The sequence below is a fragment of the Ostrinia furnacalis genome, unplaced genomic scaffold (genome assembly GCF_004193835.3).
Source record: "Ostrinia furnacalis isolate ACB-3 unplaced genomic scaffold, ASM419383v2 OfSCF2833, whole genome shotgun sequence".
Lineage (NCBI taxonomy): Eukaryota > Metazoa > Arthropoda > Insecta > Lepidoptera > Crambidae > Ostrinia > Ostrinia furnacalis.
Genome location: NW_021133072.1, coordinates 336,077 through 399,183, shown reverse-complemented (window position 1 = coordinate 399,183; position 63,107 = coordinate 336,077). Strand labels below are relative to the sequence as shown.

At 37.3% G+C, this 63,107-nt stretch overlaps 3 protein-coding genes across 7 annotated transcripts in view; 1 reads left to right on the top strand and 2 right to left on the bottom strand.

Moving 5' to 3' along the window:
- Positions 1–2,397: 2,397 nt before the first annotated feature.
- Positions 2,398–7,314, bottom strand: LOC114356606 (T-cell activation inhibitor, mitochondrial). Of its 3 annotated transcripts, none has more exons than XM_028309845.1 (13): positions 7,213–7,314; positions 6,966–7,086; positions 6,653–6,770; positions 6,426–6,561; positions 6,211–6,327; positions 5,539–5,656; positions 5,117–5,219; positions 4,953–5,044; positions 4,626–4,726; positions 4,117–4,263; positions 3,384–3,515; positions 3,079–3,223; positions 2,398–2,571 (listed from the first exon to the last, which is right to left on the bottom strand). In XM_028309845.1, the coding sequence occupies exons 1-13, from the start codon at positions 7,233–7,235 to the stop codon at positions 2,485–2,487; spliced, it is 1,440 nt and encodes a 479-aa protein (XP_028165646.1). In that variant the 5' UTR covers positions 7,236–7,314; the 3' UTR covers positions 2,398–2,484. The 3 variants fall into 3 exon arrangements, with proteins under 3 accessions (XP_028165646.1, XP_028165647.1, XP_028165648.1); XM_028309846.1 differs by having other exon boundaries at positions 6,966–7,083; XM_028309847.1 differs by lacking the exon at positions 7,213–7,314 and having other exon boundaries at positions 6,426–6,580.
- A 1,274-nt stretch (positions 7,315–8,588) lies between these two features.
- Positions 8,589–31,878, top strand: dpp (decapentaplegic morphogen). 3 transcript variants are annotated; one of them, XM_028309827.1, is made up of 2 exons: positions 8,589–8,773; positions 30,694–31,878. In XM_028309827.1, the coding sequence occupies exon 2, from the start codon at positions 30,711–30,713 to the stop codon at positions 31,716–31,718; it is 1,008 nt and encodes a 335-aa protein (XP_028165628.1). In that variant the 5' UTR covers positions 8,589–8,773; positions 30,694–30,710; the 3' UTR covers positions 31,719–31,878. The 3 variants fall into 3 exon arrangements, with proteins under 3 accessions (XP_028165628.1, XP_028165626.1, XP_028165627.1); XM_028309825.1 differs by lacking the exon at positions 8,589–8,773 and adding an exon at positions 27,519–27,737; XM_028309826.1 differs by lacking the exon at positions 8,589–8,773 and adding an exon at positions 28,514–29,584.
- A 29,012-nt stretch (positions 31,879–60,890) lies between these two features.
- The window catches only part of LOC114356611 (formin-A-like), a 5,158-nt gene continuing 2,941 nt past the window's right edge, over positions 60,891–63,107 (bottom strand). Inside the window, exon 2 of the mRNA XM_028309852.1 lies at positions 60,891–63,107. This exon is cut by the window's right edge and continues 2,066 nt beyond it. The gene's annotated coding sequence lies outside the window, so the exon portion shown is untranslated.

The window sequence follows — 63,107 nt, the reverse complement described above, 5'->3', positions numbered from 1 at the left end:
CCCATAGCCGTCGCTATGATCAGTCCGGTGAGTCTGCCGGGCTGGCAGCGGGTCCCCGCCGCCTACCTGCCGTCCTAACGCTGCTGCCCTGGGCGACCTGGGCACAGCTACCTTCCTATCAAACTCTTATTATGTCTAAGTATATATTGTTAGGCAGGGCTAGGGCTCTAGGGACTTAGTGTCTTAGGGAATAGGGACTCTAGGCTCACTAGGGAGTTAGTCCCCTTCCTGACCGCATATCCCGGGCACGGGAGCGGTGCCTTACAACCACTGCCTCCCGCCCGTCCAGTTGGCTTACTCGTATAAACCACTCAGATATGTCTACATTTACTCGATTTAAACATAACACGACTACTTATTCTGGAATCCCTATTTAGCAACCTTTTACTCAAATGATGAATGAAATTGTGTACAAATGAGATGGGCTATTCCAAAACACACATTTTGGTGATTGTACTACTTTAAATGTCAATTACATTGGGTTTATTAGTTGGGCAATCAGTTAACTGTTTGTACTTCTTAACTGAAACACATCGCGTCGCTTTATAAAAACACTTCTATTATAAAATTCCACATTCTAAAACCAAGCTGCCACTTTTATTGCTCAATGCAGCCTCACTTTTCAAAAATAAAGGTGTAATATAAATAAACTTTTATTAATCTTTATAACAACTGAAAAACCCAATAGCCATACCTTCCCAAGCCTCCCGTCTTCGTCGTCCTCACGCCAGCGGTCGACGACCCTCTCCAGCTTGTCCTTCAAGTATGGTATAAGCACCAGCAGCGCCAGCGAGCCCTTCTCCAGCCAGTAGGGCAGGCGCTTGTGCTGCGGAGTCAACTCTGAGCTGAAGGACACTGGCACCCGCAGCAGGCCGTAGAAGCTCTCCGAGAATGAGGCCGCTGGAAGTACATGAGAGAAATGTGGTGAATGAGACAGGCAGAAAGTCTTCAATCTACTAGAAATACTGTTAAATCTTCTCCAGATGTAATTTTACAAAATGAATCTTTTCTAGATGTCTTGTTACAAGCTTATAAAACTATGTTACCTACAATATATGTATAATATAATAAAAATAAACTTTTTTAAAAACAAGCTTTTCTGAATTTCGAAAGTTTGTATCGCGCATGGAATTTATTCCTCTTTTTCTCTGTTTGCGCTACAAGCTTTCGAAATTCAGAATAAAAGCTTGTTTTTAAAAAAGTTTATTTTTATTATAATTTTATTTTACTCTTTTTAGTTATATCTTAATCTCAGGACCCTGGACGTTATCTAACACTAAAGTGCTCGAAAAGACAAATCCAACGAACCCAAACTCGATGAGTTTCCGCCGTTTTGTTTAGGAGTTCCTATGGCCACCTCCCGACTCCATCATCAGACCAGCTCAATGGTACCATAATATTGCATTGTCATCGGACTTACACATGTATGCAAAATTTCAGCTCAATAGGAAACCGGGAAGTGGGTCAATTTTAAGTTGCAAGATTTGACGACAGACACCAGACATGTGAAAGTAATAAAAAGCTTAATTATAACGAATTATTTGATCTTTAAAACGCAACTCTAACTTATACGGTTTTAATAATCCACCGTGTGTTACGTGTCACCAGCTTACACATACGTATCGGTTCGTAGTTCGAAAACGGTTCGAAATAAAGCTTTGAAAGAATTGAAGTCGGGTTTTTTTATTCGACTTTAATTTATGAGATATAAAACATTGATGTAGCTTAAATATTTACGAAGATACAGATGTGTAAGCTGGAGACACGGTACTCCAGCTCGCACATAGTTTTTTGATCGTGGTTTTAACAGTATTTGAGCTAAAGTCTTGAAAAGTGGAAAGCCTACTATTTGGATTCGACTGTAATTTTTGAGGTATAATACATTATCGTAGCATAAATATTTACGAAGATACAGATGTGTCAGCTGGAGACACGTGTCCTCAGCTTACACATAGAAAACAACTCATAGTTATGAAGTTCTAATGGCTCTAATTGAATGACTGAGAGGTTTGATGACTCTAATTAGGCTTTTATTGATGGTATACTTGGAATTGCTCTAGGGCCAATGAGGAAGTTGGAGACATTCTCTTTATATTAGATTACCCACCGAAAACTACAAAAATATGTAGATATTATTATCTTATAAATACAGTAGAATGTAAATATATGTGTGTTTTTAGCTATTAATGATAAATAAATGGTAGTCTTAAATTTTTTACTTAAATCAATCGTGATATTATTAAACTAATAGTTAAACCATATAAGATATTTTTTGCGATTTTTCGTACTTATCATAAGACTGCATATAATGTAAATAAGTCCCTTAAATTATATTTTGTCTTAATTTAATATACATAATTATTATGAGTATGGATGTTGTAGGGTTAAGATAATGTACACACAACATTATGTTCATATGTATATTTTATTTTACACTTTTTTTCATAATATTACCTACTTATATCACAATTTATAGAATGTAGACTATTTGAAATCCCAAGGAATGCACAACACTCCATCAGATAGTACCGAGTAGTAATGGGTTATGTACAAAATGTTGCCTTGTAGTATCTGTAAAGAATAAAAATGACATGTAATCTCAATTTGTAATTTGTGCACTGAATACAATTATTTGTAAAATTGTGTTGTTTATTTAATAAATTTACATAAACAGTGAGATAAGCAGGGCCCCGACTGCGCTAATTTGTAATGAGTGCAATTCTATCGCGTTTCATCTCTAGTCCACACTCCAGTTACGATCCAATTTCATTTCAGCTGAAGTGCAATTTGGTATCGCGGTAAAGTTTACGCGAAAACAAAGACGAAAAAACGGATTTATGCACTTTCCATTAAAATTATCTGCAGCGCGTCGTCAAGTCGCCTAAGCCTAGGCGCAGACCACCGATTTTTTGTCGGCCGATAGTTTAGTCGGGCAGTTAATAATTATGGGCATGTATGAAAGTGTGCACATTACACTGATTTGGTATCGGCCGATTTTTCATACAATTAAAACGGGGCCCAACTATCGGCCAACTAAAAGTTGGTCTACGCCTAGGCTAAATGTGAAAGCGCTCTTACCGTGCCGATTTTGTCTACTCGAGTGAGCAATCTTTGGCAACACGAGATCATCAATCCGGGCGTTATGCTGTCGTCTTTGTGGAGTTCTAGAAGCCCGAATCTTTCCTTCACTTCCTTATGGAGCGCTCTTTCGACATGTTTGTTTCTGGAAGAAAGTCGTCCATTTGTCTTATTTTCCTTTGGTACGTTAATCTTACCAATTGCATATCAGATTTTGTAATAAACTTTTTTATAGTCTATAACCATTACTATTTTGTTAGTCAATTGAGGTTCTTTCTTGGCCAGTAGGTAGGTAGGTAACTTACATGCTATATTCGGTCATCAGAGTTGTGGCCTCATCGAGATTCTTGGAAATGAACGGTATGAGTTCTGACGCAGGACAGGATGACGGGGTGATGAATTGCCCAGTGGGCGACACCATTAGCGGACCAGCTTCCCTGAAATAAATAGAAGCAATTTATGCAATCACTTGGCTCTAAAATAGTCACTTGTGTGAGATAAGCAGGGCCCCGATTGCGCTAATTTGTAATGACTGCAATTCTATCGCGTTTCATCTCTAGTTCACACTCCAGTAACGATCCAATTTCATTCCAGCTGATGTGCAATTTGGTATCGCGGTAAAGTTTACGCGAAAACAAAGACGAAAAAACGGATTTATGCACTTTCCATTAAAAGTCCGAATACCTCTTTTATAAATGGAAACACAGAAAATGTTCGTGAAGCGTTTGATTTGCGATTGAGAAAAAGTACCTTTCTGTCAGCTTTTACGCAAAGGCGTAGTTGCGTTCCGTTCTCGTTACAGCGTAATTATGCACATATTATATCGCACACTCACTGCGGGCGCCCGTCGCACTGTCGCGACGCGATACGGATTTGAGCAAAGAGCTGAATTCCGTTCGTGTTCCAGTTGCGTTGCAGTTGAAAATATCGGGGCACTGTTTGAGCATTTTACGATTTGTATCCATATTTTACATCTTCTGATTTTTTTTTAAGTTTTATAATAAGAAAGTATTTTCTTCCGAATAGAATATGTCTTACGGTTCGACGACGATCTCATATTTCTTGAGAGAGCTCGGCACATGCGATGGGAACTTGTTACCTCGACCGTAGTAGTCGCCGATCGACGTTATCAACTGCCGGAGGTGGTTGCAGTATTGGTGGGCCGATACTTTAGGCATGAACTTTCTGCAAAAAAAAAAAAAAGACTTACACTTACATAGTTTTCAACTGTTATTTAGATTTATTTTGCTTGGAAATAGAAATTTATAAAAACATAACCCTCCTTCTGGCGCATTAGGGTAAAAAGTAATGCCATTCAATAGGAAAAACACAGACGTCATCTTATATTGCCATACCAAATCTAATCCTTTTATTTATTTAAACGTAAGAAGATTTTCAACAAATAAGTCGGATGACTCTTATTTGAAACTCAATGATAAGTTATCAATATACAAAAACAATCTATCATAATTTAAGCCACGTGTCATGTTGTCTACTGAGAACTATTTTCGTAATTCGTTTGGTTTCGTTTTAAAACATTTGCTTACCTTCTACAAATATGTATTTCTCGCAAAACGCCTGATAACGCTTTTTCATAGTTGGGTATCGCTGTCAAGGCACTATCTTCTTGACTGACTTTTTTGATTAACTAAAATAAGAGGCATAATTAAAACATTTCGGTGATTTTTAAATTAACACAGACATCAATTTTACTACATGTTGTAAGTTATAATATAAATTGATGATAGAAGATTCAAGCATAAATGGTTAGAGTACAAATTTCCTGCTCGCTGTAGTTTGAACTGAGTAGAGTTTGGGCATCGTATCGAATGAAAAATGTGGTATGTCATTAACAGTGTGAACTGAAAACTTACCGAAAGCCACTCGTTTCTAACGTCGATTATATTTAAATATACATCGCCATCCAAACTCACGCCAGTGAATTGACCTAAAGCTATAGTTCTGCCTGAAATAATCAGAAAAATAATTACTCCATTATATTACAAAAAGAAATCCCCATGATGAATAATAATTTTACCTTCTAAGTTTGCCATAACTTTTGAATGCTGACCCGCCAGTGAAACCAAACTTTGGAGACCACCACGAATATGGCTTATATTCCATCCATTATCATATTTAACCTAAATAAAAATAGCCAATTATTTTATGATAAAAATATGCAGGTAAATAAAAGAAAATGATATAGGTGTTTGGACCTCACAAAGAAGCTCTCAATGGCTAAAAGCTGTTTAAAACAAGCAAAGATTTATTTTAAGTATGGTCATACATCAATAAAATTTATAATTTTACACTTGGCAGCACTAAATGTCAAATTTCAATAATCTCCAATTCGAACCTTATGAATAAAGCATAAAGATCAAAATCCATTGGGCATTACTATTTTTCTATTGCCAAGCTAGCTATTTATCTGGATAAAATCGACACATATGAATTACGAACTTGTTTAATACCATAAGTTTTGCACAGATGTTCCATTAGAGTCTTAACTTGATCTCTTGTAGCTTCTGTTGATTCATACTTTTCTTTTGCTATCATACTGTTATCATATACCCATTCACTGTAATTTAAAGATATTTATTGTAGGTACTTAAAGCATTATTATTTTCAGTACTCTATCCAAAGAAGCCATAAAGGCTTTCAGTGGTATCTTAAGTAACCCCACTAGGACATGACTCCATCTCCATGAGTCCTACTTGTGAGGCTGAGATTCTTATGTAGTCTCAAGTCACTGCTTGGATTTATAGTTATAGCTTACCAGCTCTAGTGGAGTTATGTCCTTACTTCTCTCCATGAAAATTACACTTGATTAGAAACATTACTGTTGTTGGGAACCCAACAACGCGCGGGAGGAGACGTGCGGGCGGCGTACAATGACTAACGTCACCTCGGGCCGACAGCGTCATCATCGGCTGCGCTCGGGTCACACACTCGCCTTTGGGACACCACCGTCGTCGCACAAATACCGCGTACTCTCATAATTGATTGTAAATTAGGCTGGCGAGAATACAGCACCTATTTTTATACAGTCCGCTATTTTATTTCTTACTAATATTCGTTAGGACCCTAACAACTGTGCTCATGCCAACTACAAAAACAAAGGAGGATTCTTACATAACATTAAGAATTGCTTTTCTTTCTTCAACTTTCCTCTTCATTTTATTCACTTTCTCAAATTCACTGCTATATTCTTGATATGCTTTTGCAAAGTCTGCATACTGTTGGTCTATACTAAAAAAAGTAAATATTTTAAGTATTAGAAATGTTAGTGGTTGGCAACAAAGTAAATGGATATTCTGCTCTTTTTTGATTATAATAATGATAGATACCTGGGATTATTTGTAATTGTACTTCTAGGTATTTTATCTACATAAGTTGTGGACATTTGACATGCATTCAAAACTTTCACAACTGTTTCACGGGCGTTATTCCCATTCAGCTGGATCTTCACATGTTTAAATTCACCTGAAAGCAGTGATGTAAACTGATGAAAATACGAATGTTTTAGTCTTAACTAATGATCTATTATGTTTTGAAAGTACATTGTGTTTTTTACCTTCCGGCATATCTTTTTGTCTTAAATAAAATGATAGTGGAGGTACTGCAATCCCTCGACTAGACTGTTGTGCCTCTAACAAGGCACTCAATTGTTGCAGGGAATTTTCATTTACTTTCTGCAATAAACAAGATATTATGTAAATTAAAATACTTTATTGCATAAGTTGCATAACATCTTATTACATGAGAGACTGGATAATTCTCAATCACGTTTTTGCCAATCTTAGTTTATTTTGAATATTAATTTATTATTAAAGATAAAGAATGTTACTTAAATTATGGTCTTATAGGTTCAAAACCGGTTCACTTACCCTTTGTGCTGGATATTTTCCAAAAAGGTCTGGATGCACACTGAAGTAAAATGGTCTAAGGGCTGTGGAAATCTCTGCAGAACTCAAATATCTACAAAACACTCCAGCACAGCGACAGCTGCTGAAATTAATTCAAAAGAACATAATTTAATAAGTAACATTACAATAGTCGGTTTGTGAGCCTCTGCCACCACACATAATTCCATTAAAAGTGTAAAAAACTAAATTTGTTCTATGTAATTTTTACCTTATTTTAATTCTGGAATACATTTTGTTGATATTTGACTTACTGCTGTGGATTTTTCTTAATTTACGCACTAGAATTTGTCCAAAAACATAGCTTTTGAATTGGATTGAATTGGATTCAGTGACCTTCATCTGTCACTGTCAAAGATGACAGCATTTGACAGGAAACAGATGATAGTTACTTTTTTATCAAAATATTTGTTATGGCACTCGACATATTTGCCGTACCATATCGATCACATCATCAGAAATTCAAGCAATCAAAAGCCTCAATTTTTGATTATTAAAATTGAATTTCATTTTGTAACTGAACACAGACAGACATGGAAATCAACAAAATTGATACTCGATCGAAAAAAATCGGTAGAGAAGGGAAAGAAAAGAAGATTGCTAAGAATGCTCTACATAAATGAATCTTGGACAACTAAAACTAAAATAGTAGGCCAAGGACTTGCAGAAAACTCATTCCTGAAATAAGTGGGCGCTCTCGCTGTTGAAAGTTGTGAATAAGTTTACCACATGTAGTACCTACTTTAAATAGGCATTAGTGTAGGTTATAGTGGGCTTTAGGTTTCATGGGATTGATGGGATAAGCCACAAGGATAATCCTTCGATCAACAATACCAACTAGATATTGGTATTGTTGATCGAAGGATAAGCCCGATATAACCTACTTACATTTTAGTAGGTAACTGAACTTGGTAAGAGAGTTTTCTTAAAGAAAATATTCTTCGATGTCTGTTTGTGATTGGTAGAGTCAGTTCGTTAATTTAAAGGAGAGACCTTCATATCATGGGATGGGTATCAGTATAAAAAAATGAAATGTAAAGTACCTACTTAAGCAGGTACCTTCGAAGCAAGCAGTATTATTATTATCGTGTAAGAAAGATCTACAAGTTTGAATAAATTATATCTCGTTACAATAATTATGACATGATACCTACCGCGGAAACAGAAGTCAGGAAGATATTGATAAGTGATGTAAGTTGGAGGTTAATGGTATAAAATGAATAACAGGTGAGCTGCGGATCGGTTGCTGGCTGGTGAGATAAAATCTGAAGGCTGCGCTTGCGGCGCGGTGCGTGAGCTGTGACGCAACGCGCGCCGCAGACGCGGTAGCGCCGCGCACCCTCCGCTGGCCGCAAACGCCTGACACTCGCCGAGCTTCATAATTGTTACCCGAGTTCAATAATTAAGCGATAAATATACCAGAGTGTGGCGGTGAGAGGAGGGCGGCAGTCGAGCGGCGGCCGCGTTGCGTACCACACACCCGCGGAGTGATGGACCCGAAGCTCGTTCGACATTTTTCTATCGGACGCCGTAGGAATCTCACCTGACTGGTTCCCGCGCAACGCTGCGTTAGTGCGCCGCTCTGGTGAACCCTTTCGCTTGTAAATGTGCCGATATTTACATATGCGCGCTTGCGTTGAACTTTCGATCAGCGCCCGTGGTCCGAGCCCGAGCCCGAGCGGTGTCGCCCGCGAGCTGGCCGCCGCCGGGCCCAGCGCGCCGGAGCCGCCGCCGCAGCGCTCTCAACTGCTGCACTACGTGCGATGACCTACGTATGTTTTTTGTAGCTTCATACTTAACCACCTATTGCAAAAATGAGCTCTTCCTAGGTGAACCAATACAGACACTCGAACAACCTACTTTCATCCATAAAGTAAGTTCAGATAGCTTTGGCAGGTGGTTATCTTCCTAAGATCAGTTAGTTAAGACTGCGACTCTACCTCTTTATCGACGGTCACGGAATAAACATATTTTGATGCAAGAACGTTACTAATATAAATAAATACAACTCGAGGAGTCGTATTATTCGATAGCTCGCAAACAAGTTATTGATACTGAGAAATCGGCCGGCGTTACGGTGATAATATTGTAATGTAAGTAGATGTAAATTATTACCTTGTTCCAATTAAATCACTGTCTGTTGATAACAGATGACGTTTTTGGTGAAGCTCTTATCGAGTGCGCTGACGTGAATATATAATGCAACATTATCAACCATATGTTCTGCATAAAGACAATGTGCATCGTAATAGTGCGTGCTCTTCTAATAATATCACAATGAAAATAGGTACTCCATAAATGTGTGTTCTAAATAAACACCAAATAGAGGAAAATGTGTGTAATTGTGATATTAATAGGCTCGGTGGGTAAGGACTTCGCTCTCTCACTAATAAATAATACAATTATTAGGAAACTTCGCCTGCGCCTGCGCCTACAATTTTTTGCTATCTTGATGTCAGTAAAAGAAAGTTTTGTTTTGATAAACAGCCAGACAATAAGAGATTGCCTATAGGTATTCTTACTTGGCTCTAGATAATACTAGCTGACCCGGCGAACTTTGTTCCGCCTTAATGGCAATAAATAACGGGATAAAAAGTATCCTATGTCCTTCTCCTGACTCTAAACTACCTCCCTGACAATTTTCAGCTAAATCGGTTCAGCCGTTCTTGAGTTATAAGCGAAGTAACTAACACGACTTTCTTTTATATATATAGATTATATACTAAGTACTTCGATAGAAACTAAGTAGGGGAATAGTTTTATCAGCAACAATAAGGTTTCTGTAAATAAGTAATAAACATAGAGTCAATCAGTCTGGTAAATTGTGTTTCATCATTATTTTCTGGTTTAACACAAGTATTTCTTGCAAGATGTTGACACAATTTAATGGCATTTCAGTGTTTAAAGAAGAAACTTTTTGCAAGTATGGGATCCACATCTAAGTTGCTAAAAATGTATACGCTTTGAAACAGCTAATCGGTTAGTTAGCATGGGGAAGTGAATCAATTACTTACTTATTTATCCCTTGTACATTCATTATTTTGCGCACTTTAAACTTCGAGTGTAGGTACCTACTTGTTCTTAGGAACTTTGACTTTTAAATTATCATAATGTGCAATGGATCTTCGGAGTGAGACCTCTATGCGACACAGGCAGCTGTTTGCGTAGATCAGTGTCGAACACGCAACAGCACGGTCTCAGTCCCGATTGTAAGAAAAATTTGAGGTTCATTAATGCATCCTCTCGATTCTGCGAAACATTTCAACACATGCATGACATTGAAGGACATTAAAATCAGGAACGTTACCTGTTACTCATCATAAGTACCACTACTTAAGCTCTGAACTTTGGATAGTTCCAGATTGGCACAAAATCATAACTCTACCTATGTACCTACCTGCTTAGTGGGAAATAGAGCTAGCTTAGATTGACCATATTCATAGAAAACCTTGTATGTACCTACTCCTAGGTTGCCTATTTGCCTATGCACCTCAGAAGATTTGGCATTTCAAGTTTGCATTGTTATTAAGGTAGAGCTCTACCTAATTCAATATATAGGGTGACATTAAAATCGTTGGCATCCTTTTAAACTAAGACTCTCAGTTTTTAAGGTTCCGTAGTCCTGACAAGGAACCCTTATTTGTCTTAATTTTACAATTTTGCTCTTAAAAGGAGTTTAAAACGATTGTACAGTTAACAGCACATCAGACATTTTTGTTGCAGAATAACACCTACTACATCGAAATAAGATGACACAGTGTTAAGTTTGATGTGCTGTAGGTGAGTATTTCTCAAAAAAATGTACATCTTGAAAAAAAAAGAGTGCTTTGAAACAGTTCCAAAGTTTTATATTTATAAATCATCACACAAAAAAACACACACACAATTTTGAAGGATGAATATTAATCTTTAAGATAACGAAGAATAATAGCTATAATCCTACTTATTACCAAATATTTAGATATTTTATAAATAGTCCTTTTTTACCTTTCATACAAAAACCTGTTTGCCACCCTAGCTTTTTCATGTGTTTTTGTATCATAAAATGCGATACGTATATAACTAAATTATTGTAAATTTCTTTGTATTATCGTTCTACAGTAATCGCAGTTTCTGTATCAAATTAATTTTCTATGGGGTGATATAATAATTAGCAATTTAAAGCAAAAAAACAAAATGAGTCGCTCTCATTTACTATTTCGTTATTTACTCTTTAGTTACGATTATTTCTACTTTCCCATGGTTTCTGAACAATTCCATATTTTTTTTACACGGACAACAATAGCTGCACTCTGAATGGCTGTTGGCCTGACGTCTCCGCCATACATCTATCGCGAAAATCAGTGAAAACGTGTGTGTTTTGTGGGATTACTTTTTCGTAACAGGAAGTAAAATCAGCGATTTTATATAGAACAGTAAGTCTTCATTTAACCATTTTTTGTAATACGTGTGGTACGAACATTTAGTAAGCTTTTATATTTGCTGTAACAGCTTTTATAAAAAAAATACTTGATTCTGATCTCATTTTGTCTAAATATTTCGTTACGTTTTTTACGAATTTCGTTACGTTACGAAAAAGTACAACATAATGCTGAGTGTATACTGTTATTACCTGACTAAGCATAGTCATATTCACTACTTAATATATTTAAAAAAATATAGAGCGTCAATAACAAAAGGATTGGATACTATCTGCTTTACAGAAGTGCCACCAGCAAAAAATAATCAAATCATTTAGATTACGTTTTTATGTGATTACTTCTTTTGTTTTTTTAGGAATGCCGCCAAAAACCAATGCCGAAAGGCAAAAAGCTTACAGAGAACGACTCAAAATGGATAAACATGATGGAACAAAAATAATTTTATTAAAATAGTATGAATGATTACTCCCTTATTTTATTTCTATCCTCTTAATATTACCCCGTAATTGAAAGAAAGAAAGAAAAAACGCAAATATTTGGGTGCATACTTACAAATATTTCGAATTGAATAAATGAAGAGCATTCACAATATTTCGCCAATGTATAACAAGCCTTATGGCCTTACTATTTCGTTACTACCGTTTCGTTACGTACATTTTTTTTTAGAAATACTCAGGTACAAGGTTTTAATTTTTGAATTTAATTTTGAACTCATCAGATTCGTCTCATATTCAGGGAATGTAGCTACTATGTACCATGAGTAGAGTCTTAGTTTAAAAGGATGCCAACGATTTAAAAGTTACCCGGTAGAATTTAGTTAGTAACGAATCTGCCAAATGTGGCTCACATATTGCTCTATTATTAGGAATTATAAACAGTAACTAGCGCAATAGCAGTGATTTCCACCATTTTGGTCATAGCTCAAACTTTATAATATTTTATGCTCTCATACAAAAAAAACTGGAACTTACCTATTTCATTTCAAAACATGGCATGTTATAAACATCAATGATCCATCGTTATTTACATTACATAAAAATGAAGGTGCTCACTTTGTACTCTTGTGGCAATTGGCATGCCTTATATACTTAGTAGGATTGGTGGGCATCCAACCACGAAGAGTTGGAAGGCCGTCTGCCTCACGGTCTGATGACTCCGCTGACGCCGCCTTTTTCGTAGAGGGGCTAGGGCTAGAAGCAATCACTCACTGTGATTAGATTTCTATCTATCTTTAATTCTTTATCTCTCTTCTTCTATCATACATTTCTAGAAGTGATGTGTTGTTCCACTTAGGCCAGAAAAATATGGCCAGGATCTTTGGAGTAAAAATAAAGTTTAAATTTCGAACACCGTCAGATTCTACGTTGTTTTCCAGAAGCTTGTCACAGACAGTGCGCGTGATTTTAACGCGGCTTTCTTTGAATTGGACAGATATTGATATCCTCGGTCCTATTGATACCGGCCACGTGGCTCTAGGTATATCTATGCGCTAGCGCAGCCCTTACCCACCCTACACATTCACGAGAGACGCGAGATTTGTCCTCACCGATGATGGATGTCCATTTAGGTATTTGTTTTTGTGATAGTAGCCTTAATAAAATTCAGTTCATTTAATTTGATTCTGTTTACTGTCCAATATTACTATGAAAGGAGGCTATAGGTACTCGTAATAGTGTAGCACACAGCGAAAAGTCTAACAACGAAGATGTTTCTAAAGGTCAGCACTAATTCCACATTCATTTAGGTCACGGAGAAGAAAAAACTAGTTTTACGCTATGATAAAAAAATGGCATAAATGATACCTACTCGCAGCTAAAAGGAATAACAATCCTTGAGTTGTACAAACCGGCGCTAGCCAGTTAGAATAAAAGAAAAATTTTATTTGTTGCATAACAAAATTAGCAACGAATAAAGCGCATAGTGACTCGAGTTTATTAATTTCGTGTCGACGAAAGTTGCAAACCATAAAAATACGTACTTTTGACGCCTGGATGACGCCATGTGGCAAGAGTGACGCCAAGTGGCAATAGAATGACGCCAGATAGAGAGATCCATACCATTTATAAGCGGGTTTTGTCTTGAAGAGTGATCAATACATTTGTTAGGGTCTGCCTGTGTACGTGGAAGTGAGATTTACACGAAAGGACTTAATAGAGCTGAGTGTAAACGAATTGGAGCTGTAAGTAATTGAAGTAACTAAAAGCTGGAGAAATTGTGGGGATTCCCAAATCATCAACACCGAGGTAACACTGACGTGAACGCGTTGTAAATGTGTGGATTAGAGACGTGTATGATGTTACGACGAGGTATTTTGAGAGAAAACGAAAAATTTATTTGCTTATCAACAATTAATAGTAAACTGTTTACCCTTAGAGTAGGTCTATTCCATTTCGATCACCTGGATTAGATCAACCAGGTGACACTTTGTGTCCTTTGATCAACCATGCATAAGAAGTCCACTTTGATCACCTATAGGCTTGGACGAATAAACCACTGGACGCGTAACGAGTGACGTTTTCGTCTTTACCCCGCTAGCACTTACCAAGGCTAAATTAGCCATGGTAAATGTTGTCAGGTTGTCACTTTGTCAGTATGACGCGAGCTCTCGAAGAGTAAAAATATCACGAAAAATGGGTAAATGCGCCGTACTTTATTGCAAAAATTATTCCAGTCACACAAGAAATGTTTCTTATCACGCGTAAGTACATTTTAAATCTATTATAGTAGCTATTTTTCGTAAAATAAATAAAATTTAATATGTAAACAAAATATGATTACGTCATTTTAAAAAGTACTCATTGTACATGTAAATGCTTAAAACATGTAGCATGTGTAATTTGGTTGGATTATAGGTTTCATTCATTCATTCACATCTCATTTTTTATGACGTAAAGGGCTTGAAAAATGTCGATAAGTTTATCGATATACCAAACAAACTAAAACTGAAATTATTCAAATTAGCCGCCTCATAAGTGAGATGAGTCTATAATGCCGTAACACCTGGTGCCTTGTTGTATTTCAGCTATTTGAGTGCCATTTTAATCGTGTACAAACTGACGTCCGATATAATATCTTCGGTATAGTGTCAGGTCAATCTAGCTCTTGGGTTTTGCAATATTTGTTTTATTTTTAAGGTTAAGAATAAATAAACAAAGAGACCCTGTGTTATTTATTTGTTTTATTTAAATAAAATTAAAATAATATATAAAAATTAAGAATTTATTATAGTTCCTTATTAAAAAAATAAACATATTGATTAGGATTTTTGTTTTATTCCATTGGTATTTCAGACACATAAACCTCAAATGAACCATCTAACTAATAGATCAGCAATCAGATATCAAAACGTTTTAAGTATTTATTACATTAATTATTGAAATACATTAGGTTTCTTCATAATCTCATCAATTCTAAGTTTGCGGAGCGATTTTTATATTTGGAGATTCATTTCTTAATTCCGTGATTCATTTTCTCAATTCGGTGCTCTCTCAATTCGATGCTCAACATTTTTCATAAACCACTTCACAATATTTAGTGACAATTCTATTTTTACATTCAGAATGGAGTAACATTTATTTTTTTGTATTGAAACTACTTAAAAAACTAAATATAAATTTTCGCACCGAATTCAGAAAAAATACACCGTACAGTAGAAATGCCCACATTGTCATAATGTTATCAAATTGTGTTTTATGAAATAATAATAATAATAATAATAAAACGTTTATTGCCAGTAAAACCAAATACATAAAGTCCTTATATCTAGCGGATACCGCACTAAGCGAAGCTTGTGAAATGTATAGAAATAGGCTATTGATGAAACTTTTGTCCGTGACGTGAGACAGATTATAACATTTGTTGAGACCAAAAGCTAGTTAGCAGTCGATCGTAACAGAATATTACTTGTTTATTGCTTTACGAATTTGATAATGATAACACAGCAAAAAAATATTTCACCTAGTTACCTACCTATATGAATAATTTGTAATATTATTTGTACCTATGATTTACCAATGGCACTATAATAAACACGATACAATAATTAATTATAGTCTTTCAATTAAAGAAACTTTCAATATTAAATCAATCCATAATTCATTTATCTCGTTAGGTTCATTCATTCTTTCATTTACATAACTATCGATAAAAATTTACGCTCTTTTCCCAGCACTAAATGTCATTATTTGACAATTGTCAAACCTCTCCCCCCGCAAAAAGTGGTTGATCGTGTTTCCTTAGAAATCTTGTAGGTTTCGTGTCCAGTGGTTTATTCGTCCAAGCCTATAGGTGATCTTAGCCATGGGTGATCAAAGTACACCAAAATGAGTCTAGAGTCCACTTTGATCATCTGGGTGATTTAATTCAGGTGATCAAAGTAGAATAGACCGAGAGTAGGTGATCCAGTATTATTGTATTATAATATACAGTACTAGAAGTGCCCGAGACTTCGTCCGCGTGAGATTCAAATCGTAACTACAACATTATTTGAAAACCAAAATCAGCAAAATCGGTCCAGCCATTCACGAGTTTTAGCGAGACTAACGAACAGCAATTCATTTTTGTTATAGAAGATTATTTGATACAGTATTGAGTAAATCCAGGTAATCAAAGTGGAATAGACCTGAGAATAGCGTGTTTACATGCATGGCTCTAAAGTCGCCCCGTATAAAGCCGATTTTAAAACCGGTCTCATAGACCTGCGCCACCGTTCCAAGCGAGAACATAATTTAAATAAAGCCCCACGTTGCGTTTCACAATTAAAACTGTTGAAATATATTTTAAAAACGGAACTTAGCATTTAAAAAGGAATTAACTGCTTTGGTTCTGGTGGTGTACTGCTCAAAGAGATCTTATATGTCATTTACCTATATCTAATTGTGATATAAGTATAAAAAATCGATATCCTAACTTTATATAGCCATTAGCGATATTTTTTAACATACTCCTAGGTTTAATTACATTTTTTTGCGATAGCCGGTCAAAACAATGCTCAATTCAATCTGTTAATTTAACATGTTGATTAAACTTAATTCTGTTGAAAAGTTTTCTTTTTGAACGTTATCTTTTTAGCATAACAAGTTCATCAAGGTTAGGTAAATACAAAATTATTTTTACTCTAAAATATATGTAATATCTCCGTCAGAAATCTTTTACGTCTTTGATTTCTAATTATAGATAAACAACAAGCTCTACAAATAGTAAAAATATACATAGGTAGTAGATATCTGCTAATAGTCCTAACAGTATGATAACTTTACTACCACTCAACTATGTAATTGACAAGAGAGATCCTCATAATTCATGCTTACTGTCCCTGGTACATATCTTTTCTTCGTTCGTTTCAGCCGAATAACGTCCAGTGCTGGACAATAGGCCTCCCCCAAGGATTTCTACAACGGCCGGTCCTGCGCCGCCCGCATCCAGGCACCTCCCGGCATATCTTTTCTTAAATGTTACTTAAATCTTTGTTTTGTCTCGTGTCATCCGCTTTGCACTAGAGGGAAGTCGAATCTTAACTTCGAGCTCCTCCCATGTTCTTCTGATTAATTTCGTTGCGGATCCAATGACAGTTTAACTTTCCCCGGGACAAACTTAACCTTCACTGCTTGGGTTTTTATTGGCGATCAAGCTGTAGATCCTGGCTACACAGGAGTTGGAGAGGTGGGAATAGGCCCGTTTATCTATCAGGCATAACTAGACACAAGACTTACTCCGTAAATTGATGAAGTTAACAATGGATTAACTCATATTTAGTTAATTTTATAACAAGTACCTATGAAGTTTGGTAGTTCTGTTCACTTTAACGGACCGTCCTCCCGTTACTTCGTTATTATTCGTTACTTATGTAGAGCCTACCTAAACCTACTCCTAATTTGCTAAAATGACAGCACGCCAACCATGCCGCGCCACGTAATAAGTTCCGATGTAGAATAAATATGTAGATTAAATTATTATTATAAACTCCTATGATGCATCCTTAGTTTATTAATATTTCATCTTTCTTAAAATTCCAGTTAATAACAACTTTTTTTACAATTTGTAAATTACTAATGCAATGACATTTAAAATGCTGTTTCTATCAAGTAGAGTTTAATGTTTATCGTATAAAAAATTCACTTTCGTTAAACCTTTATTATGCTATCGATTCAAAAGTTACCGAAAGTTACTTTTCCATCGGATTAGCTATTTGACTATAAAACAATAAAGGCTGATTTGCACCATACTTTGACCGTAACTTGCATATTCGGTGTTTTTGTTTGAAGTTTGTCTGATTTTTGATGGTGTAACCCAGGGTAAGAAGTCTGATAGGACACAATTGGTACATATACTCGTAGACGAGAGAAGACTCACGCGAGTTACTTTGGTAAAATTCCTATTAACCTAGGCATATTTACGGCCGCGACGTCGTACGTTTGAATAAATTAAGCTGGTAGCTGTGCTGGTAGTAACTGGATTTCATAGTAAAAACGTGATGATAACGTTTGGCAGAATACTTTGAAACTCAACAGAACTATTTAACTAGCTTTTGCCCACGGCTTCACCCGCGTGAAATTTAGTTTGTCACATAATCGTCATAAATTATAGCCTATATTGTGTTATTCTGGGTTAATACTGTAAAGTTTCATCAAAATCCATTCAGTAGTTTTTGCGTGAAAAAGTAACAAACATCCAGACATCCAAACTTTCGCATTTATAATATTAATAGGATTTGATCATAACATGCATGACGATTAACAGGTGCGTTGCGAGTATTTTAGAATAAACATCTGAATCTTGTAAAAGCTTCTTTTAGTCTAAAATACTGAGAAGTAAAAATTAAATAGGTAAAGAACTGATTTAAAGAACCTGTTCTAGAGATAATGTTATTATATTTCCATACGTTTCCAATAATTTAATCTTACAAAATTATTAAACAACTCTGTTTACCTATTGATTCTAAGTAAAATAAACTTAAATCAATTTCTTAGAAATTATTCATAACATTTATCTACAACTTCATATAACCTTGTCGCGTTGCTTTGATATCCACAATTATTATAGTGTTGGTATAATAAAATTGATAACCAATACAAAATAAACAGATAATTTTAAGTTTGTTTACGGAAAGAAAGAACAATTATGTTACGCTAATGGGAATATATTATTTACTGCATGATAATGTAAAATACATCTTATTTGTATCATTTGGCTCTTGATAATGTTGTCATTATGTCAATTAAATAATTCAAAAGCGTTTTATTAATTGCATCTCTCATTCATCAGTTAGGTAGGTATCTATCCTTTTAATGTATGAAATACGACGCACTGTACGAATTTCTGAAAATTGTCTATGCTCATTTTACACTTCCCTATAGCCGGTATGTTAGTGTCATTATACTATGCCATATGTCTGGTGGAGTGATAAGGTTGCAATTGCAACAACAATTGGCGATGCAAAGTGCATGCGTCCTATTGCATCGCGTCCATTGCGCAGGCGCAGGTAGTGTCGTGTTGAAGGCCGTGGATTCCGGAAGATGGCGCACGAGATAGTTAAACTCAAACTAAATGTAGTACACAATATTAGTTTGAGTCGGGCACTACTGTTGCCGGAAATTTCGCGCTGGCTCGAAGAACAATAAACGTTCATCTTTCAACATCTTATTTCATATCTAAACATGGATATAGACATTAATATTTTGTAGAGGTGTTTTTTACAATATGTAAAAGACCTTCCCGACCCGAAAAGGGATGGTTTTGATCCTGAAACAGAGGATCAGTACCTAAAATTTTGAGAAAAATTACTCTATACAGGGTGTTAGGTAAATGGAGCCGTCACTAGCCCATGTTAACATCGGCATATATGTAAATGGTATGGTGAAGTCAGAAAATTGATATCTTCATTTTAATTACTTTAATTTCCATACAAATCGGATTTTTTAACTTTCAGTATGGGACGAAAAAAAATAAGCTGTCAGTAAAAAGTTATGACTGTATGGAAAATTGTAGTAGTTTACGCGCTAATCTCAGGAACTGCTGGTCCGATTTGAAAAAATATTTTTGTTATGGATAGCCCATTTTATCAAGGATGGTTTTAGGTTAATAACATCACCCTACAACCAATAGGGGCGGAACAGTAAAGACAAATGTTGTAAAAATGGGAAATATTATTCAAACTATTTTCACGCGTACAAAGTCGTAGGCACAGCTAGTATAATATACATATAATATAAATTCATTTATAACCCCGCGCCACACTATGGAGCGAAATTGCGATTTATGGACATAGCGATTTTTTTCACAATTTCTATTTGAAAAAAATACGTATCGATAGGTTACGTTATTCTGATGAATAAATGCTGCACAAGTTTTTCTCTAAAACCAATAGTTTGACTGGAAAAAAATATTTTCCATTTTCGTTGTATGGAATGAAACATAAAGTGGTCGATTTTGACTAAGCCTTGACAGATCTTGCTTTGAAACTACTTGAGCCTTGTTTTATGGCTTGTTGACTGTAATCCTACGCTATCAGCGCGCGTCCAAAGTTGCCCGTTCACAAGTTATGAGATTCTGAAAAAATTAAAAAAAGTAAGTAAAAGTGACTTTTTTTTGGAATATCTTTAAAGATTTAACAAAAATATAAAGATTTTATACATTAATAATGTAAATTAACCTTAAATTACTGCTAAAAACACATTTTAATAAATTAAAAGGAATTAAATCAGCGATTTTTTTTTTCACAATTTCTGTTAAAAAGAATACCTATCGATAGGGTATGTTATTCTGATGAATAAATATTATGAACGTTTTTCTCTAAAACCAATAGTTAGGCTGGAATAAAATATTTTCCATTTTCGTTGTATGGAATGAAACATAAAGTGGTCGATTTCGACTAAGCCTTGACAGATTTTGCTTTGAAACTACTTGAGCCTTGTTCTATGGCTTGTTGACTATAATCCTGCACTAACAGCGCGCGCCCAAAATTGCCCGTTCAGAAGTTATGAGGTTCCGAAGAATGAAAATGAAAGTAAGTAAAATTGACTTTTCTTTAGATAAGACGACAAGAAAAAGGTTAATTACATTACTAAAGTATATAATTTTCATGTTTTAGTTGAATCTTTAAAGATTTATACCCAAAAAAAGATACTTTTACTTACTTTAATTTTCATTTTTCGGAACCTCATAACTTCTGAACGGGCAACTTTGTGCGCGCGCTGTTAGTCTAGGATTATAGTCAACAAGCCATAGAACAAGGCTCAAGTAGTTTCAAAGCAAAATCTGTCAAGGCTTAGTCGAAATCGACCACTTTATGTTTCATTCCATACAACGAAAATGGAAAATATTTTTTTCCAGCCAAACTATTGGTTTTAGAGAAAAACGTTCATAATATTTATTCATCAGAATAACATACCCTATCGATAGGTATTTTTTTTAAACAGAAATTGTGAAAAAAAAATCGCTGATTTAATTCCTTTTAAGTTTATTAAAATGTGTTTTTAGCAGTAATTTAAGGTTAATTTACATTATTAACGTATAAAATCTTTATATTTTTGTTAAATCTTTAAAGATATTCCAAAAAAAAGTCACTTTTATTTACTTTTTTTTAATTTTTCAGAACCTCATAACTTGTGAACGGGCAACTTTGGATGCGCGCTGATAGCGTAGGATTACAGTCAACAAGCCATAGAACAAGGCTCAAGTAGTTTCAAAGCAAGATCTGTCAAGGCTTAGTCGAAATCGACCACTTTATGTTTCATTCCATACAACGAAAATGAAAAATATTTTTTTCCAGTAAAACTATTGGTTTTAGAGAAAAACTTGTGCAGCATTTATTCATCAGAATAACGTAACCTATCGATAGGTATTTTTTTCAAATAGAAATTGTGAAAAAAATCGCTATGTCCATAAATCGCAATTTCGCTCCATAGTGCGCCAGTTGGAAATAAGACTATTTATACCCCTTTCGCATTATTCCAAGTACCTACATATTCCAATATTGTTGACTTTCTTCTGAGCTTTTTTTTTCTTTTAGCGAGAACCTAGCACGGCACACTAAGCGATATGACATAATATGCATAGATTAGTCCAAAATGTGCGATGGATAGAATGATATCAAGAACATTTTTCGGATGAAAAGGTAAAAAACATAGGTAACTTTTCATTCAGTCATAACTTTACTGACAGCATATTTTTGATTGCGGTTTGGTTATAATGAATCAGTATTTAGTAGACTATTTTACTACATAGGTCTCGTTAGTGGTGGACATTTGGACCACACTCCATACATTTTTGGTCATTGTCCTTTCTGACATCATCATACCATTTATATGCCCATGTTAACATGGGCTAGTGTTGGCTCATATTTTATACCCATTAACCTAACACCCTGTACACTAATTGACCGATCAGCAGCTGTTTCAATTTGTAAGAAGTGTTTATTTTATTGATAATGGTTCCATTAATATACTACGGAAAAATTACACATCCTATTTTTTAATAAAATCAATGTGAGCTGGCCTAAACCTGTACCTATTGTACAAAATATTCACTAGTTGTAGTACAAAAACATGTCAAATGCTCACACGCATAGAACATGCCCTGAGCTCGTCATATTGCACTCGAGTTGACCTTTGGCAAGTTAACTTGCGTCAAGGTTCCAATTTAAATTCACTATATAATCTACGTTCTGCTAATTTAGTACTTCATAATAAAATGACGCGCGAAATTGTGATAATTCCGTGGCTAATATAACATAAACAAACTTGTTGTATTCAATTATGTAATTGAAATGCGTTTTAGCAAACATTACACAGTTCTGTTTAATTTTAGCACCAAATTAATCTAATTTGTATGAGTATTTTTGGAGCGAACTCTGCCTATTTGTTTATTACGTTTTAATGTCCCAACCGCTGAAAAAAAATGGTGAAACTTGCGACAAATTAAAATTTTGACATTTCATTAATCAGGTTAAGTAGAATCTAGTTAACTAGATACCTAATCAATTGGTAAATGTTTTACTAAATAATTATTTAATTCTTTCAGAATTTCAGATACGTTTGCCGTTTGATAGATGCCTTTTCCCCATAGTTTTCAAAAATGCCCTTACGTCCTGCTTGAAATAGTTTACTTCTAATTGAAATAGTTGACTCGGCTTTAAATACGACGAAATGGTAGAGTCTAATAATGTAACATTCTAGTTCAATTTCGATTTGGTAAGACTGGTAGGTATCCTCTTAGCTAGGTACACAGGGTTATTATAACAAAACAATCAAAATTGCAATATCTCGGATGTAACTTTGTCAAAAGAAATCTTGCCTTGTTTAAATGAAATTGTGCATTAACCGTTATAATACTCTTAATAACAATAACGACGATTACAAAGTTTTGATGACGAATTATAATGCCGTGAACGGTGCGAATTTTTTCTCTAATTAATATGTCCTGCTCATCAGTTCATACAGAAACATGAGAAGTCTCTGTCACGCGACGTCTCCCGCCGACTAGACAATGCTGTCAATTACAACATTATCCTGGGCTTCATTGAATCCAACAGGAGGAACGTAATCTCCGCTATTCTCGAGTCGTTGATCTAATTGACCATTTGAGCGGTGCGTGCGTGTTAACGGGCTAATTATATGTGAATTGGTGAGTCAACGCAGGACGCGACGGCCGTGGGTGGCAGACGGCATGGCTCCAACCAACACTGACATAGTTTGTTATCGTGATTTAACTACACGTTTTGTAGATTTACGGAAAAGGTACTTGGACCCCGGTAGATAGTTGCGAGTGCGATGCAGCCGCTCAAGAGTTTCAACGACTTATCTGACGGACTTAGTAGAGTTGTGGTAGAGTTTCGTAACTGTTTGTAAGAAGATGGCTGGAATTCGAAACTGTCTTAAATTAAATGCTCTTGATATTTAAAATTCATATTTGGACACTAAAGGTGAAAAAAGTATATCAAGAAAGAAAAATAGAGCACTTTAATTGCACGGTGACAATCCGCTCGCGAGCGTACGTAAATTCGGCGTATGCGTCGTCCGCATTGGTGATGCTTTGAGATTGTTTATTCACAAAGAAACTGGTAAATGGTGCTTCTAACTTTCGCTGCGAGCACCTCGCGTATAACGGCGCACCGGAGACACGCGCCAAAAAAGATAAAAAAAAAACAGGAACAAGTTGGTTACTGCGCGTAACGGCGCGCCGCGGTAGCCGCGCGGTAGCAATGTCAGTAATTTCCACTTGATCGCATGCTTAAAATAATTAGGAACGGAATTTATTCGCGAATGCCACGCTTGCTTTTGGATTTTATGACTTGGGAGCTTTTTCACTTTGGCATTTCGCACATTTGTTATCAATGTATATTGGTGCTGGTGGTAGGTACTTACTGCCTTATCATTCTGCGTGTATTTTATGAGAGTATGAGCCTGTTCTGTGCCTGAAAAAAATTTACACTAAAATTTTGAGAAGATTGCAACACTCAACATGGTCTGTAAACTGTACTGTTCATTGAATAAAAGAAAAACTGTTAACATAGCGATTCAGCTGTGCTGATTTGTATTTCAAAATGCTGTTTCTAGTCGGATCCTAATTTCCCAAATGAGTTCCGTACACGTTGAAATAAACTCCAAGCCACGCTGCTACTGATAAAAAACATGACACAGTTTAGCCACATCTGTTGAGCACGTGCGCATCTCTAATCAAAATAACACATCAGCACCTGCCGATTGAACTTTCAATAATTGTGCACGACACTCATTGCGCAGACACGCCACGTATTGCCACTTATCTCCGTAACACTTATTATTGTATACTTTTAGAGCAGGTGCGAGCGGAGAATAAAAACAAACCATCTCTCGGTTATCTAAAACGTGAAAAAGGTAACGTCAGAGGCATTACGGATATGCAAAGCAAATTATGATAACACAAACTGTTTTTACATCTTATCTTTTTGACGGAAATACTATGAGTAATACTTTTAAAATGGAATAAGTTAAAGAACCGGAGAATTTTAATGGAGGTTTTTTACTAGACAATTAGTTGCAGAATAAATATTGTAAACAATAATAAAGGAAGCGTTCCCATAATGACCTCATTAACGAGTTACATTTTTAACACCTGATTTACTTGTGGTTTGTTCATTCAATTATTTGGTTAATGGTCGAGTTGAAGTACGTAGATAGGTGGTAATGACGTGAACACTTAACATTTTATAATTAATATTAAACAGCCAATGCAAGATAAATATTGTGTAATACGAACATAATTATGAATACATTTAAGTGGTAGTTCCTAATTTTTCAAATATTTATGGAAGCGATAGCTATTGAAGTATTTTGCCAACGTATGTTTTTAAGCATAACATTTTTTTTTTTTTTTATACACAACGAGGAAGCTCTTGGCCTGTATCTCACCTGATGGTAAGTGACGATCAGGCCGAAGGTGGAAGCGAGCTTCACCCGGAATCCTCAACCACGGAGGAACTGGCTATCTTACCTCTAACTGCCGGAACACAACAATGCTGTTAACACTGTTGTTATGGCGACAGACTTAGGTAAGATGGTGGTAGCTAGCCAGGCGGACTTAGAACAAGCCCTACCACCAACCAAACCGAACAGAAAAATCTGCCCCCACTGGGAATCGAACCCGGGACCTCTGCGTCTGAAGCAGGTGGTCTTACCACTAGACCACAGAGGCGGTTAAACATAACATTCAACACTATAGAAATATTTTTCTCTATCCTTGTCTCACTCATACTTCCTTAATACAAACAGGAGTGTGTGATCATTAGCAATATTTTTACGTTACGTTTTCCTACTAGTCACAAAAAGAACTGGCCAAATGGATTTGTCACGTCAAGGTCTATGACCCCAATGTCACGCCACGACATTATGTGCTCTCAGCGCACTGAGTTCAGGTTAATTGGTTTAAAAGATCCCGCAATTTGTGACTACCCGCAGTTTTGGCGCTCGTAGCGTTCGTAGCAAGTAGTTTTTTAGATTCTGCTCGTCATCATTTAATTTTGAATGTCTTAAAACTGTGTAGATTTGGATGCAACTTACAAATGTGTTGTAGCATGACTCTACATTGAAGTTGATAATTCAACTTAGATATAGATTTATTCAGGATGAAAACTATTTATTTTCAATTGTTTTTGAAATTACTGAAACGTAGAATTTGTAATGTAAATTAAGAGCGTTTACGCCGTTTGGCGCAAAAACTGTACTTTTTCAACTCGTTACAATCATTAACCAGTAATACTACAAATATGTTATAGGCATAAATAGTTAGACAATTTCGTCGTCTAAATAGTTAATTGAGAAAATATTGCGATTAGTTTAGCATTTAAGAATTATATCCAGATAAGTCCACACAGGTTTTGTAAATTTCCACTTTAGCGTCAGTTTACAAGCTGAAATTTTTATAAAAACACTGTGAAAACGATTTAACAAACATATATATTCTATAGCATAGATCCTTGGGCAAATAGTTATCTGAGAAAATTTTTAGATTTAAGCATTTTACACTAAGAAATCACAAATTAAAAGAACGTGAAATACTAAAGAATTTACGTATTTATTATTGATTAGGACTAATGTATACCATTATTTATAATTATGGAGTCGGTGTTGGAAGATTTGAAGATTTTATAGTTTCCTTGAGCTGTCACTTGACAGCCTGGCATACTTTTACGATGGTGGATCAAAGTATTTTGGTTTGACTATAGAGCGTGAGAACACGCACACAGTCATAATTATTTTAGTGTGAATAAAACTAGCATCGAAATTACCTAAACTTGACATGCCACGCTAGACGTAAACGCTCTTAATATATTTAACACAAGCTCTTCCAATTAACTACATGAAAATTTGGTATAAGTGACTACGAAACTCTACGAAAGTCATTTATTTCGTTTACTACGAAGAAAAATGTCACGATAAATCAATGCTACGAGCTACGAAGTGCTACGGAGTCATTACAGTGAAAGTGGACTAATAAAAATAAGAGCGTAGTATTCCTAGGTTTCCTTATTGTTTATTTTATGTGCATCCACGCCTTTTTGGAGTAAGAGAAGCTCAAGAATGAACATACGATGAGCGGCAGCAGTTTAATCTTTCCATTGATATATTTCTATTCTTCGAATAGCTTGAGTCGTGGCATGTCCTTTGTACTAATTAGCTTATGAAAGCGTAAGAATTGAAACTACAATATGTTTGCTAGGGAAGAACAAAATTTTCAGGGAAAATTTTGAATTGTAGCGTTTAATGTGGGAAACTGGAGCGTAACGCAGACTCTACTAAACTAATATAAGGCGAGTTATAATTCTTTCTTACCTCGTGTTATTTATTATCTCAATAAAATTGCGACCTCAAGATCTAACGATAACGATTAAGCTGATAGAGTTCCTCCCGGGTAGGGTTGCCAGGCGTCCGGCTTTAGCCGGACATGTTTGGCTTTTTAGGGTCTTGTCCGGCCAAATATTGCCTTGTCCGGCCTGTCCGGCTTTTGTTAGGCTTTTTATTTGGTTACCGCGCCAGGCGAAAGTCGATTACAGAATCATAATGAAGCGCACGCATCAGGATGTTGGTTAGCAACCGATGATGATAGTACTCACTCATGAGCACCCCCCCCCCCCCGTCACATGTCCGGCTTTTAGGGTAAAATGTCCGGCCAAATGAAACACAAAGTCCGGCTTTTGTGATTTTGGACCTGGCAACCCTACTCCCGGGGGAGACAACCCACCACCACCCATGGCCATACCAACCTTGCGGTTATACTGGCCGAATCGCGGGAGGTGTGCGCGGAATTGCGGCTGCCTAGGGCAGATTGCACTCCACCGCGCCACACTTCTTGACTCCCTACAAGTTATTTATCTACGTCCTTGTCCCTATGATACAGTTCTCCCCCTTCTGGGGCCTGACGATCACTCCACGGATGACACCATCTGGTGCCGTGCAGCGCTAGCGGTCCTCATCCTATGCCTCCCGGGGGAGAGTCGGGATTCGAGGGTGCGGGGTGAGCGAAGGGTGCGGGGGGTAGGGGGCGGGGCGGCGGGCGGGGCAGGGGGCGTGCGCCGTCGCCGCCGCGTCTGCTGGCGCGCGCCGCTCATTCCGCACGCGAGCGCCCGCCCGCGAGCACGCCATGCGCGCCCCCTTACAGTGTCAACCGCGCGACCACTCACGCGCACACGTCCGCGCCAGTGATGTTACCACACTCAAACCTTATGTGCCGCCCAACCGTTCGTGAACGAGTGCAGTTCTATCTGTTCCCGAAGCGTTGATTGTGCCGCGAGGATACCGCGGATTTTGCCCGCTTGACGTTGGATGCGTTAAAATTTCGGGTGAGTGAGAGAGGCGAGCGGTCGCGCGCCCGCGGCCGGTTTGACCGCATTATTTTCGAAATACGTACGCCGCGATCCGGTCGACCGCGCTAGAACGATCAAAACATTATAACAACAACATATAAATTCGACGACTGCCGTGTCGCGGCTGTGTGGGTTCGTGTGTGGCAGCACACTTGCCTCGTTTCCCGCAGCGCTTCACGCGATTTCCGTTTGGATTTCAGCCGATGTTAGGCCTGGACTCGCGCGAGGGCCGCGCGCAGGTCGCACGCTGTTTACATGCGCGCGCGCATCCCGTTGATGTCTTTTACTGAACGCCTTTGGAAAGTGTTTGATCGTGAAATCTGTATTTGCATCGAGCGTTTATGTAACCTAACAGCTTATTTTGGTTTTATAATACGACTTTGATTAAAATTATGCCAATTCCCCGAGGTGTCGGGTGATAAGGCGCTGTAGGTGTGTAGCTTTCCAATCTTAAATGCAAAGTGGTTGGATGTGAATCTTGAATGATGATTGCGGTTTGTGAAACTCTTGTATCAGTTGTAAAGTTCTTATCTACTTGGGTAAATATTATACAAGTGAATATTTAGAGTTTTAATAATTATGCGCACGTCATTTTTCAATTACTTATTCATTAATGATCATGCTGTATACTTATCAGTTTTTTAATGAAATTTCAAAGTTCATGCTAATTACACTTTATCATAAAATCTACAAAAATAAGTTCTATGAAAAAGATTCTAAGATAAGTTTATTGTCAACTGTTTCTACACACCAAACTTCAAATGTAAAAACACTCTATCAAATAATGAAGATCATACCATAATCCTTGAAGTAGACAAACACGGTAGAGTACTTTGATTTATAATTTGTCGTGTTTTGTATGATCTACAAGGATCATGGCACTGTTATGGCAAAGACACTAGCAATAAACTTTTAAGTAAAACTCATTTATTTATGCAAGTAGGCTTTTAAAAAGCACTTTTACACGTCTGAGTATTAACCCTAAGACAATAAATGGGCCAGTGCTGAAATATGTTTTCCAGCTCTTAGCCAAAAATAATTAAAATCAATATCTTTCTATAACGTAGTTTTAAAATGCATTTGTCTTTCCAAATCATGCTTTAAAATGCAAAGAACGGTATAAATGCAATAATTTTTACTATAAAAATATACTTATTCCGACGTAAAACCTGTTATTCTCACCTATCTCTATCTAATCAAAAATCTCTAAACTTTACAAGTGTTGCACAGGCGTGAATTCTATCACTGTTTATTTTGGGATATAATAACTTTTTTATGGTGATTACTTTATACATTAAAATTGTACGTTGTTACGAAACCTCTATTAAGTTTTTTGAGACGGCCTCTACCGGTTCGGTAATCTAAGCAATACGAACTAAGCTTTACTTCTTGTTGCAAAATAGCCTGTATTGCAACGAGATAAAATGCTACCATGTTTAGCTTATTGTGCTGTCGTCCGTATGTCTGTTTATACGCACTTAATTCATTTAAGGAAAGGGCAAAATCTAAAAAGTAGAGGTGCTTGTTGTGACAATGAGGGGGTGTGGCCTTAGGTGTACTTGAAGGACAATAAAAGGTATTGTAAGGGCGGGGTTCTGAGATAATAATATCGGTTTCGGGGTTCCGGAATAAAACCGTCGACCAAATCTGTGTGACTTCAGTGATAAGCAGGACTTGGTCGGGGGCTCGTCTTTATCTAATAGATAGTTAGTGTTTGACAAGTGACGTTAACCTTCAATCAGTTAACACCGGTGCATTAATACTGATTACAATAATTACATTCAAACTAATCAGTCAACTTGTGAATTTAGAGTTATTACTTTGTAAGTTTTTGCTTTTAATTACATCAATTTTTTTGAAGTTTAGGGAAGTTAGTCCTTAACTGAGACACTAAGGCTGAGTTGCACCATCTAACTTTAACGGTAACTATAACGATAACCGGTGCTTTAAGTATGGAATTTGACAGATTTTTGACGTTTGTTAAAGTTAAAGTAAGATGGTGCAACTCAACAGTGCACTCAACTGAGTGCACTGTTGATGATAATTGAATTGCACAATCTATTATAATAATAAATGGTATGTTTACTCAAGTGTTAGATAGGTACTTTGTAATAATAATTGCATAATATGACTATTTATTCTAAAGTTAACTTTAACTTTACGTGTACCTAATTGAAATACATTAATGACATAGACATTTTAATGTCATTTAGGACTTAATATCCTGCAGTTGTCTTAAATGTAGAGCATTTAAAGTGAATTCTAATACTAATAACACGCCTTATTTGCAGAGCAATTGAATATAATTTGTAAATAAATGTTGAACTATTAAATTATTTTATTATGCTGTCAAATTAAAGTGTTTAGTGGTTTAACAAGGAGTTAATGGATAGTTCGTGAGATAGTGAGTTGCACTCGTGAAACTTTGTGGGTTAAAAGTTTATGCTGCATATGAAAATACATGATTAGACAGAATTGTATGCAACGAGGACAGTTACATTGTGTGCCGGTGCATTCATTAGAAATATGGAGAGATAAAGTGACTACCGGTCGGACACAACGGGCCCTTGTGGCGGGCGACAGTGCGCGAGTGTGGCCGCTTCTAGAAATTCACTTACTCAGCCGGAGAAATAGCTCTAGTTCATAATTGCATCCGTGACCTAATTAACATAAAAATGAGGGGTTTATAATAAATCAAAAAGTTCTCCAAAACGTGCGTTTAGCATGATTTTATTGTAAAAATCTTGCAACATCAGCATCTTTCAATATCACATCCAATGCTTGCTGAAAATATTTGGATAATGTAGGTAATATTTGATACACTTACACTTACATTATGTTAATGTATGGGGATAATTTATTAATTAATCGTCTAGTAATAAGTATTGATGTTTTATCAATCCGTACTCACATGAAATTTGTATCTTTACAGGTGGGTCGAGGAGAATTATGCGTGGGGCGTGCGCGTGCGCGGTGGTATGCGCTTTGGTGGCGGTGTGCGCGGGCGCCGGGCCGGACCAGCAGACGCTCGCCGCCGCCGAGCAGCAGCTGCTGTCGCTGCTGGGGCTGCCGCGCCGGCCCGCGCGCGCCGCCGCCCCGCCGCCCGTGCCGCGNTTCCCCGGCGACCACCGCTTCCGCCTCTACTTCAACCTGACCGGCGTGCCCGGCGACGAGCTGGCGCGCGGCGCCGACCTCTCGCTGCAGCGCGCGCCCGGCGCCGCCGGCCGCCAGCGCCTGCTGCTCTACGACATCGTGCGGCCCGGCCGCCGCGGCCGCTCGCAGCCCGTGCTGCGCCTGCTCGACTCCGTGCCGCTGCTGCCCGCCGCCGGGCTCGTCACCGCCGACGCGCTCGGCGCCGCGCGCCGCTGGCTCGCGGAGCCCGAGCACAACCACGGACTGCTAGTGCGCGTCATAGAGGAGGACGATAACAGTGCGGACGCTAAAGTGCCCCATGTGCGAGTGCGGAGACGAGCGACGGAGAGCGACGAGGAGTGGCACCCGCTGCAGCCGGTGCTGCTGCTGTACACGGAGGACGCGCGCGCGCGCGAGGCGCGGGAGCGCGGCGGGTCGCGGCTGGTGCGCGGCAAGCGCGCGGCGCAGCGCCGCGGCCACCGCGCGCACCACCACCGCAAGGAGGCGCGCGAGATCTGCCAGCGCCGGCCGCTGTACGTGGACTTCGCCGAGGTGGGCTGGAGCGACTGGATCGTGGCGCCGCACGGCTACGACGCCTACTACTGCCAGGGCGACTGCCCGTTCCCGCTGGCCGACCACCTCAACGGGACCAACCACGCGATCGTGCAGACGCTGGTCAACTCCGTGAACCCGGCCGCGGTGCCGAAGGCGTGCTGTGTGCCGACGCAGCTGTCGCCGATATCGATGCTTTACATGGACGAAGTGAACAATGTGGTGCTCAAAAACTATCAGGACATGATGGTGGTGGGCTGCGGCTGCCGATGACGAAGGCGCCCTCCCGGTGCGGACCTAGTGATAAACTCGTGGACCCAGTGTACATATAGTGGCGGCCTCGAAAATTGTACATATCTATTTGTGTATATATTCGTGTAATTATTATTTTATTAAAACGAAGATATAATAAATCATATAATTTTTAATTGAAGTTTCATCTTTTACTTTAACACCTTACAACACAGTCATGTAAGTTACTCATTTATTGGAATATTTATTTAAAGTAGGTACTTTTAGAATTTCATTATTCAGCTATTCAATATTTTGTGCAGACAAGCAAAATCAAATTTATTCTTTAAAGTTAATCAGCTGTAGTCACAGCTCCTAGACTACAATAGGCTACTAAGTCATTAAACCCTACTTAATGAACATTGCAAACCGCAAAGGCCTACAAATTCTTATCGTTCAACCTGCCGGATACTTTCCAGTCAAAATATCGTGTGCATTAGTTGTGTAGCGGGGTCACCGTGTTAGCTAACCTTGGGTAAGGTCGGCGGTAACTGAACAGAATGAATGAGCCATAAAATACTCCAGGCTAAACATCAGGCCCGTTGCTAGGCGCCTAATCACCGAATATGTTTAAAAGGCCGACTGTTGATGTATTGTTTTGTGAACAGATACAAATTGAACAGACCAAACATATAGTGTGTTTCTGGCACCTATTTACTGAAATCTATTCCTGCTTTTTATAATAGAAGCAGCCTTGATAAAAAGTGGAAACGTAGGGAAACACATGAGCATATTAAGCGAAAGGAAAATTCATTTTGCCTTGTAAACTTGTGAGAACAAAAGCTCCACTCTTTCATAAACTACAGATAACTTTTCTCATACTGTGTATGAAAATTATTCAAAGGAGCACTTAACTTATTTCTTTTCTGTTTAAAACGTTAACTTTACTACTATAACACTAAATTAACTTTTGTAACAACTCTACCACTGTTTCGGATCAATAAAGGGATACGTTATGTCTAACTGTAAAAAATAGAGAACATAATTAAAATCCATAATAAACTCAAAAGTCAAAGTTGTTAATTTATCCCTAGTAAACCTTGCTCTATTAAATATTTGAATTCTTATTGACAAAGGCTGGCATTTGGCATTAGTTTTATTTTAGGAAAGTAGGTTCTTACAAATACTATTTTTAATGAAAACTCGGTTGTCTGAAGGTAGGCCTGAATTTACTACCGCTGCAGACAAATAAGTGGATTTAACAATAAATTCTATTGGTTACTTAGATTTAGCTTCATCATCAGACCACCCCACCACAATATTCCATGGATATGCATCTCATCTATGTAAGTATATTTTCAGCTCAATCGAGTATGCGAAGTGGGTTAATTTCAGGACTTTCAGGAAACATATTTTTAAACTTACTTTTAAATTGGACTTTCAATTCGCATGTTAATCAAAACGTGCCTGGGACAAAAGACTGCTAAGGTTAAATAAAAGCTCATAATAAAAGACAATAGATCATTATGTGAAGTAGGTATTGTCTTGAAAGGTACATACCTATTTCCAAATGTCAATGCACCCTCTTGCAAATCGTATTTTAAAAATAATAAAAGCAATTCAAACTATAGCTCAATACATTTTTACGTAACATGATGCGAAATGATCATTGTGGGCGTATGCACTGTCTCGAAGTGGTGGTAGGCAAGGTATATTGGGACGTGTATAAGTGTCCTGAAAATTTGAATTTGACTTACCTACTTCACAATGATCATTTAAATAATATTATTGTCTTGATGCAGACGAGATAATATTTTAATTACATTTAATTATATAGTCATAGAAATGTATAATTCAGGGAATTTTAATTGTCCCCAACACTTCATGCATGAATAAATAATTGAAAATTCCAGTATGAAATATTTTAAGTGAGACGGCGGGATGACGAGATGTCACTTTAGCGATGTTGATCTGCCATTAAGTGCCTAACTACATGGCATCATTAACATTCCAAGGGTTTTATAAAAATGTATATGCACTGAATAAACGGTTGACATCTACCGTACTGGTGTACATGGCAGGAAGCTGAGAGCCTAATTGATTAAGGCATGTATACGTTAATAAACTTAACCAAAAAGCTCGTGTGTTTAAGATGATTGTTTTTAAAATTAGTATCTAGTATCTTTGGAAGCTTTATGTTGATAGAAAAAACTACAAAATACAGCTTTTTTCTGTCTTGTAGGTTGTAGATTGAACAATTGACATCAGACGACACAACCCGCGTGTCAGACAGGAACTGCCAAATACATCAGCCGTGCCATCCATGGAGGGAATCATGTTTCTTTTCGGAAAATGTGTCTTAGCCTTCAGTGAATAGAGCGTAGTCGGCAATAGAGGTGCAGAAAAACGACCACGTCACACATTTCTAATTAAAATGTAGAGTTTGTAAAGTTAGGGTGTATAGAGCAAGGCGTGTATTGTTAGAAGCTTGACTCTACATGAGATTTGATGACTTTTTGAAAGCCATATGGTCTCTTCATGGCAACCTTTGACAAGAAAATGTTATTGGTGGGATTGGGGTTTATGACAAAAGCCTATCTTAGTGGCTGGCACTTACGAAGCTTTAGTTGTGTTCATATGCTACAATATAATCAATTATTTTTTAAATAGGTAATGAACCTTCAACATACAAGCAATCATAACACATTATGTAAAGTATCTATTACATACACCTCATCATAAGCGAAGAAAGAGTTTCATTATTATTATTTTTCTCTAGTATTATGATAATAATAATACTAGATCTCTTAATTGATGAGTGCTATGGAAGTGTAGTTTTAGAAAAATGCCAATTGAATTATGGTTGGTTATGAAAATAAAAATATTCTGTAAATTATATACGCCCGTATTCACAAACGATGCTTGCTTAAGTGAAGCAGCAAATCAAACGCACAGCATTGAACAGAGCTCTGTGATTGGTTTGTGTGTCACCCTGTGCGTCCACGCGCTATGAGACCTCATAGTAATGTTTGTGAATACGAGCGCTAGAATCTCGATCGTCTCTACACGGCTAAGTACAGTAAACAGTACTTATACTGATATTTTTGAGCTTTTTGATCATTTGGAAAACTGATGAAACAAAATCTTTTTTCAGTAAAATCGGTTTCAAAGTGGATATTAAGCTTTTTCATTTTCTTTGACTCGAACAACATTAACTTTTTACTTCTTTTCCCATTTGTATTGTTCTCGTTATTCCCCATTCATAATAATTAAGAAGAGAGTTATCTGGGATATGGACAGTGCGGATGCTACATTCCCATACTAGAAGTTTATGAATGTATACTTACATGACCACACTGCTAGGCAAAAGCTCTACCTAGCTCCTCAGAGATTTCTTAAAAGTATGAGGTCCGGTACCACAACCATTAGTGCCCAATGCCCATCTTTTATGTCTAGTCTACCCCCATTTCAACTAGGTGTCCTTAGTTCTTTAATAGATTTGACTTGACTTGCCTTAACGTATGATGAAGAATTCTTAGGTTCGAACTTAAAAACGAGTTATTTTGCGTCACATGGTTACACAGTTCTCATTTTGTATACTTGTCTTGATTTGGATTTTAAGAATTACGATCCTGTGAAACAACATAATAAATCTAAATCAATCTGCCTATACCTTTAAGTCGTCTTCGGACCGAATACCTACATAACGCAAAAGCTATAAAGTCGTCGATAAAGAATGTCAGAGATAATATTCAAAGTAAATTCCATTTAAAGTGTGGCAGGTCTCCAAATTTCAAATATTTCGTCATAAGGCGACTATATATCATGTTTTTGCCGGCACAGGAATGCCCGCCTGTATAATTTGGCCGGCCACCCGGCAGCCGCGCGTCTGCCGCGCCCGCCCTACGTCTATATTATCAGTAGATAAATTCAAGCTTTGTCTTTGCCTCGTATTTCGTCCTCTCGAGATTTTGCCTTTGTTTTTTTTTCTCCGCTCGCCGTGGACGGCAACAAAAAACTGAGTGGAGGCGAACGAAGTGGGTATAATTTATTTTATAGTCGGCTCGGTCGTAACTCGGCGGTGGACGGCTGGACGCCGATTTATCCCCATCTCGGCGTAATTAACGTAAATGGATTGGCCGGAGTCGGTGCCTGTGAGTGACCGCCCGCCTCGCCTCTCACGAGCCTCCCGCATAGACCACTCCCTGTTTATCTAACGCCAGCTTATTACGTCTCATCAGCAGGCCCTTAGCGGGTCCCGAAGTGGTGCACTGTAATCCAATTAAGGGGTTGTATTTTTAAAACCGCAAGTCGAATGAGATACAAGAAGATACGCGAATCGTTCGCGATTACTCGCGCTCGGTTCCCAAGGAGCGGCGACTTATCCCTGAGGGAATTATAATTGTTTTGCATTCTTGCACGGGTATAAAAACAAAAGGGCTCGGTGGGCCCCCCGCGCGGCGCTCGGACCAGACCAAAGTCTGACGACTCGCATTCCCTTGAGACAAAAAGTTGCGAATGAATCGGATCGAGTTTTCAGTCTCAGGTGGGAAGAGATTGTTTGTGTAAGTGATTCCAGCCTCTGATATAATGTGCGGTACTTAAGATATGCCTATTTCTCGATAATGTGCTTTAATTTTCTTTAAGCTCGGCTGTATAATCAAAACACATAGTCACACACCCGTCTTTTCATCTTAACTGCTATTACACTGTAATTAAGATCTACAGAAGTGTGACCTATGTTTAGTACAAAAATAAACCCTACATTATACTTTTTTCAAACAACCTATTAATTTGGTATAATTTGCTGTTGGAGCACTTGCCCTGAAAAACGTACCAGGGTTTTCTATTATACTCATTGTATTCAAGTTGATGCGAAAACAATGTAAGCAGCTGATAAACCTTTTTAAAGTTTTCAAGAAAATCAAGGTACAAGGAACACTACTAATAGCACATTACATCCTGTACGCAAATTGAAATGGTCTGCCATAACACAGGGCCGGTTAGCGAGGCGGGGTGTTTAGACAACAATGTTTTTATGCAAAAGTAATAAAGTGATATGAAGAAAAAAACCAGTTTAATTTGTGCATGCTTGGAATATTTGAGACAGGCGCGCGGTCGATGCCCCGCGCCGCCAAGTCTTGGTGTACACACACCACTAATACCGTCACATGCTACATTATTTATTTATATCAACCGGTAATTTCATCTTAACTGTTATATTAAATAATTAAGCATAAACAGTTACAAGCGTAAGCGATAAATTTTGAGCTATCTCATTGGAATTTGTCATTTATTTAGCCGGTACGAATATCTCGACTTGGTACCCGTAGGGCGAGAATATAAAGCGAGTTGATACGTTAATTATAATGAAATTGAGCTTTGAAATTAATTTGACAGCATTGACAAGACAACTTGTTCTCCTATTGAACTTAGGTCTAAATATAATTTAAATGCAGTGTTTGAAAATACTTATCTCGAACAGATTGACAGTTACATTTTGTACCTTAAAGGTAAAATCATTATTTACCTAGATTACCAAATGAATTAATTAATTGTCAGGTTTCAATACTGTTCGGATCTATATTTTATTTAACCTTTGGAGTCGGTACTTTTAATTACATTTAAACGATTCAAGTTAGTCAAAAAGACGTTATCTAAAATGTAGAGTCGGTAGTTATTGCTCAATAAATTCTTATAAGCCATGATCTTGCTCGGATTTCATACGATTTATTTATAAATTAATAGTGGCTTCGACAATAATTAGTGACTTCAAGTCAATACTGATTGAATATACGACAGGGTGTTTTGGGCAACGGCGTGTTGTAATTTGTCAAAAAACTAAAGAAAGAATAAGACTGTAACTAAGGTACAGTCACGGAATGAAAAGGTTCGTCAGTTTTCAAATTGATTCCTTCAACGAATCGCGAGCACATATTACCTTTTGAAACTATGTTACAGAATAATCTCGAGTTAGAGAAAATAATCTTTAACTGTTCGTCAGTAAAGTTCAAAATTATTCAGATCAAAATTGTTTGACGATTTATCTTGTCAAGAAGATTATGATTGATAAACTAAAACCTTCTTGTTGGTTCAACCTGCCATTATTATTTCTATTAAATAAAAAAAACTATTGTCAATTGGTCAATGTCATCATTGCATTGCACTGATGGGATAGAAAAGTAAACAAGCAAAACCTTATTTGTTAGCAAACGTCATATTTATTTAAATGTTAGCAGCACTGTTTCTTGCACTGTTATGTTGGCAGGTTTGACTCTTACAGTACCTAGTGCAAGCGAAAACCGACACTAAGGTGACGAACCTTTTCATTCTGCGACTGTACTTTTGTTATTATAACATTTTCTCGGTTTGTTTGTTTATTTTTTGATTTACTATTGATTCTAATTTCATTTTTTCCCTTAGTCATGAAATTCTAATCCTTTGAATGGTTATAACTCCAAAACTACACTTTGATTAATTAATAGCTATATTTGCTAATAACACCTCAGTCAACTTGCCTATCACCTCGCACCAACCTTTAAAAAAACACCCTGTATAAAAATTATGACCAGACACGTTCAAAACTGTACAAACATGTGGAATTCTAGAAGATGGAAATGATCTCGCCGCTAGAGGAATAAACATCTCGGGTGCGAACAAATTATCGCGCTGCTTTTCCGGGCGCATTGTTTGCGTTTCCAATTCAAGGCCTGCTACGCATCTGATACTGCATCTAACACACCAAATGCGACCTTTGCATTATCAGATCAAGGTTCAAAAACGTGTGATAACACGGGGAATATTAAAGTCGCGTGCTACGGAACTCGCACGTTTCGCCGCCTCGTCTGCGCGAGCTCAATCACAATCGACTTTCTCTGTAAGGGCATCGTTACATTGTCATCTGCGGTTTTTCATCGTCATAAATGGCGTTATAGTCCAGTATCAGACGCAATGTACTGGAAAATACGCATGAAACCGGGTGAGAGGCAACAATGTGACCCCAATTCGGACGTGGCAGAAGCACAGTAATGCAATAATAATAAATTATTGAAACTATCACACCAATTATCTAAGTAATGGTTTGTTTCGCTAAGCGTAGCTTTGTTGATTAAAATAACGAATTAAAATTAAGTAAAGTTACCCCAATATGTCACTCGAACCCAAAGCTTTTAAGCTCTCATACATACAATAACTGGTAGAAAAGTCCTAAATGACACAAGACGACCCTTCCAAACAATATTCCTAAAAGTGTGCTTATTACGTTAAAATTGTAAATTAAATTCAAAACTTTCGCATGAAAACCGCTAAAGAATGACACAAACGGTTTAATTACAACTTTAATGATAAACATAACAGCAAAATATCCAATCAAGATGAGAAGTTTTACGCATGTTTCGTCGGCGATATGGCTGTTATTTTAAATTTTACGATGCATAAAGCAATATCAAATTCAACCATTAAAATTTTTCCATGATGTGGGTTATACAATTACAATATGGATATCTATATCAATAGGTGTGGGTATTTTCAGGTTTAAATCTAATTAAGTAGTTTAGTGAACAATGAAAAGAAGTTGCTATTTTTTCTGAAACACATCTAAATGAAAATTTTACTTGTTTGTCAACGATTTACGTTTCATCTCTTGGGATATGTACTTACATATTCTATTCCCAGTCCTCTTATTTTAACTAAAACCTTATGTGTTTATTACACCCAAAGTAATAAGTATAGTTTCACGAGCAAAGAAGGAAAGATGATATTGCTAACATTTGAAGAAGTAGGACTCAAAATGGCGACTGCATGCAAACAAGTTGGCACGTATCCCGACTGGACTGCACCTACCATTACTATACTTGTACTTCGCATTCTCTCTGCAATTACAGTTATATTTATATCGTTAGTAAATCTGAATACGTTTGGTTACTTGGATCGAATGTTAAGTGCTACTCAAGTATTACACATACGTTAAGGTCCTTTGACTTTTTGAAAGAAAATCCGACCTCATTTTCTCCCGTGGTAAAGTAATAATGTACTACACTTTAGCATAGATTGAAACATAATATGTGACTGTTGAATTTATAAATTAGTGGTTTGATTTAAGGTATATTAAATTATTTAGTGGTCATAAATGTACCTAATGAAAAAGAGCTTACTATCGGCATACCCGCATCTTAACCATGTAATAGAAAATAGAAAACACTACTGACACAGTACCTATAATATCTACCTATTCAAGTAGTGTAGGATGTAGTCATGTGGATCTATGTAGGAGTAATCCTGCTAATTATATTTTTTTTTAATATCCATATCGTCAGGTCAGGCCTAAACTGCAGAAGCACGACTCTCTAATTTAGAAACTTGACAACTGGAGGATTTGGTTGGTCTACACTACACTCTCCACGCTGGCTAGACGGGCTGGGGTGCACTCCCTACCCTGGCCTGGGTGACCTGATGTTCGCCTATTTGTCCTTTCGTCGCCCTTTACATCCATTGGAAGAATGGGAGTGGCATTCTTGTATTGCCATACTCGTGCCCGTGCCACAAATAAGTACATAGCACGTAACACCTTAACTTTTCAATGACACGCAGCTTTCTGCAAAAACTTGATTACAACGTATTTATCTCACAGTTGGATACTATCACGGAAAAAGCCGGCGAGTAAACAACGAAAACTTTGCAAGAAATGCATGTTTATTGTTTCCATACAATTGTTTACAATAACAATTGCAGATAGAAATAATCCGGAATGTGTTACATCAAAAACTATCGATATTTATAATGTTTCTGAATCAAAGCCAATTTTGTGTGTGCGAAGACTTTAATTTTTATTCGATGGAAATTTTCTTGACAGACTTGGACAAAGTGTATTTTTCAGTAAGTTATTTTATTGAATAAAACTCATTTATTTATGCAAGTAGGCTTTTTTAATAAAGCACTTTTACACGTCCCAGTATTAACCCTATCACAATTTCAGGGCAAAAAATGGAATAAAATGTTTAATATTTGAAAACTATTGGAATAAACCGATGACCACTGAAAACCTGTAATTTATTTAAACTGTCGTTATAACAAACGGTTCAGCAATCAAACATTAAACTTTGTGAATAGCATGGAATGCATTGGTCTCTAAGTTTAATAAGTATTTTTGGGCTTAGTTGTCGCAGTCGCTCATGCCAATACCACACTATGAGTGATGTGTTCCATGCATTCTAAAACACGGAAACAGCTTTAGTGGGAAATCCAATTGTTTCTAGAAATATAGAGTAACGAAGAAATTAATTAAATTACTAAGTTTTTCTAGACAATTAAGCATTCGTTATAGAATTTGATTCGCATCCATTTGCTATTTATACGTAACTTGGGGAATTATCAAAGCGACTTTACTACAGAAGTTTGTTTTTAAAGTTAAATAAATAAATACATTTTTCGTCCAGTCTGTAAGCCACTTATAAAAAGAGAACAGACGGAATTGCTGTTACTGAAAAATACAGTCTATGTTACCTAGATCTAACACACGTGTTAGTCATGCGAATCAAAGCTTTTCAGTGCGATAAAAGCACCAGACGAAAAACAAGCGAGGTGCAAAAACTTTTATGCCAGGGAGGGGCCCGGGTGGTTGCCACAAGCGTACGCTAGACATACAAACAGCTATTTATTTCTGACAACGAACCCACGTCCTTGGCGCCGACCTTATTGCGCAACACCGGTTTCCAAACACGCTCTATGTGCGCTCATGCTCTGCTCTGACAGCCGACGAAATGACGACCCTCCATTAAGCGAACCAACTATTTTTTATTAAGAAACACATCGACATCTTGTCAACGTTATTACATAATTTGACACGCTAAATATTAATTGGAAATCATATCGAGGTTGCCTCGTGTTCGAGTAGATTTTGCAGAAAAAACAAGCATTGCAAGTTAGTCTAATTGAGACATTCGACTGCGAAAATTCTTCGATTCATGTTAAATTATTTTCAAATAACGTTCTTCCTTTTTTTGCAAACAGGTTACAAAGAATTTGACTGCTTTAGGTAGCTTTTATACAAAAGTTAAATTTAAAAAAACTTACCTCTGAATTTTGATTTCAAAAAAATGTCCAACTTCCTCAGACTGTATGGTATTGGCTGATGTTATACTGTAGGTACATAATATCGTCCTTGTCCATAACAAAAACAAAAATAGTCCAATGAATGCCCAATTAGCAACAGAAAACATTAAATATGTGATAACAATTAGCACATGTAATCATTAATGCAAATATAGCATTAGCTTATCAATGCTTTTTCAAATAAGCGAAAACAACAGACTTGTTTATTGTTTAACACGTGTTTCTATTTCTATGTATTGTAAAAGGCAAATCCATCAGTTATTCCTTTCTGATGGTCACACTATTACATACAGTTATGATACAAGAATCACAGTTAAAATAAAATTGGTATACCTACGCAATTATAGTGAAAAGTAAGTTATGTAGATATTGTTTTGAAGTCAGTTTTTTCTGGTAAGAGTATGAACATCACGCGCCATTCAGTTATAAAATTATTATTTTTTATGGAGGAGAATAAATAAACATTGCGTCTTTTCTGAGCAGTAGAAAAGTTACATGTAGCATATAAGATTTTATTATTTTAAGTAGATAGGCATCATTACCTTATGTGAAGTGTCTTCGACACTTATTAGCATACTTTGAACTTATGCTTTTAGGCGATGTTTAGCACCTAAATGTTTCCATAATTATTTAGGTGCTAAACATTATCGTATCAAAGATGGTTCAAATAACATTGTCTCTATTGACAGAAGATGTAAAGGTGAGCAGAGTTGACGGTGGTTCGCGGTTGCCGCATCCATTCTATCCAAATGAGGCTTTCGTGCGTGCGTGTGTCAGTAGCGGAGTGAAAGTGGCAGCAAGCCTCTTGGCTCTCGGCGAGCGAAGGCCGACCACATCAGCCGAGCCAGCCGCGTAAATAATATCTACACCGAAAACACCAACTGACCAACGCCTTACCTGAACAGGCTCCATACAAAACCCTGCCATTATAAAAAAGTGACCCACTTCTTACTTCTCTATCGTGTATCACTTATAGCCCAACTCCAGCCATTTCAAGCCAAACGAGTCGCTTACATCAAGTCAAAAGTTATTCTTCTGACATACTTACATACTCAAAGCTAGATACAAGAATGTTCTCGGTCGGTAAAAGGACCCATGGAAACCGGTCGGTGTTTGTGGTTTAAATTGTTCTAGGACAGCTTTGGTGTCAAATCGATATCATTTTCTTTATATAATCTGTTATATTTCCGTTTCGGCTATCTCAAGCCTCAAATACAATGTATATCAATTTATGCATTCGCCAATAAGATACAGCTCTAGATAATTTATCAGTTTGTTTATTAGGATATAATCTGAGAATGGATTTAAACCAATACACACGGAAGCGATCAAAGTATAATTCTCTTCGATTAGTTCTATAGCTATATCTTCAGAAAGCATAAAATTAGAGTGAGCGCTAAAACTTGTTCAGCCTAGCAACAGATAAGTATAATTATTGAGGTGGTGAACCGTCTACGCTGCGTTGTCACTGGCGCGCGCGCACGGAGCGATCGCATCATCTGAGCACGACTAGGGAACGAAACAGGCAAGAATTGCATACTTCTAAAGCAAACAATCTTCATTCGAACTAGAAAGTTTGAATGTTGTCTCAAACTCTTCAAGACAAAATGATAGGGATTCTAATAATTTGCATAACTTAACATCAGAGTCATTAGCACCGATGTGTTGACACGTTGACGTAGTGACGATCGCGCTGAGAGGGCCGCACTCCGCACTTATAGAGACACACGTTTCAGCTGTGTGAAAGAAGCGTTATGATTATGATACATGTGCAGCTGTGCACAGATTATGGTATGACGATGTGCCATTACAACTGTCAGTTTAGCGCCACGCTGTCGTCAGATCCAGATTCACGTCACGTGTGTGGAACGTGTTGACACGACAAATTGGCAGCGTGCATAGTAGGCCAAGCGAGGATGTGTTTTGTTATGTGATGGGTAGATGAGCGGATCTTTAACTGCATGCACATGATGGTTTTAAGGGGCAATGAGCTGATGACGTTAATTCGTACCTAGTCCACAGATAGACAAAAAAGTGAATTAAAATAAATTCGTTAATTCATAGTATTGTCGTGACACCGTGAATACAATGCTGTTTTGAAGAATGGAAATCACACAAAAAATATTTCATGAAAAATGAAAAACACGTGATAAGCACGTGATTTTGTTCAAAATTTCGTGTCCCACCAATTTACTTTGATATTGTTTTCGGTGGAAGAAATCTGACCGTTGCGGAACTATCTACTGACACGGCAAACTAATAAAATTTAGCCAATTACGATTAGAATCCGGATGTAAATAAATCTTGGGCAAAAGCTCCGTTCGCATGACGCCGCGAGCGAACGCGGGCGCGCCTGCAATCACCGACGTTAGTGATGTTCGCTGTTTTTTTACTCTAGATGTAGAGAAATCGATGCCCGAGGCCCTACTCCGCAAAACGATTTCGATACGTATGTCTCTCTCACTCACCATGAGATTTATACGTATAGAGATTAACATTTCCCGAGATGATTTCTGAAGTGATAAACAAAATAAAAAACATGGTTTATGGAGATCTGTACAAGCTTATAATCCATCTTATTACCTACTTCTAAGGAATTAAAAAGTCTTGTTAAAAAGATGGACCAAGAGCAAAGCAATTTTTCTTTCCCCTGAAACTAATGCTGAATTGAAAATGCATTTAAGTCAATTTAATTAAAAATATAGTGATACTTCTTGAGTGAGCATCGTGTGTTTAGAAAAGACAATTTAAGTGACTACGATTTCCCCAATCGATTGAAAGAATCGAATTCTCGCACTCACTAGCGCGGTAGAGCTGATAGAGCACACCTCGAGCGCCCGCGGCACATTCCACAGCGCTAATTGGTCCAATGGTCCAACGCGATGAGCCTTTGTCTAACAATTCAGTTCACCTTGCCTTTTTACGACCGTTTACGTGCCATCGGGGTGACCTCTGGCGGAGGACGTAGAAGATTTGCCACCTTGGCACAGGCAGGTATGTTAGTAATAATAACACCTATTAAATAAATAATTTTATGGTCTAAATAAAATGTTGATCCCAATTTGATATTATGAGTCATATGACTCTAAAAGTGATTGAAGGCAAATGTATCGAATTCTCCATGCCGCACGCTTACCGGCTTGACATAGAAAAAGTTCCAACAAAAATTAGGAAAAGCTCATTTAATTTAATACAGACTGTACATAAATCTATACTCTTTACTATACTATATAAATAAATAAATTATCTTATCTTATACTATATTTACTACTAGCGGCCGCCCGCGACTTCGTACGCGTGGATCCCGTTTTACCCCCTTCATCTATCTTACGCGGTTTAGATTTTTCATACAAATGTTTTTTCCCGCTAACTCCCGTACCCGTGGGAATTTTGCAATATCCTGTTGTAACTAAGCTTTAAGTTTACTAAGGTACCTGCATGCCGAATTTCAAGCGTCTAACTTAAGCGGTTCAGATTTTTCATACAAAACGATTTTCCCGCGAATTCCCATTCCCGTGGGAATTCCTAAGTATCCTATAACCTGCCCAGGAGTATAAAGAATAATTGTACCAAGTTTCGTTAAAATCCGTCGAGTAGTTTTTGTTTCTATAAGGAACATACAGACAGACAGACAGACAGACAGACAGACAGACAGACAAAAATTTTACTGATTGCATTTTTGGCATCAGTATCGATCACTAATCACCCCCTGATAGTTTTTTGAAAATATATTTAATGTACAGAATTGACCTCTCTACAGATTTATTATAAGTATAGATATTTTACTATACAGGGTGACCAAAACCGTGAGGTCTAAAAGAAAAATTTAGATTCCTTACATCAAGGTGTACCTAAATCACCCCCATGTATGTAATACGATTGTGCTTAGTTTAGGACATAGAGTTAATTTTGTGATATTTTAAAATTTTATGACCTAGTAGGCTTTAAACATTTTTATCTTTTTTTGGGTTGACTTTGAAAATAATAATACTCTGTCTATCTGTCTTGCTTTCACGCCTAAATCACTGAACCAATTTTGATGAAATTTGGCATAGAGATAGTTTGAGACCCGGGAAAGGACATAGGATAGTTTTTATCCAGATTTTTGAAACAGGGACGCGCGCGATTATTTTTTTCTGTGACAGACAAAATTCCACGCGGGTGAAGCCGCGGGCAGAAAGCTAGTGTATTAATAATAAATAATTTGATTTTTTTTTATATCATCATTTAATTTCTTTTTTTTAATCAATTAGAATTTCTATTTTTAAATTGCCAATTCGATATAGTGCAAAATCATGATGACGATTGCGGTCTAACTACACTGAGTGTTATAAATAAATCGTGTTAACTAGTTAAATTGGTGAGTAATTGATTGACAATTTTTACATATCAACTTGAGGCAACTGAGCCTGAAGTCACAGACTTAAATGATTTAAACGTTCAGTTAATTTATAAATTTCCTTAGTAATTGGAAAAAATGCTTGAGCGACACGTCTTTAATTATGTCATACTTTTAATAATTTCATCTAATTATCATAATGAGAAACTAATCATTTTTTCTAGTTTATGATCTAATTTCTATGTTTAAGATAAGATTTCAGTGGTCATATCATGAATATGGATTTTAAGATTGCGTCAGGCAGAAAGGACATACGCTGCCTTTCCTGTTGTAGCGTCTGTCATTTAGGATGTATTATGTGTGATATAAAAAACTAGAAGTTTCCCTTTAAATATTAAAAAAATCCCTTCGGCAAAATGGACTCACTGTACGTACACTACCACACTATCTGTAGTTGTTGACTATTGAATGCAACAGTACAGTTTTGAACTATGTAATTACAGTTTGCATTTACCCTAATAGAACAGTTAGGTAACTTCAATTTTACAACTATGTCTCTCTGTCATTATTATCTATATCATTTATTCATCACTGCAGAAGCATGACTTTTTCTAATTTACCAGAGTCATAATGTAGGATTTGGCCCACACTATCCACTCTGGCAAAAGTGTAAAGATGTTTTGATCACTGACTAAAAAGGTATTATTAATGTCAACTGTACATAACATATTTAGGCCGGGTTGCACCATCTTACTTTAACTTTAACAAACGTCAAAAATCTGGCAAACTTCATACAAAAAACACCAGTTAACGTTAAAGTTACCGTTAAAGTTAGATGGTGCAACCTCACTGATAGTCCATCATAGGAAGCGTCCCTAATGTTGTTGGTTCGGCGTGTTGTCCAACAGATGTTAAGAGCGGCGTGTCTGCCAAGCTGAAGACAAACAGTGGGTTCGGAAGCCACCTACTCTGTTTGCTGACGGTCACACACAACTTCCACTTGTAGGGTGACCATTAAATCTAAGCTATGAGGTCTAATAACACATCTAAAACTGTTACAAAAACTTAAGAGATATTTTCCAGGTTGTTGTATGTTTGGTTTTAGACACGAAATGTTATTGGTATTAATTTGAACAATCATCCATCCATTAATTTGGTAAATTACACTGCCTTTTTAATTTTCTTGGATATTGTCGCTTCTTTACTGCAGACAGTTTCATATCTGCCGTATTTTCTGTTCTAGAGCTAGCAGAATATCAGAATCAAAAATCAAAATTATCTTTATTTGTATAGACTAATTAAATTAGTATTAACAAATCGTTAAATGCTCTCTCTATTTTATCAGATATTAATATTATTTACGTTAATTCTTAATTCACCTTTTGTCTGCCTTCAACCGGTTCGTTTTATCTATACTAATATTATAAAGCTGAAGAGTTTGTTTGTTTGTTTGTTTGTTTGTTTGTTTGTTTGGTTGAACGCGCTAATCTCAGGAACTACTGGACCGATTTGAAAAATTCTTTTTGTGTTGGATAGCCCGTTAGTTCCTGAAGGCTTTAGGCTATTTATCATCACGCTAAGACCAATAGGAGCGGAGCACCAATCAATAATATTTCAAATCGGTGAATTTTTTCCTTTTGAGAGCTGACGCTGCGTAAACGGTTAAAGTTTCGCAAAAATCATGTATGACAGGATTGTTCCCCTTTAAAAGTTCTTTAAAAAAGTCCGCGGTAGCATATGTCTATCTTTTAAGGTTGGCTCATAGTAACCATTTTTATGCAAAAAAAAATCTGTTTTAAAATAATGCATTATTTGCGAAGGTGTTTTTATAAACATGATATTAATCCTTATCCAAATAAATAAATTATTCACCACAAGTATTTAATTTTAAACATTCTTGCCCTTTACACCATTCGATTTCAATAAATATCTTAGGAGATATCGCAGTTTTAAAATCACATCGCAGCAAAATAATGATCAAGTACTACGCGCGCTACTGATGGATCAATGCACAGCCTAAACCGCTGATCGTAAAGACCTGAAACTTGGACGGTATGTTATTTGTATGACGTAAGCATCTGATAAGAAAGGATTTTCCAAAATTCTACCCCTAAGGAGGTAAAAAGGAGGGGCAAAGTTTGTATGAAATAACGAGATTCCTTCGTCCAATCTACTTAAAATTTTGCATAAGCATTCTATAACAGAATTAATGGAAGACGTGTTTCGTATTTTAGTGAAATGCACCCCCTAACTATGTTAAAAAGGGGTAGAAAGTTATTTTAGTGGTGATTTGCTTCAAAGTTGATATTAATTACTCATTAGTGCATTTTTTTACAATCATGACGTCATGTTAACGACTACCATACTCTAGGGGCCTCCACTTAACCTCGGAGTGGGTGCCCGCTGCGTGCGCTCGCCCAACAATGCATAGTAATGCATGAAAGTCATGCCGCGGGCACCTGCTTGCGCTGTATACATAAACTCATTTTCGCGCGAGAGTTTTGGCGGAGGCCCTTGAGGTAGTGGGAGTAGTCTTGAGGAAAAGCTCCTTCTCCCACGGCCAGTGGCATGCTGGAAGCTTGGTGATTCTAGCACCCGTAGGAAAATATAAAAAAAAGTTTACCAATAATACTGCGGTAGGTGTAGTTTTCGATTTCGTTGTAAAAAAATAATACCACCGAGTAACTTTCACCGGATCAAAGGCCGAGCTGCATATTCATAAAATATAAGAAAAAAATATTTTCATGTTTATTTAACCTGATTTTTATATTTTAAAAGTATTCAAACATTTAGATAATAACGTTAAAACATTTAAAAATAATCGTATGAGAACGTTTTCGACTTCTCCACGGACGAAGTCGCGGGCAAAAGCTATTTGTAAAATAATTAGACTAAATTAATAAAAGTGCCTACCCAAAGTCATTATTCCACGCGGACGAAGTCGCGGGCACAGCTAGTTCTATCTATAAAATTATTTATCATATTGGCAATGCTGTATGCTAAAACGTTTTTTCTACTTACATACTTAGCTTTTATCCCAAGTTTTGTTACACTTTGTCACCCTACTCATCTGAGCACTGTTACGTAAACATGTCCAACACCGCAAACACGCTGCACTGATCGTTAAAAATAATATTTATTCTACTACTGTCAACTTATTTCATTGTACGTTCATCGATAACTGTCAAGCCGGAGATTCATAACGGATAAGATAAGACGCACCTATTATCCCCTACTTTATTTATGTGTGTGTACAGTTATTCGCAAATGTAGGCTTTACATCGAAGAATTAGTTGAACTTGGATCAAATGTATGAACAGTTACAAAGAAAAACATAACAACATGGTAATAAATGCTCGATCGTCTGGCAAAGGTCCATGCGCAATGGCATAATCCATGACGCTTTTACCAGTTATCCTCCCTGTGAATGATCTCAGTAATGTCCTCATTTGTTATTAAAATATGTAAAATCTAAGACGTTTCCGAGATTGTGCAGGCAGATAGAGACTTTACGGAAAATTATTTGTAGAGACGCTGCGCAAAAAGCTGGTAAACACTTCTGGATGTACCTACTAAGTGCTTGCGGACTTATACGTATTGCTGGCTCTATAGAATTTGTAGTTAGAGAGTAAAGTACGCCGCACTGCTACGGGCCAAAGACTAACGTAACAGACTCCACAAGCTTCGCTAAACGGAACACGGCTTTAATATATTCCAAGCGAAACAACGTGGCACAAGGTTTCCTGTTATTTGTTGGTAACTTCCTTTGGGACTTACCTATGTAATTAATATGTATTACTTTATTATTGATTACGTGATTTTTTGATTCGGATTAAAATGAATTATTTCAACTTACTCATCATAAGGTACAATAACATGCGTTAACAACAATTTTCTGGGCTCTATAATAGTATCATCCAATACTCAAATGGTTAGCAGTTGATGTCAATAATTCTTCCACAGATCTCTATCGTTGCTCAAGCGAGCCAAGTCCTTGCGCAAGGCAAGCCTCTGAGGCGAATACTTTTAATCTATGGCCAAGGTACGGTCTGGTTTATAAATAGCTGGCGGCGGAGGCAGGTGGTGCAACGGGCCGGGCAGACGCGCGGACGCCGCTCTTCCGCGAGTGCTTGTGCGCATCTACACTCGGTCACGAAAAGTTTGGACGAAAACGTCCGTTGTTAACCTTAATGCTTTGACTAAGACATAACTTAAGAGTCTCATGGCAATATAACTTAACACTATAACGTAGTCTTTTATGTTATTTAGTAAAGGACAAGCCCTACTCGTATGTTCAGTTCATATACCTTTTCCCTTTCAGCATTATTTTAATGTATAGTAATTTGAAGTGCACCGTCTAAAAGGTTTTCTTTACTGTTGTTGTGATAAAATTGCTGCTTGCTGTCATCGACATAAAAATTTTATAATAGTGCAGCATTTTATAAAAGTTTTCCTGAATATTTTATTTTCTGTTGTTTTTCTAGTGTGTTTTGATTTTCGTCAATAAAATTACGATTTCCACGAATATTTTTGAGTATTGGTAGGTATTGTTAGGAAACGTTATTTTCTCAGCCGACTGTACCCAGCTCAGGCTCCTCGTTGAGCGAGCCTTTTAAGGAGCAGCCCGGTTGATGGGCCCGCTCCAATTGAACCTGGTTGAAAAACTAAATATAAGCAATTAATGACTCAGTTTGCTATGTATTTCTGGAAAGGCTGTATATGGCCGTACGCTGGTTGACTGATACAACCTGTTGATCGTTGACGCCCAAACCAATGGAAAAGGTTATCAAATTGATTCTTTTTGACAGTAAGACAACGGAGTCCGTGCACATTGGAAAATATAAGTATGCTAATGTTATTGAGTAAATTACCTACTATTTCGATGGGACTTGGCAGATGAATTGCAGGTATTGGGACCTACTTCGTTGAAATATAAATAAAGGAAACTTTTAAGACTTTCGATTTATAAGATGTCAACAGTCCAGCATAATACTATTGAAATTATTATAAACGGTACGCAACATTAGATAAATAGACGGTTAAAGTCCGAGCAAACAATTTATGTTTGAGAGGTTGAGCGCAGCGACCGGTGCGTGCGCATCTTCGCTGCGCGTGCGCGTGTGTGCGTGCGAGGCTTACATAACTACACGGCCGCTGGTATCGGCAACAGGAAAACAGGGACAGATATAAATGGAATCCTGATTGCGAGCTATCTTTGTGTGGAACTTAAGATACCAACATTTCTGGGTACACACTGGCTGGTAAGATCAAGATCGACAAATAGCTTACCTTAAAACGACTGATGATCACTAACCAAAGATTACCAACTTATCAATTCTATTCAATGTTAATCAACCTGTAGTTATTGATTAATAAACTATATTTGCATTAAATAAATGACATTATGGAATAGTCCTGTTTCTGTATGCAGAATACTATTTTATATGGACATCAAATGTATGATGGTTACCACTTAAAATCTACATAATCAATTCTATTATTCAAGCAACATAGCTGCACCTTGATGCTATCAATCAGATATTAATAGTCATTTAATACAATAAACGAGCGATTTATTTGTCCGAATATAATCTTCATAGCCTTTTGCGGAGATAAGATTTGCAAGGCTAATATTATAGTAAATTAAGCATCCCTCCTAATACAAAAATAGTTAACTCTAAACCCTGGTAAACGCGCGTTTAAATATTTGGTTTTTTTAAATTATCCAACGTGCCAATAAACGTAGAGGTGTTAAAGACAGCTTCTCAGAATTGGAAAGAGAGTGTGAAGGTACACATATGGAGTGGGATACATTAAAAACGCGGTGTGGATATGGGTAAAAAAATGGGGTAAAAGGTTGGTAGGCTTTGCAGCTTGAGGGAATAATGGTAGACGTTAGGGCGCCGCGCGGTGACGCCGCGCCGCCTGACCGTTTCGCTTACTGGCACTACATACAGCCTACGCAGCCAGACAATAACTCTACCGATGGAATGACTACAGATACATCTTCTGGGTTAAAAACGGCAGCAGTACGTTCAATTTTAAATAACGACAGTAGCGGGTAGACGCTAGGGCGCCGAGCGAGGACGTCGCGCGGCCGACCGTGCCGCTTAGCTGCGCTACACACGGCTTTTACAAATAGTCAACAGATAGTTATCGAAATTAATTAACGTTACATTTATTGATGTAGAAGTTATTCAATGAGTTCTTTTGATGGTATAATAATTGTTGGTAAAAATGGTGCTACGGCAATATGATGAATGTAGAGTCTATGAGACGAGTGGACAGGAACTTTCAGTTTAAATTCAAATCATGCGTCTAAAATGATTCATTTTTAGTTTTCTTTGAAAAAGCTTTAAACAATAGGGTAGGGGTGTTTCTTTTTTTTACCTAATGTATGGAAATCCGCATCAATAATAGTAATGAAACTAATAAAGCTAAGTAATTACAGGAATTAGCTGCTGGTTCTCTTCACAGCTTTCAGTTACATTTCAGCATTTTAATTTCAGATTCTGACTTTGTGCGTGTGCTTTATGACTATTTTCAACTAGATAAAAATACCTATATAAGATTAGACAAATTTTGATGAGGCTTCATTAATCAGCCGTCCACGACTGCCGTATGTCTGCTCCCGCGTTACCATACACGCACCCACCTGCGCGCACCACCGACACTTGCGTCATTTACAACTTAAAATAATAAAACTGGTTTCGATTGTGATCTATACGATGGTGGATCGAGGATTAATGTCTCCGCGCACACCTGGCCGCGACCCCGTGCTGTCACGACACTTGATACTGTGGTACCTAAACATTAATGCCTTGTTATCAAAAAGCACAATCGTACAATATCATATTATCAAATTAATTCTAGAAATCACGTCATGGTCTTAATCCAAATGTGATCATATTCTAAAACTCTACAAAACGAAGATTACGTCAGACGGCAGACAAGTTCTTATTATTAAAATTTTCTTTTTACAGAATTTTTGAACAAAAAACCGAGACATTTCCCTGAGGCTCTTTGTCACGGCGTGTGAGCGTTAACGACAATTAATTTACTGACACAAAATCCTGTCATTGCCTTATGCATTCATAAATGCTTTTTACTCATTAGTCATTCAGGTGGCTCTCCACTCCATACTCGGCGCTGTGACATGTGTTATTTTTTAAACAAAGAAGTCGGATCAACGACCTGCCCTTATTCGGATGAGGCGAGGCGAGCCGATACAGATAATGCGCGAACGCAGTGAAAATGTATGCATTTTCCGAGGGCCTCGACCGCTAATGTTTGGTGCGCAATCATTGGCGTGCACACTTCTTTGTCCTTTGTCCATCTCTTAACACACTGCTTAGTCATTTGTCCTTGGTTTTCTATCAAAACTTATTTAGAGTATCTCCAACATCGTCGGTCAATGTCGTTAGTGGCAAACCGGAAAAATACGGGTAGATATTTTTTGTCTAAATGTCGTAAAGGACAGAACCGTAAAGGCCGTAATAACAGCATACAAACATTTAGAGTTCATAATTATATGTATAAGTACCACTAATAAGATTAGCTTTCAACGTTAGAAATTGTAATGTGCTAACCCTCGTAGCGAATTTTCCAAGAGTATTTTTTTTTGTCTGGATTGGGATATTTGGTAATAAATAATGCTTTATTTCGATACCTTTTTTTAGACGTGCCTTAAAAATCTATGGTCATGTCTATGATTAAATTATAAATTCTGCTATACTGATTAAAAATGCGACTAATCTAGTCAAGGGTAACGACTGATCTAACCCAGATATTAAAAATAATTACTTATTCACATGTATCGTTTTAAGTATGTTTATCCGTTACATATCGCTAAAGTACAAGCCCTGCTTCATTTGGGGTATCTAATTGGTGTGATAGTTACAACAATTTATTATTTATTAATGAGACTGCAGCATAATTTTCTCTGAAGCCGAACACTGCCGCATTTATAAATATATGGATTCTCATTATAATATCAGCAACGGCCGTTTCATTGAACGACCACTTGCAATATTATCGGAGATATCGCGACCATAAGATCCACGTCACCTTGTGTCAAATGTTTTAGAAAGCTAAGAGAGTGTATGGCAACATTTAGCCAAAGGACTGAGGAACGAGTCGTTAATCAGCTGGTGCCAATGGTTTGGCAGGCAGCTGGAAGATGTCATTGTAAGCTAGTTGCAAAGGTTCTGATGCAAGATAACTGATTAGGAGCAGGCGATATTCAGCTGGTGCTTATTTAAAAGGGCTGAGAGGGATGACGTGGTAATAGACTTGAACTATTATAGAATTTTGAAGGCTGACAGGGATGGAGCGTCAGCTTATCAAAGGGAATTCTGGGAGACTAGAGAGGCAAGATGGGGTGCGAAAAATTGGCACCAACTAGAGCAAAAATTCGCGAATGCTAAGACAGTAGGGCGATATTGGGATAGTGCCAAAGGTTTGCTCGGGCCGGGAACAGCAAGGCAGCAGTCAGCTGGAGCACAGGCCGCCGCATTCCGCCCGCCCGCGGACGCGCCACGAGCACAGGTGAGAGCAGGCAATTTAGAAAATTATAATTATAACATTCTTACACGTACCAGCACCGACGCACTATCTATAATCTCTCTACTGAATACATTATGACGAATCGCCGACAGCTAAATTACTAAAATAAAAATATCAGTTACACAAAAATTTAAATTCAAATATTGTGCGATGGAATTATTAAGCGGAATGATATTTCTGGAAAATATTAAAAGTGAATTCGAATGGTTTATTAGTGGAGTTGACGCAGCCGCCAGGTGTACCGGCAACCAGTTCGATCTCGGTGTCACGTTACACTAGGTTTCACATTAGGAAATTTATACGACATCTCATGTGACTACCGACTGTTAATTATTGTTTTATTGACGAGATAAATTATAATAATTATTAATCGGTTCCAAGAATGTACTGCAAAACAAGATGATTCATCGGCGGTTATTTTGCCGTGGCCCGCGCAGATGTGCGCGCGCGCCGCGGGGAGTGTTGATTAAATTAAGTGACATTTAATTTGGATCCGTCGCTATAAATCGGGGACATTACGAGGGCCATTACCGAGCCGCGCCCTCGCTGCGGGCTCTAGCCTTGGCTGTGTTGGCACACCTATTAAAACTCCTTCAAACTCATAATAACAGTTAAACTTGTTTAAGATTTTCACCGATTTCACCATATTTCAATTGGCATTCTAGTAACTTGTAAGTAAAGTGCATTATTGAAAAATGTTACCAGTTATGATCAGATATATGCTAATCCGTCATACTCATTGGGTCATCCATCAACCAAGAAAGATCTGTCAAGAGGGTGGGAAATGTATCTTTATACAAGTATGATAGGATCACTGCAATATTTTATACAGGGCGTCTCAAAAAAAATTTGAACGCCTAAAGATGTATTAAAAACTTTTTAAAAAGTTTGGCATGATATCTCGGATAGTTCAAGGTACCCAAGAAAGTTATGGAAGGGGTTGTATTGCAAAATCATCTTTCTCATTTTCATTTTATCCATTGCTAATCCAGTTCTGTGTGTAGTCACGGTACACTGGGAATTGTTCAACACTACCCGGTATGTTACAACAGCTGGGTTATCTATAACTTAGTATCGTTATTGCCGACACAGACACTGCGTCTCCACGTTAAGTTACTGATAAGACGCAGATAGCGATCACGGCTGACTCTATCGGACACATGTTATTTATTAACTATTATGATAGGGCACCTAGATTCCATTTGCGTTTGTGGTGAAGTTTGTGACATTTAGTTGCTATAAGTTGTATAACCAATATATGCAATCTAAAAATAATATTACTTGGGGACGAAAAAGGCAGACGACGAATCTGTACTGTAAACAATATTCATGCTTTTGTAGTGTTGGTCCCGCGACTTTCATGAAAAATTGATACCTTCGACATCATTTCAGCTAATAACAGTGCTTTTGGATGTAAACTTCATCCATAGAGTGTCAAAAAACACGATGCTTTTACATCTATTACTCTAGCTCTATCCATCTTCTAATGGTCAATTAATTGTACGTTTTTCTTGAAGATTTTACACTAGGTACTTGTGCTGAGATTATCGACTCTACAAATGTATTTATTTTTGATAATAAGTTAAAACTCCAACAATAATTGGAATTTTAATATCTAGCAAACCCAAAAAGAAAAGTTGCACAATGGCACACCCAACTGTTGTCAGTTTTACGCGTCCACTTCATACATTAGCCATTATATTGTTTTTCAATACGACCATTTGCATAAGCGAAGGAAACATTGTAGGCGGGGAGACAGCTTCAAACGCTACAAAGCTGACAAAAACTGGATAGAACCGGTATCGCAAATGTGTTATAGTCCATATCCTAAATGGCAAAACATTTGGAAGTGCAGTTTCCAAAATGGGATCTCGGGCTCGGCTTGATGTTGGTTAATAATATTAAAATCATATTTATTTCTCTTACATATGTTTACAGTGTACCTTATGGATTTCCATAAGACCATATTACTTATTAAAGTACACCAACCTATACCAGGTACACCGGTGATATAGGTTTCAAGGAAAACCCGTATACCAACTTATAATGCTGTCCAATTCTGCTTTGGTTGTAGAGTTTTCCGACTTTACTTCATTCAGTTATGACTTTTAAGTTTTGAAATCCAATAGATCATGATTTTCAGCAATGAATACGCCCTTAAGAAGAAAAAGGAAGACTTTTACAACATAAAAGGGAACTTCATGTCTGTATGCAGCCATTGCATCAGGCTAAACCAGTGTTCCGCAAAATTACATCTAGGAAAGCGACATTTTTTGGAGGTAGGTACACCACAAATGAAAAATCAGTTTTGGTAATTACCTTTATTAGTCTTATTACCCTTACTTATTCACTAAAAATAAGTTTATAAGATAACCTTATTTTTCCGAGGCACATCATCTAATGACCACGGTACAATTGTGTGTCGTGGTACACACTTTGCGGAACACTGGTAGACCATGGTCCCCTCGACTACAAGCTAGGTAGGTACAAAGTACGCGCAGTGGGACCCAGCGTGCGTTTCCATTTTGCAATACAATCAACACCATGATACCGCGGCTTATTAACATAAGTATTTACGGCCATACAGTAAATCAAGACATTTATGTACGTACTTTACACACAGAGATTAGGTGCGGTCGTTAATCTTAATGTTAGAAGAATACGATTAAACTTTAAGTGGTCTACAATTAAAAAATGAACATACTGTATATTAGTAGATTAGCATTCAAGCCGTAATTGATTAATTTAAATTTTATCACGAATCACGATTGATGACAATGCGATTAACACGCTCACTGCGTAACCATTTTTCGTAGACTTTCAGCCAGTGCGTATGAGGTCTTTTCGAGTCAATATTGAACTTCTTTACAGTGCGTATGAGACCTTTTCTGCCTCACAAAATATTGTTTCTAAAAATACTTTAAATATAGCTCAGGAAAGACAATATTGGCTTGAAACTTTTCTATTATAAACTTAAATAGATGTTTAACCTTAAACTAGCTTCGCCCGCAGTTATGACATTTTGGTATTGAATAAATTAAAAAAATATATATGACATCTTTTCTGCCTCATTTCGCACTGAAAGAAAGTCCAATTTGTGTCTCGACTAGGGATGGGAATAAAACAAAATTTCAGTTACCATAAAATTATAATGTTTTTAATTAAAGTGTTTTTCATTAAAACAGGGCAAACAGTAGGATTTGTCACACAGAACACAAAAAGTTTCAATTTTTTTAGTTTTTTTTTTAGCCTGAGTGCTATTTAGTGATAGTCTTAATCTGTCGTAGCAACCTACACGCAGCGCTTTCGTTGACCACCTTTTTTAAGCGAATGTTCAGCACATCATTGTCGGCCGTTTGGTGTAGTGGTTCGAAACGGACTACTATTCTGGAGGTTGCGAGTTCGATTCCCGCACAGTATTTGTGTGCATGAACATATTTGTTTGTATTGGACTGGGTGTTTTCTATGTATAATAATATGTATGTATTTAAAAAAAAAGTATTTAAGTATGTTTATATCCGTTGTCTAGTAGGTACCCATAGTACAAGCTTTGCTTAGTTTGGGACTAGAAGCGCAGTGTAAAATGTCCAAAAATATTTATTATTATTATTATTATTATCTGCCACTAGGAATACCTGAAATAAATACGTGCGTTAAGTGTATACAAATGCCATTTTTAGTTAAAAAGTCAGTGTTAATGTGTCACCGGCTAACAGCGTGCGTCCGTATCGAAACTTATCACATCACTACTCAAAATGCGCCGCGCCCGCGCCTCACTCTGTGCGGTTATGAGGCCTGCAATTTTTGAGGCAGTTCAGACATCACGGCGCACTGAACGTGATTAATTTCTATCCAGTGCGTATGGGACCTAATCGACCTCATACAATATTTTCTACGTCATTATGCTAGGCTTCGTAAGAGAAGCAATTTGATATATTTGTCTCTGTTGTACTCATAGAAATGTTAAAATAGTCGCCCCCCGCACAGAGTGAGAGAACGCGATTATGACTGCCGCACCTGCGATAAGTTCTGCATGTGGCTTTTTAGACCTCATAACGCAGTGAGCGTGTTAACTATGTACTGTATGGGATTGCTTTATGTACGAGTATAAACTGTTAGGGTGTGAGGGCCTACCAAACTTGGCAAAGTCCAAAACCAAGCCAAAAGCTCCGTAATCATGTTTAACTCTAAAAGAACGATGAGCGACACTTATTACTGAATATGCAAAATTGAACTTCAGAGAGATAGTAAAAGTTTATTTGTCAATAAGGACACATGGATGGACAATATGATGGAAACTCTACTTTCAGATGAATTTTTGGAAGTACTGATAACAGAAAAGACAGATGACAATATGAATAACAACTGAGTTTCAATTATAATTAAATAACTCATGAAAGGATCATAAAATTTTCGACATTCACTCACGAATGTAATCGTCAATTTCGTAGCAAACAGCCTAATAAAAGCTTCAAAGATTTCATAGGAAAAGTGTGTATGTAGCCGCTAGGTCACACAGCGCAGTGCAGTAGCTGACCTTGCGGCGGACGGCGCGGTGTCGCGTTGCGGCCACATTTCAGCTCGCGTGCGGTTCGACGGAATGCCCTCATCACTTGATAGCCAGGCCCAACATCTGATATACTCCGGCGGCATTGCTGGCGAGCCGGCCGCGCAGCCGCCGTGACGGCAGGTGCATTCCGAAACTCGAGAAAATCACATACGAACGTTCCGCTTGTGTTTATTCTGCGTGGTTGCACTTTTGGTTGAGCAAATCTTTTTTCATTGAATATGCTACTCCATTCATTTTTTCGTGGTCAATTAAATTCAAATTGATATTTGTTATTAGTTAGGCCTTTTTCAGCTTTCAGCTTGCCTACTGCCACTTCAGGATAACATGACTGAGAAGAATCTCAGTCACAATGTCTAGTTGAGTGTCTATAATATCAGGTGCGCCATCAATCCTACAGAAACCTTTATTGGCGTCCTATATGATCGTTATATCATATTAATAGCTAATAAGATATCACTAAATATTGTCTTTTACTCTAATTCCTAAAACGTAATGTTTACCGCGTGTGGATTCATCATAATAAAGTTATTCCACGTCAGTTGATTAGTTCAACGAAACCAATCATCGAATAACGTGCCTACATTCATGAAATGGTTTAAGCACTAGTATTTCCTTCCCCATTACATGCTGTAATTAATGGAATATTAAAATAAATTGCCAAGGAAATCTCCACGTTGAAGTTAAACGCTTCTTTTAGGCTCTCAACTAACTGAAATAATCTGAACAAAATTCATCACATGAATCCTTCTGACGATTGAATGCACATTTTGATAGTAACTTAAGTAAGTAGGTGCATACCTTTATCGCAACACGATACACACGTGCACATGACACCAATCTGTAGCTAACAAATGTAACCATTAAATTTATGTAGCCAGTTCTATTAATAACGTAGATAGTTGTTGTAATAGCCGGGCACGGATGATGTATGATGGCGTTTTACACGTCCCCGCCGACTGGGCGCTCTAATTGAAACCTAAGCGGGCTGCTCGCCTTTGAATATTGCATTAATCTAAATATCGTAATTAGATAAATCCAAATTGCCCCTATTAAAATACAGCAGCTACCAACGCGAACACTGGCAGCAACACGTCATCCACCTAAATCTATTCCATCACACCGCCATGCATTATGGATCATGTTGAGGAATTGAAATAGTGGCATACCTGACTGATGAGAATACTAACTGCACGATTGAAGTAAATTAATTGAACTAATTTGTATAACACTGAATGATTCATCGAGGTGTGGATGCGATTTATAAAGACGTTTTCCCATCTCCCAGGCCGTCTAACGTTAGTGTTCTTTCTCTAATGAGCGGGTTATTTTATGGGCAGGATTGTTGTAGAGCATTTATGCTCCTTGGGTAGATTTATCCCTGTGCTTGGAATGGCCAATAAAAATTCAGTGCACTGGTACGTTTATTACCCACTTTACATAAAGGCACTGCTGCTCTAGACGTCGAGCGCGGGTCTATATTTAGCCTCGTTGTTCTAGCTCGCACACCAGTGATAAATAATGCAAATCGAGCTTTTTAACACAGACCCTGAATTCGAATGGAAGAGACATAACAAATGAATTGCTCGCAAGATAATTAGTGATTAAACGAACTTACCTGAGTGAAGTTCTATTTTTTTTTATGAGGGTATCCCTACAAACCATTAACTACCGCTACTCGGCTTCCTCTCGTCATTTAGTTTAGAGCTATTAAGAATTACAATCATAACATTGACATATTTCTTTTGTTAACTAAGGGCAAGGGTGGGCAGGGAAAGCATACTAATCTCTTCAGACGAAGCGCTTCGTATAATTATGATAGAACTTCACTCAGGTAAGTTCGTTTAATCACTAATTATACTTCGCGCTTCGTCTTCGAGATTAGTATTTGTAGATTATTAACAACTTGTAGACTTTGAGAGTCAGGACAAAAGGAAATATAGTCAATAAAGTTTTTATTATTAGTTTTTATGTAATTTTATTAATCATTTTTATGTATATTCATTACACGTTTTATGTTAAGTAATGTTAAATCAGCGACTGAATACAATTATTACTTATATTAATTGTAACATCACTATTCTACAAAATTGATCATTATATATGATAGTTATTAATGATAGCCCTAGCGAATGACAAATCATCTGTATTAACAATGTTTCTATTGTAATATTTGCCAAAAGTGTTAGAGTTTCCACTCCAACCAGCGGTGTTACGAATTAGATCCACACTGACCCCAAGGGACTGGGCGCGAGATGTCGCGGCATGACGTGTACTGTGCGCGGAGAATATATCCGTGTTCAGACCACATTCGCCAAGTGTGCGTTTTACCCAACGACTTAGCGTTTGTGAACCAACAGATTTATGTGGTTTACTCATACCAATAAATAGTTCTTCAGATGTTCTTAAAGATGAAGTTTTGTTAAGGTAACATTCTAGAGTTTTTGCAGGGCAAATAGAGGGCTTATCCGTAAAGTAAGGTAAAAGAAGAATTGGTTGTTTAGCACCAGGGCGAGAGGTTTTTATGAAATCGGGAATTTTTATAATTATTTGTCTATTGTGAAACTCTATATTTTTAACTTTAATTTTCGAAAGGGTTTGCATTCGGTGAGCTGTCGTGAGAGCAAGTAACGTAATAGTCTTTTTTGTTAACTGATTTAAGGATAAGTCCTCGTTAGGATGCCATGTACTTAGAGTGTCTAGAACGCAGTTGGTGTCCCAGGTAAAGTTATATTTGGGAAGAGGTGGTCTAATTCGAAACACGCCTTTTAGAAATCTCTGTAGCCTATCATCTTTTGCCACAGCTGGACCTAAGGTCAATGAAAGAGCAGATCTATATGAGTTTAGCGTCCCATACTGGCATCCATCATTAAACATTTGTGTAAGAAATGAAATTACAATGGGGACCGATGCTTTATAATAATCAACTGAATTGCATTGGCAAAAAGACCACCACTTTCGTAGACATACATCGTATTGTTTGATTGAACTATCCGACAACGAGGATAACATGATATCTAAAGAGGCCTTCGGTAGGCTCCTTCTCGTTAACGCTTCCCGGATAACACTCCTGCAACCAGGGTAAGGGAGGAGTGTATTCGACGAGAACTGGAATGAAATGACAGGGCGTTATCGTTGGGTAAGAATGTAATTATATTAGAAACAAGAAGGCTTCTAAATAATGGGTACCAGGCTTGAGTTGGCCAAAGTGGTACAATCATGATTCCATGTGCCTTGTCAGCAATGATTTTTCTGAGGGTTTTGAGAATCATGGATATTGGTGGGAAAGCGTAGAAATAAAAATGTGACCAGCATATTGTAAACGCATTAATAGCCATAGCATCCGGATCCCTGTGCCAGGAGATGTAATTTGAACATTTATGGTTTAGGCGACTTGCGAAAAGATCAATTTCCGGTGTACCGAAATTAACTAATAAATGTTGAAAAGCCCAGTCACTTAGGTTCCATTCTATATCAGGATGGGTTCTACGAGACTCGGCATCTGCCATTATATTGTCACACGACCTAATATATGACGCGAATATGTAAAGCCTTCGGGTCTCGCACCATTGCCATATATCTCGAGTTATTTGAGTTAGGTGCGGGAACTGAACACCACCCATGCGATTGATGTAAGATATCGCGGTGGTGTTGTCTACTCGCAAAAGTACCTGGCAATCATGCAAGTTCTTGGCAAAGATTTTTAAAGCTATGAAGGCGGCAAGCAACTCAAGATAATTTATGTGTTGTTCTTGCTCACTTTGAGACCATTGACCACTCGCCGTATTGCTATCACAGTATGCACCCCACCCCGTTGTTGAGGCGTCAGAATAAATTTCGATAACATAAT

Coding starts and splice junctions, on each gene's coding strand:
- LOC114356606 (XM_028309845.1), bottom strand. CDS start 7,235: ATGTATTCCAGAATTAAAATAAG. Junction 5,045..5,116: donor AGTTATGGCAAACTTAGAAG/GTAAAATTATTA, acceptor TGATTATTTCAG/GCAGAACTATAGCTTTAGGT. Junction 2,572..3,078: donor GAGTAGACAAAATCGGCACG/GTAAGAGCGCTT, acceptor TATTCTTTACAG/ATACTACAAGGCAACATTTT.